Source organism: Staurois parvus, unplaced genomic scaffold (genome assembly GCF_062004578.1).
Source record: "Staurois parvus isolate SC_StPar_1 unplaced genomic scaffold, SC_StPar_1.0 ptg000035l, whole genome shotgun sequence".
NCBI classification, from domain to species: Eukaryota; Metazoa; Chordata; class Amphibia; order Anura; family Ranidae; genus Staurois; species Staurois parvus.
The window spans coordinates 35,441-107,529 of NW_028317831.1; the positions used below are offsets into that span (position 1 = coordinate 35,441).

The 72,089-nt window shown below is 48.5% G+C and overlaps 1 protein-coding gene across 2 annotated transcripts; it reads right to left on the reverse strand.

Annotated features, from left to right (window-relative positions):
- Positions 1-26,765: 26,765 nt before the first annotated feature.
- On the reverse strand, positions 26,766-39,735 carry LOC149470599 (uncharacterized). 2 transcript variants are annotated; one of them, XM_089661881.1, is made up of 2 exons: positions 39,612-39,735; positions 26,766-27,982 (listed from the first exon to the last, which is right to left on the reverse strand). In XM_089661881.1, the coding sequence occupies exon 2, from the start codon at positions 27,674-27,676 to the stop codon at positions 27,122-27,124; it is 555 nt and encodes a 184-aa protein (XP_089518007.1). In that variant the 5' UTR covers positions 27,677-27,982; positions 39,612-39,735; the 3' UTR covers positions 26,766-27,121. The 2 variants fall into 2 exon arrangements, 1 of the variants encoding a protein (XP_089518007.1); XR_016308325.1 differs by lacking the exon at positions 26,766-27,982 and adding an exon at positions 31,849-32,022 and having other exon boundaries at positions 39,612-39,681.
- Positions 39,736-72,089: the final 32,354 nt, after the last annotated feature.

A 72,089-nucleotide genomic window follows, 5' to 3' on the forward strand; every position in this document is an offset into this window, starting at 1 on the left:
GCTTCCCTGAAGAGATGGGTTTTCAGGGTGCGCCTAAAGGTGAGGAGGGTAGGTGACAGTCTGATGGATTGGGGAAGTAAGTTCCAGAGGATGGGGGAAGTCTTGGAGAAGTCCTGCAGTCAGGCGTGGGAGGAGGAGACCAGGGAGCTAAAGAGTAGGAGGTCTTGTGACGAGTGAAGATTACGGGTTGGGTGGTATTTGGGTATCAGGTCGGTGATGTAGTTTGGGGCGGAGTTATGAATGGCATTGTATGTCTGTGTTAGTAGTTTGAATTTAATGCGTTGGGCTATCGGGAGCCAGTGAAGGGAATGACAGAGGGGGGTGGAGCCAGTGAAGGGAATGACAGAGGGGGGTGGAGCCAGTGAAGGGAATGACAGAGGGGGGTGGAGGCCAGTGGAGGGAATGACAGAGGGGGGTAGAGCCAGTGGAGAGAGTGACAGAGGGGGTGGAGCCAGTGGAGGGAATGACAGAGGGGGTGGAGCCAGTGGAGGGAATGACAGAGGGGGGTGGAAGCCAGTGGAGGTATTGGCAGAGGGGAGTGGAGCCAGTGAAGGGAATGACAGAGGGGGGTGGAGGCCAGTAGAGGGAATGACAGAGGGAGGTGGAGCCAATGGAGGGAATGACAGAGGGGGGTGGAGCCAGTGGAAGGAATGACAGAGGGGGGTGGAGGCCAGTGGAGGGAATGACAGAGGGGGGTGGAGGCCAGTGGAGGGAATGACAGAGGGAGTGGAGCCAGTGGAGGGAATGACAGAGGGAGTGGAGGCCAGTAGAGAAAATGACAGAGGGGGGTGGAGTCAGTGGAGGGAATGACAGAGAGGGGTGGAGTCAGTGGAGGAAATGACAGAGGGGGGTGGAAGCCAGTGGAGGGAATGACAGAGGGGGGTGGAGCCAGTGGAGGGAATGACAGAGGGGGGTGGGGCCAGTGGAGGGAATGATAGAGGGGGGTGGAGTCAGTGGAGGGAATGACAGAGGGGGTGGCAGTAGAGGGGTGGTTGGTGAGGTGGATGAGTCTGGCCGCTGAGATTAGTACAGACTGAAGCGGGGATAGTCTGTGATGAGGGAGGCCGGTGAGGAGGGAGTTGCAGTAGTCCAGACGTGAGATAATAAGGGAGCAGCTGTCACGGAACCGGTACGCAATATACCGCAGCTTCCCCTGTCCGAACACCATCCACGGACCACACCCTTGTAATCCCTCAGGAAATAGACAGCACCCAGCTCTTCTTAATACAGGAAGCCAACTCCATTTATTTTAACACAAAACACAGGATATATACAGAGGGCGGGGAAACACAACCAGGAACAGGAAATACATCATCAGCCTGCCCCATCACTGGGAGGATGCAGTAAACACCTCATCACCCCTCTCCATCCAACCAAGACACAGAACAATGGGATGAAGCACATGGCATAGAACAATAGGCAACCACATGGCAAGGACAATACAGGGACACATGCATCCCATAATAGTAGGCAGGACAGGAAAACACAGCACAATGGGGGATAGTCATGGCAAACAGACAATGGACAGCCATGTGGCCGAGAACAAAGGAACACACACTATACACAAGACTCAGACCTTCACATACACACCCTGTACCCCTTAACAGGCACAGGGGGCCTTAGACATAATGGGAATTTGGGAAGATGATACAGAGGTCACCCCACCCCCAAAAGTCACTCCCGTCACAGCAGCTGGAAAGTATAAATGCTGAAAAAAGGAAGGAAAAAAAAATATCTGCAAAAGAAAATGTATTGTGAGCTCAGGCAGCAAGAAATGTACCATGACAAGCAACGTGTGTGACCAGTACATTGCAACTGAAGAAGTGAGACCACAACACATAGCTGGGTGACCATCAGCAAGTTGTGTGTATCCAGAAATGAAATGGAACAATAATCCCTGGGGGGGGGGGATCACCCGTACATGAGGTGTGGATCCAGAAATGAAATGGAACAATGATCCCGGGGGGATCACCCGTATATAAGGTGTGGATCCAGAAATGAAATGGAACAATGATCCCGGGGGGGATCACCCGTACATGAGGTGTGGATCCAGAAATGAAATGGAACAATGATCCCGGGGGGGATCACCCGTACATGAGGTGTGGATCCAGAAATGAAATGGAACAATGTTCCCGGGGGGGGATCACCCGTACATGAGGTGTGGATCCAGAAATGAAATGGAACAATGATCCCGGGGGGGGGATCACCCGTACATGAGGTGTGGATCCAGAAATGAAATGGAACAATGTTCCCGGGGGGGGATCACCCGTACATGAGGTGTGGATCCAGAAATGAAATGGAACAATGATCCCAGGGGGGGATCACCCGTACATGAGGTGTGGATCCAGAAATGAAATGGAACAATGATCCCGGGGGGGGGGATCACCCGTACATGAGGTGTGGATCCAGAAATGAAATGGAACAATGATCCCGGGGGGGGGGGGGGGATCACCCGTACATGAGGTGTGGATCCAGAAGAGGTGATGGTGAAGTAGAAATCTCCTCCTCTATAGGGATCAGGGATGTGATGGATGGCCATGCCATGGAGATCATGGATTGGATGTTGGGCCCCCACACAGTGAGCAGTGACCGGGGGGTCATGATAAGTGATGAGAAGAGCTGCTCTGGGTTCGGTTCGGTACTGCCAGGTTTGGGGAACACCAAAGATGTTTGGATGCCGAACCCGGAACCATTGAAATTACGGTAGGTGATCTGTGTGTGGGGGGAGGTAGGTGATCTGTGTGTGTGGGGGGAGGTAGGTGATCTGTGTGGGGGGAGGTAGGTGATCTGTGTGTGGGGGGAGGTAGGTGATCTGTGTGGGGGGAGGTAGGTGATCTGTGTGGGGAGGTAGGTGATCTGTGTGTGGGGGGGAGGTAGGTGATCTGTGTGGGGGAGGTAGGTGATCTGTGTGTGGGGGAGGTAGGTGATCTGTGTGGGGAGGTAGGTGATCTGTGTGGGGGGAGGTAGGTGATCTGTGTGGGGGGAGGTAGGTGATCCGTGGGGGGAGGTAGGCCCATCAATTCACTGCTGTCTATAACTTCAGTGGTGTGTGTGTGGGGGGAGGTAGGTGATCTGTGTGGTGGAGGTAGGTGATCTGTGTGGGGGGAGGTAGGTGATCTGTGTGGGGGGGGGGGGGTAGGTGATCTGTGTGGGGAGGTAGGTGATCTGTGTGGGGGGAGGTAGGTGATCTGTGTGTGGGGAGGTAGGTGATCTGTGTGGGGGGAGGTAGGTGATCTGTGTGGGGGGGGTAGGTGATCTGTGTGGGGGGGGGTAGGTGATCTGTGTGGGGGGAGGTAGGTGATCTGTGTGTGGGGAGGTAGGTGATCTGTGTGGGGGGAGGTAGGTGATCTGTGTGGGAGGAGGTAGGTGATCTGTGTGGGGGGAGGTAGGTGATCTGTGTGGGGGGAGGTAGGTGATCTGTGTGGGAGGAGGTAGGTGATCTGTGTGGGGGGAGGTAGGTGATCTGTGTGTGGGGAGGTAGGTGATCTGTGTGGGGGGAGGTAGGTGATCTGTGTGGGGGGGGTAGGTGATCTGTGTGGGGGGGGGTAGGTGATCTGTGTGTGGGGAGGTAGGTGATCTGTGTGGGGGGAGGTAGGTGATCTGTGTGAGAGGAGGTAGGTGATCTGTGTGTGGGGAGGTAGGTGATCTGTGTGGGGGGAGGTAGGTGATCTGTGTGGGAGGAGGTAGGTGATCTGTGTGGGGGGGAGGTAGGTGATCTGTGTGGGGGAGGTAGGTGATCTGTGTGGGGGGAGGTAGGCCCATCACTGCTGTCTATAACTTCAGTGGTGTGTGTCTCTTCCTCATATGCGGATGTGTTCTCCACGTTGTGTCATTTGCCTATTGATGGCCGTCGTTTACTTGACAAACAAACGTTAGTAAAATGGTTTGTTCTTCCACAAGACTTCCAAGACTCCCCATAAGCTGGACACGGCTCTTTAATTCTTTCATGCACAGTCCCACAGTATCTGCAAGCTGTAGGGTTGGCAGTATTTGTGCTCATCAGGGGGCGTTGCTGCAGTTTGTTCCTGTTGCCATGCTGCATTGCAATGTTTATGCTGTCGGTCTGCTGTCTGTCCTGTTCCATAACTTTCAGACGTCTGTCAGTGAGCTCTGCTGTACGGCACGTCTCAATGGCTGTGTGTAGAGTGAAGTCATGTTCTCTTAGGAGGCGCCTGCGTGTGCTCTCTCGCTAGCTATACCAACAACAATTGTGTCCCTTATCAATTGGTCTCTGAGTGCCATATTCACAAGTTGCTGCCTTTTCTCTCCAGTGTGTAACAAAGTGATCCAAAGATTGTCCGTCTTCTTGTTTGCAGCATCCAAACACATCCCTTTCATAAATGACATTTGTAGCAGGTATGAGATCATCTTCCAGTACATTTACAATGGCTGTAACATTGTGTTGCTGATCTGCTGTGAGGGTCACATTGTGTTTATACACATGCCTGCATTCACTGCCCATGACTCTTCTCAGAGTTGCTGCCGGCACTCCTGCACATTTCTCATTCCAGCCTGTAGCCAGACAATAATCTTCACATTCAGCTCTGAAAGATTCCCAATTGCTGCTCCAATCCCCACTCATTGTCATCCCCTCTGGGGGAGGTATGCCATTCATGGCAGCCATATTGTCAGGAAGCCTCTGAGCTATCAAATCTCAGACAATCCTCAGTCTCAGGCTGTAGTTCACAAACCTGTGTTTCCCAAAGCTGCTGTATAAATCTGTCCGCAGTCACTTCCTGTCCTGTATCATTTCCTGTCTATCACTTCCTGTCTGGTGTCACTTCCTTTCCCAGGAACACTTTCCTCCTTTCAGCCATTTTAGATCTGCTTCTAGAAGGTCCTGTGATTGTCGGTCTCCATCCTGAACACACGGCCACCATAGGGCCAGCATGGGATCTTCTCCATGTCAGAGCACACGGGTAAGTCAGGTGGATCTCCTATTCCTGGTCCCGGCTCCTGTCCCTGCTATAGACGGACCAATCATCTGTGACCGAACCTTCCTCCTCGTCATCGATGATCTGGGTGTATTATTATTATTTATTCCAGGTACTTATATAGCGCCGTCAGTTTACATCTATATTGTACATTCCCATCAGTCCCCGCCCCCGAGGAGCGTACAATCTAAGGGCCCTAACTCACATTCATACATACTAAGGACAACTTAGACCGGGGCCAATTCACCTTCCAGCATGTCTTTGTAGTGTAGGAGGAAACAACAGTACTTGGAGAAAACCCACGCAGGCACAGGGAGAACATGCAAACTCCAGGCAGGTGGTGCCGTTGTTGGGATTTGAACCAAAAATACGAGTACTGCCAGGAGGAAGTGCTAACCACTCAGCCACTGTGCTGCCCCGTGCTGTATATATCTCAGCATCTACTTCTCAGTGTTGGTTTCCTCCTCATTGCCGGCCATTAAATGGGCCTCAGAATGGCTCCGGTATTCCCTCCTAGGAAGGACATTCAGGCCGATCTCCCACCATGTTCCTCTGATGTGTCCGAGACAGAATAACAGGAGAGACACCAGGAGAACCCGCTGGGACCTGACACTCCGAGAACCAGAGTTATGGTGGAGTATAGACCCTTCCTGAGATACTCCTCCCTGGGAACGGTCATACCTCCGTACTCCTCTCCTGTACATACCCATCACTGTCATACCTCCGTACTCCTCTCCTGTACATACCTATCACTGTCATACCTCCGTACTCCTCTCCTGTACATACCGATCACTGTCATACCTCCACACTCCTCTCCTGTACATACCCATCACTGTCATACCTCCGTACTCCTCTCCTGTACATACCCATCACTGTCATACCTCCGTACTCCTCTCCTGTACATACCCATCACTGTCATACCTCCGTACTCCTCTCCTGTACATACCCATCACTGTCATACCTCCGTACTCCTCTCCTGTACATACCCATCACTGTCATACCTCCCTACTCCTCTCCTGTACATACCCATCACTGTCATACCTCCGTACTCCTCTCCTGTACATACCGATCACTGTCATACCTCCGTACTCCTCTCCTGTACATACCCATCACTGTCATACCTCCGTACTCCTCTCCTGTACATACCCATCACTGTCATACCTCTGTACTCCTCTCCTGTACATAACGATCACTGTCATACCTCCACACTCCTCTCCTGTACATACCCATCACTGTCATACCTCCACACTCCTCTCCTGTACATACCCATCACTGTCATACCTCCACACTCCTCTCCTGTACATACTGATCACTATCATACCTCCGTACTCCTCTCCTGTACATACCCATCACTGTCATACCTCTGTACTCCTCTCCTGTACATAACGATCACTGTCATACCTCCACACTCCTCTCCTGTACATACCCATCACTGTCATACCTCCGTACTCCTCTCCTGTACATACCGATCACTGTCATACCTCCGTACTCCTCTCCTGTACATACCGATCACTGTCATATCCTCCACACTCCTCTCCTGTACATATCCATCACTGTCATACCTCCGTACTCCTCTCCTGTACATACCGATCACTGTCATACCTCCACACTCCTCTCCTGTACATACCCATCACTGTCATACCTCCACACTCCTCTCCTGTACATATCCATCACTGTCATACCTCCACACTCCTCTCCTGTACATACCTATCACTGTCATACCTCCGTACTCCTCTCCTGTACATACCCATCACTGTCATACCTCCGTACTCCTCTCCTGTACATACCCATCACTGTCATACCTCCACACTCCTCCATACCACCACCTGAACAGGAAGGACCTTCTGCCGAATGGACACCTGACACCGTGCATTCCATGTGTAGTAACGGGTCACTAGACAAACTAGAAAAAAGAGTGTTCAAATGAAAACCAGCATGACTTTCCAATGCCCCATACACCCACTCTGCATAAGACATGCAGTGCAGGAAGAGATGTCCAGAGCCCTCCCCACCTCTTTATACACCTCTATGTTGAAGGGACACTGAAGCAAGAAGTGGTCCATAGATTCCACCTCGCCCCCCCACTCCGTCCTCGGACAACCACGGTCATCCAGAGAACGGCACTTCAGGTTTCCCCTCACGTAGAGCTTGCCGTGGAACGCAAGCCAGGACTGGTCCCTAAACTTCAAGGGAATCCTTTCCATATTTAACAAACGTAGCCCCTCCCACAAAATATGGCCTGGGCAATCCTTCAAGGCCAATGGTGCATGAAACGCAGAGGCCACGACCCTTTCCCTCAGAAGTCTCCCCGTGTTCTCTCCTGTACATGCTGGCTGCCCACTGCACATGTGCGAGAAGCGCTGCTCTTTGTGAATTGCCCCGTAGTCTTCCGGGACCTGTCACGTGTCCCACTACTGGGGGGGGGGGAGGACAACCTCTGCTTCCGATCGCCTAGGCAATTACAACGGAAGTGGAAGCTGCTACTTGCCAAACTCGGGCACCCGCTCCACAACCCCCCCCCCCCCACTTCAAAGGTCTGCAGTCTCTGGTCATCTCCTGTACTGTCTGCAGTCTCTGGTCATCTCCTGTATTATGTCCGCAGTCTCTGGTCATCTCCTGTACTGTGTCTGCAGTCTCTGGTCATCCCCTGTACTGTGTCCGCAGTCTCTGGTCATCTCCTGTACTGTGTCCGCAGTCTCTGGTCATCTCCTGTACTGTGTCCGCAGTCTCTGGTCATCTCCTGTACTATGTACGCAGTCTCTGGTCATCTCCTGTACTATGTACGCAGTCTCTGGTCATCTCCTGTACTATGTCCACAGTCTCTGGTCATCTCCTGTACTGTCTGCAGTCTCTGGTCGTCTCCTGTACTGTGTCCGCAGTCTCTGGTCATCTCCTGTACTATGTCTGCAGTCTCTGGTCATCTCCTGTACTATGTCCGCAGTCTCTGGTCATCTCCTGTACTGTGTCTGCAGTCTCTGGTCATCTCCTGTACTGTGTCTGCAGTCTCTGGTCATCTCCTGTACTATGTCCGCAGTCTCTGGTCATCTCCTGTACTATGTCCGCAGTCTCTGGTCATCTCCTGTACTGTGTCCGCAGTCTCTGGTCATCTCCTGTACTGTGTCCGCAGTCTCTGGTCATCTCCTGTACTATGTCCGCAGTCTCTGGTCATCTCCTGTACTGTGTCCGCAGTCTCTGGTCATCTCCTGTACTATGTCCGCAGTCTCTGGTCATCTCCTGTACTATGTCCGCAGTCTCTGGTCATCTCCTGTACTGTGTCCGCAGTCTCTGGTCATCCCCTGTACTGTGTCTGCAGTCTCTGGTCATCTCCTTTACTGTCTGCAGTCTCTGGTCACCTCCTGTACTGTGTCCGCAGTCTCCAGTCGTCTCCTGCACCATGTCCGCAGTCTCTGGTCATCTCCTGTACTGTGTCCGCAGTCTCTGGTCATCTCCTGTACTGTGTCCGCAGTCTCTGGTCATCTCCTGTACTGTGTCCGCAGTCTCTGGTCATCTCCTGTACTGTGTCCGCAGTCTCTGGTCATCTCCTGTACTGTATCCGCAGTCTCTGGTCATCTCCTGTACTGTGTCCGCAGTCTCAGGTCATCTCCTGTACTGTGTCCGCAGTCTCTGGTCATCTCCTGTACTGTGTCCGCAGTCTCTGGTCATCTCCTGTACTGTGTCCGCAGTCTCTGGTCATCTCCTGTACTGTGTCTGCAGTCTCTGGTCATCTCCTTTACTGTCTGCAGTCTCTGGTCATCTCCTGTACTGTGTCCGCAGTCTCTGGTCATCCCCTGTACTGTGTCTGCAGTCTCTGGTCATCTCCTTTACTGTCTGCAGTCTCTGGTCACCTCCTGTACTGTGTCCGCAGTCTCCAGTCATCTCCTGTACTATGTCTGCAGTCTCTGGTCACCTCCTGTACTATGTCTGCAGTCTCTGACCATCTCTTGTACTGTGTCTGCAGTCTCTGGTCATTTCCTGTACTATGTCTGCAGTCTCTGGTCATCTCCTGTACTGTCTGCAGTCTCTGGTCATCTCCTGTACTGTCTGCAGTCTCTGGTCACCTCCTGTACTGTGTTCGCAGTCTCTGGTCATCTCCTGTACTGTGTTCGCAGTCTCAGGTCATCTCCTGTACTGTGTCCGCAGTCTCTGGTCATCTCCTGTACTGTGTCCGCAGTCTGTGGTCATCTCCTATACTGTGTCCGCAGTCTCTGGTCATCTCCTGTACTGTGTCCGCAGTCTCTGGTCATCTCCTGTACTATGTCCGCAGTCTCTGGTCATCTCCTGTACTATGTCTGCAGTCTCTGGTCATCTCCTGTACTGTGTCTGCAGTCTCTGGTCATCTCCTGTACTGTGTCCGCAGTCTCTGGTCATCTCCTGTACTGTGTCTGCAGTCTCTGGTCATCTCCTGTACTGTGTCTGCAGTCTCTGGTCATCTCCTGTACTGTGTCTGCAGTCTCCGGTCATCTCCTGTACTGTGTCTGCAGTCTCTGGTCATCTCCTGTACTGTGTCCGCAGTCTCTGGTCATCCCTTGTACTGTCTGCAGTCTCTGGTCATCTCCTTTACTGTCTGCAGTCTCTGGTCACCTCCTGTACTGTGTCCGCAGTCTCCAGTCATCTCCTGTACTATGTCTGCAGTCTCTGGTCATCTCCTGTACTGTGTCTGCAGTCTCTGGTCATCTCCTGTACCGTGTCCGCAGTCTCTGGTCATCTCCTGTACTGTGTCTGCAGTCTCTGGTCATCTCCTGTACTGTGTCCGCAGTCTCTGGTCACCTCCTGTACTGTGTCCGCAGTCTCCTGTCGTCTCCTGCACCATGTCCGCAGTCTCTGGTCATCAGTCGGGGCAAACAGTATCTCTAGGCTGGGTCTCTCTCCACCAGGCAAAGGCCCCAGAAATGATGTGGAATTACTCATTTCAGCGCTGTTGCACTTTGGATGACAATGACTCCGTCACGGAACACTGCACCCCTTTGACATTTGTATCATTTGTTTCACACAGATGGAGCTTTCCTTTGGTGGTATTTAATCACCTCTGAGGGGTTTATTGTTTGTTAAATAAATGAAAGAAATCTGAAAATGTTGGGAAAAAAGGTTTTCTTAGTTTGTGTCATGAAATGTTGCAAATAGGTCATTTCTCGGTGTCACTGATGAGCATTGATGAGGTGTCACTGATAGGCAGCTGTGCCAGCACAGAAGGAAAGGAATGTCAATAACCGGCAAGTGATGAGCTGTGATTGGCTTTTCCCCACAATCTGTGATCAGCTGTGTCAGAAGGACCCCAGGGGGCCATGTGGGGGGCGTTGTTCTGGGGGGACGTCCACGGATATCCTCCCAGAATGAGAGAGCCACACTGCAGCCATCTTTCATTTAGAGCGCGGTCAGGAAGTGGTTAATAAACATCATCTTCCAAGTAAAGTCATATTTTACAGCCCCTCCCCTGGATAAACTCCTCCCCTGGATAAACTCCTCCCCCTCTATCTGACCAGTCTATTAAAGAAAACAATACCCCTCTAATGTAAAAGTCCTTTTATACTTTCCTGTATCTGTGATCACATGACTACCCCAAGTCTGCTTTGGGTCCTTCATTGGGTGACCACATTGGTGCCTGCCTGACACGGACACTCCCTATTGGATGGGCTCCAGTGGGGTCCTCTCAGAATAGAGAAGAGGATGATGTCATCACGGGGGGATGGCAGAGGAGAGATGATCTCAGGGGGTGAATCGCAGAGCTGGATCAGCAGTTCCCCCACCAGGACCCAGAGGTGAGGGACCTGTATGGGGGACTTGGGTGAGTATATCTGGTGTCACAAGGTGGGGGGGGTAAATGTTTATTAGTATTGGTTGGGGGAGGAGGGCTATCAAATAATGTTTTTGGGGCTCCAATAACTTTTAAAAAAACAACTGACACAACTTGCCGTTTAAAATGACTGTGTACCTGGCTCCACCCACATACCCAGGGGTGGACTGACCATTTGGAAACTAAGGCACTGCCCGAGGGCCCGGGGTCAGTAGGGGGCCACATGAGATGCCCCTCGTACCTTTTTCATAGGCTTTTTTGAGTTTGGTCAAGGACACAGAGGCCCCATGATCCCCTATTGCCCGGGGGCCCCTTGAGTTGTCAGTCCACCCCTGCACATACCGCTCAACTACTATTGGCCATGCGCCTAGCGCCACCCACATACCGCTCAACTACCAATGACCGTATACCTGGCTCCACCCACATACCGCCTTATTATCAATGACTGCACCTGGCTCCACTCACATACCGCTTTATCATCAATGACTGTGCACCTGGCCCCACCCATATACCAACTTATTAATGACTGTGCACCTGGCCCCACCCATATACCAACTTATTAATGACTGTGCACCTGGCTCCACCCACATACCACTTTAATATTAATGACTGTGCACCTGGCTCCACCCAGATATTACTCAATTACCAATGACTGCGCACCTGGCTCCATGCCCAGCATAAGGCAGCTCAGGAAACCATCCTAGGGTGTCAGGATGGGGGGCGGTTAAATTTGAATCTCCAGTCACTTGCTGGAGATTTGGATTGTTAAAAATGCTGCAGACGTGTTATTTCCCCACAGTGCCCACCGCTATACAGCCGGGAGTGTGTGGACTTTAGTAAATCCGAATGTCGGCTGTCATGTGGAAGTGATACAATTGGCTGTGAAGCCGCCTATCATTCCCATCACTGAGATGTGCCCCTCCCCCTGACACCATGTGGGACAGCAGAGCCCTGTGCTGTCATGGTGGGTGTCACTGGGAAGGGCGGCGGGAGCTCAGTGGACCTCCTATACACAGACCAGGATCAGTGCCGGGGGAAGTAGCTGATGGAAGGCGGTCTGTGTTCCATCATCTGCAGTGGAGCAGACAGGAGACATCCAGAGTCTAATAGACCCCGGGGGTCTCCATAAAGAGAGCCTGTCACCTATATGCCATCATATAGGAGGCAATTGGTCCCCTACATGATAGCAATACACATTACAGTGCCTTGAAATGCCCCCCCATGTTGTCATGTTACAATGTATTTATTGGGATTGGATGTGATAGACCGACACAAAGTGGCACATAATTGTGAAGTGGAAGGAAAATGAGAAATGGTTTCCAACATTTGTGACCAATAAACCTGTGAAAAGTGTGGCAGCATTTGTATTTGGCCCCCCCGGAGTCAGTACTTTGTAGGACCCCCTTTGGCTGCAATTCCAGCTGCAAGTCTTTTTGGGGATGTCATGGAAACGACCCCAGACTGCGCTTAACTACTTCCGTTAGAATACCGCTTCCCCATCCGAACACTGACCACAGACACCACAAACACCACAGCCGCCCATACAAGACCAGACACCAGTCCTGAAGTAAACCAGGAGGTAGACTACATTATTTGAACACAGATACAAGATATATACACTCAGGGGACAGTCCCCCCTCCCTGTATTACATCACAGGGCGGGGCAGTCTACATTTAGTAACAAGAGACACACAGGTAATCAAACTTCACACCAGCAGACAGTCCCATCAGGGGGGAGGGATTCTAGAGACACCCCCTCCCCACTAAGCTAATACACAAACACATACATCCCATAATAGTTTGCTCCCAAGCCAGACAGACAATAGAACAATGGGATGCAACCACATGGCATTCAATAACAACCCCCCACACAATATTAGGACAGATCCCCCTGTACCCCTAACAGGCACAGGGTGACTTACACATAAGAGGGATATGGGGAACGGAGACAGGGGTATCCCCACCTCTAGAGAGTGAGCTGGGTTCCATGGACCCTCCACCCAAAGTGACCACCCCTCACAGACCCCCCTCACGTGTAGAAAGAGGATGTGTATGGGGGAGGGGTGAGAAGCTGTGAGGGGATATGTATGGGGAAGGGGTGAGAAGCTGTGAGGGGATATGTATGGGGAAAGGGTGAGAAGCTGTGAGGGGATATGTATGGGGAAGGGGTGAGAAGCTGGGAGGGGATATGTATGGGGGAGGGGTGAGAAGCTGGGAGGGATGTGTATGGGGGAGGGGGGAGAAGCTGAGAGGGCTGTGTATGGGGGAGAGGTGAGAAGCTGGGAGGGGATATGTATGGGGGAGGGGTGAGAAGCTGGGAGGGAGGGGTGAGAAGATGGGGATTGATGTGTATGGGGGAGGGGTGAGAAGATGGGGATTGATGTGTATGGGGGAGGGGTGAGAAGCTTAGTAGGGGTGAGAAGTTGGGGGGGGGGAATGTGTATGGGGGATGGGTGAGAAGCTGAGATAGATGTGTATGGGGCAGGGGTGAAAAGCTGGGGAGGGGGGAGAAGCTAGGAGGGGATATGTATGGGGGAGGGGTGAGAAGCTGGGAGGCATGTGTATGGGGAAGGGGTGAGAAGTTGGGGAGGGATGTGAATGGTGGAGGGGTGAGAAGTTGGGGGAAAAATATGTATGGGGGAGGAGTGAGAAGCTGGGAGGGATGTGTATGGGGGAGGGGTGAGATGTTGGGGAGGGCTTTTGTGACGGGAGTCACTTTGGGTGCTGGGTCCATGGAACACAGCCCCTTTTGGAAGGGTGGGGAGACCCCTGTCTCAGCTCCCCATATCCCTCTTATGTGTAAGTCACCCTGTGCCTGTTAGGGGTACAGGGTGAGATGTCCTGATATTGTGTAGACATGTATAGGTGGGGTAGGGGGGTTGTTCATTGTTTAATGCCATGTGGTTGCATCCTATTATTCTATTGTTTGTCTGGCTTGGGAGCAAACTATTATGGGATGTATGTGTTTGTGTTTATTGGTTGGTGGGGGGGTGTCTCCAGCGGCCCTCCCTCCTGATGGGACTGTCTGCTGGTGTGAAGTTTGAATACCTTTGTGTCTCTTGTTACTAAATGTAGATTGCCCCGCCCTGTGTCATTATGCAGGGAGGGGGGATTGTCCCCTGAGTGTATATATCTTGTATCTGTGTTCAAATAATGTAGTCTACCTCCTGGTTTACTTCAGGACTGGTGTCTAGTCTTGTATGGTCGGCTGTGGTGTCTGTGGTCGGTGTTCGGAGGGGGAAGTGGTATTCTAATGGAAGTACTCAAGCGCAGTCTGGGGTCAGTTCCGTTACAGTTGTGTATGGGAGAGGGGCGAGAAGCTAAAGAAGATATGTATGGGGGATGGGTGAGAAACTGGGGAGGGGTGAGAAGTTAGGGAGGGATGTGTATGGGGGAGGGGTGAGAAGCTGGGAGGGATGTGTATGGGGGAGGGGTGAGAAGCTGGGGAGGGATGTGTATGGGGGAGGGGTGAGAAGCTGGGGAGGGATGTGTATGGGGGAGGGGTGAGAAGCTGGGGAGGGATGTGTATGGGGGAGGGGTGAGAAGCTGAGGAGGGATGTGTATGGGGGAGGGGTGAGAAGCTGGGGAGGGATGTGTATAGGGGAGGGGTGAGAAGCTGGGAGGGATGTGTATGGGGGAGGGGTGAGAAGCTGGGAGGGATGTGTATGGGGGAGGGGTGAGAAGCTGGGAGGGATGTGTATGGGGGAGGGGTGAGAAGCTGGGGAGGAATGTGTATGGGGGAGGGGTGAGAAGCTGAGGAGGGATGTGTATGGGGGAGGGGTGAGAAGCTGGGGAGGGATGTGTATGGGGGAGGGGTGAGAAGCTGGGAGGGATGTGTATAGGGGAGGGGTGAGAAGCTGGGGAGGAATGTGTATGGGGGAGGGGTGAGAAGCTGAGGAGGGATGTGTATGGGGGAGGGGTGAGAAGCTGGGAGGGATGTGTATGGGGGAGGGGTGAGAAGCTGGGAGGGATGTGTATAGGGGAGGGGTGAGTAGCTGAGGAGGGATGTGTATGGGGGAGGGGTGAGAAGCTGGGGAGGAATGTGTATGGGGGAGGGGTGAGAAGCTGAGGAGGGATGTGTATGGGGGAGGGGTGAGAAGCTGAGGAGGGATGTGTATGGGGGAGGGGTGAAAAGCTGGGGAGGAATGTGTATGGGGGAGGGGTGAGAAGCTGAGGAGGGATGTGTATGGGGGAGGGGTGAGAAGCTGGGGAGGGATGTGTATAGGGGAGGGGTGAGAAGCTGGGAGGGATGTGTATGGGGGAGGGGTGAGAAGCTGGGAGGGATGTGTATGGGGGAGGGGTGAGAAGCTGGGGAGGGATGTGTATGGGGGAGGGGTGAGAAGCTGGGGAGGGATGTGTATAGGGGAGGGGTGAGAAGCTGGGAGGGATGTGTATAGGGGAGGGGTGAGAAGCTGGGGAGACCTTGTAACATAAACAAGTCACATGACACTGGGGAGGGAAAATGGCTAATTTGGACCTTGTCACTTAGGGGGGGGACTCACTTTTGTTGCCTTCGGTTTAGACATTAATGGCGGTGTGTTGAGTTATTTTGAGGGGACAGGAAATTTCCATGTTATACAAGCTGTACACTGACTACGTCACATTGTAACAAAGTGTCATTTCTTCAGTGTTGTCACATGAAAAGAGAATCAAATATTTACAAAAATGTGAGGGGGGGGGGGGGCTCATTTCTGTGAGATACTGTATGTCTCTCTGGCAGAACTGGCTGGATATTCTGGGTGTTTCTCCCCTCCAGGTACGTCTTCAGACACTTTACAGGTTTAACTTTTTTAGCCACAAAAAAAGGACCGAGCCAGTTCCATCCTACTAAATGGTAACTACTTTACAGACCAATACTTGGGGTAGACACGGGCCTCATTGATCGGTGTCAGCTATCTATGTATGTACTGGGGGGAGTTACTTGCCGTGTACAGCTGAATTGTTCTAGGCTGTTTCTTCTTTTCTCTGTTCATTTGTTTATAAAAGGTAAAAGTGACACCATAGACAAAGCAAGTTATTGTTCTGTATGATCTGTAACAGTGCCACAACTGCCTATACGTGAGAATGTATGACTCCATTGTCTGGGCTGAATGTTGGGAATACTGTGCGCACTTAGAAACTTTATTAATAAAATCTATTTGATTAAACATTTCTATATTGCTGTACATATTCTTTCTATGTATCAGATACATTTTAATAATTAACAGAACCTTTATTTAGTCCTTTATATAGAATTCTGATATTTATATTTTATGCAGGTGGATGGGTGAACCAAGTTTTCGGTCATGTTGGTCTTCCTAAATACAACTAAGTCACATGGAAACAAGACATATGGTTGTCCTAATTGACTGAAAGTCTTTATTGCAGCTCACTGGAGGATTCACACGGGACACAAATCATATCCACGGTCTAAAAGTCATAAAAGTTGTGGATCCTCTTCAACATTGATCCAGCCTCAGAGGACAAGAGAGAAGTCATTTCAGTGTTCTGGATGTGACAATGGAGGCAAAACATATCACTGGAGAGAAGCCATATCAGTGTTCTAATTGTGGCAAAGCTTTTACATCGAAGTCAAACCTTATCAGACACCAGAGGAATCACACTGGAAAGAAGCCATATCAGTGTTCTGAATATCAATGTTCTGAATGTGATAAAGCTTTTGCAAAGAAGTCACATCTTATCACACACCAGATTGTTCACACTGGAGAGAAGCCATATCAGTGTTCTGAATGTGGCAAAGCTTTTACAGAGAAGTCACCTCCAACACTGGACATTTATTTCCTTTCAGTGACACCAACAACACAGGACATTTCTTTCCTTCCAGTGACACAACCAACACAGGACATTTCTTTCCTTCCAGTGACACCACCAACACAGGACATTTCTTTCTGCTGATTGTCTCTTTGTGGAAACCAATCATTCCCATCCAGGACTCTCAGGGTTTTCTCTATGGAAGAAACAAATACAGAGGGAGGTGGGCTGAGAGAGAACTCCGCTTCTTTCAGTGTTTAGTCCCCGGTCACATGGGGTGTCACTCGGCATGCCATTTCCATGCTATGCTTCTTGCAGATCACAAGTCGCCCCCTACTGCCCACAATGACGGGTCATATCGGTGGGTGTGACTTGGTGGGAGTCGCAGCGATTTCTAAAGTCGTCCCTGCACTACTATTGGTGGGATTGGCATAGACATCGGTGTCTCTCCTGAAATTGGCATTTCCCCCGACTTGGAAATCGTACGACTTCACTGTAAGCTGGATGTGACCGGGGGGGTTAGAGGACAAAACCGGGAACTCCGCAAATGAGGCGTCCCACGATGATTAGTGACACCATCTTTCCTTCTTTCTCTTTCCCTCTCAATTCAATGAGCTTTATTGGCAGGAACAAAGGACATTGTAGCATTGCCAAAGCAGTTTGTATGGTAAGAGGGGAAATATAAAGGCGGAGGGGTCCATGGGAAGGATTATGAAGTCCTCAGTGTTTCAATGCGGCCCATTCACAAAGTGCAGTGCGATTGGCCCATGAGCAGGAGGAAACTGACTGTGGGGAGTCATGAGAAACATACAATTCCTGGTGTGACCGGAGCCTGACCAGGAGAGTGATGGGAGATATGATCAAATACAATCTCATTACCTCCTCTGCTCACACTTCCAGCAACGTCTCCTCTATAATTCCTCCCACATGGAGCTTCCTGTCTGTGATATCTTCTACTTTGTTATAAAACATATCCCATAAAATCAGGTTTCTTCATACATGTAGTACAACGTGTATTCTGCTCCGTGTCTTTGGTAGAAGCATAGCTGAATCCGTGGATATTGATTGGTCTGTGTGAAGTTATGGCGTCTACAAACTATGGGATATAGAATGGAATTTATGCAGCTTTTACGTCGCTGTTACTTTCTGACTGCCGATCACATTTCTTGAGGCAGTAAAATGCCCGGACCTTACAAACATCCCCAAATGTCCCCTTTATGGGAAGGATACATCCCAAGGTATGTGCTGAGAGGCATGTTGTGTCCATGGAACATTTACAGTTTTTGCCATAAGTTATTGGAAAATGAAAAACAAAATCTATTTACACCAAGTTGTCATTTAATGAGCTATTTCTGGCACACGCCATGGGGAGATGTGGAATTACACCCCAAAACACATTCTGCTACTTCTCCCCAGTATGAGGACACCACAAGTGACAGACTTTCTGGCAGCCTTGCCACATACAGGTCCCAAAATCCAATGACCACCTTAAGGAGGCTTAGGCAACCATCTTAGGGTGCCAGGATAGGGGGGGGGGTAAAATATGAACCTGCAGCCACTTGCTGGGGATTTGGATATTTAACAATGCTGCAGACATGTTTTTTTACAACACTCCCCACCGCTATACAGCTGGGAGTGTGTGGACTTTAGTAAATCCAAATGTTGGCTGTCATGTGGAAGTGATACAAGTGGCTGTGAAGCCGCCTATCATTCCCACACCCACCACTGAGATGTGCCCCTCCCCCTGACACCATGTGGGACAGCAGAGCCCGGTGCTGTCATGGTGGGTGTCACTGGGAAGGACAGAGGGAGCTCAGCGGACCTCCTATACACAGACCAGGATGTGACATGTACATTGGGGCGCCTACATAGGAACACAGTGATCCCCACACGTTACATATCAGCGCACACGCCGGAGGGAGAGCAATGATTGGAGCACCAGTGCTCCTGTGTAACTCTATACTGATGACCTGGAGGGGCTATTAAAGCGTTCCAAGTGCACACAGTGTTACGGCTTGACATGTTGGGAATCCCATTTCCTCGGCACAACCTCATCTTTTATATTTCACCAGAAAATAGGTCATGAATTGCATTTATGTGCTCAGAAATAAACGTTACTATATTGTTCCTGAAATGTTGCCTTTCATAAACTGTTGTGCTAATATCATGTAACATAGAAAATGACAACTCCCAACATTGTATTATATAGGGTGTCTGCTATCAAAGAATATATCAGATTTGGGGTTTAGTGATCTTCAGGAATAAAATGATTTTTAAAAGTTGTGAACAAGAAATAAAAAAATGTCCCCAGGACTCCATGGACCCCTTCATTCCACGCCATCTCCAGGAACCGGGAAACCACTGAGAAGCCAAGTGTACCCCGACTTCCTGTCAGGAATGGACTTGCCAGTGGTGGTGGGACTCACCTGCCTTGTAGGCTGCAGTACCAGGGCTGGCCAGCGGGTGCTCTCAGCAACCACTCCTGCAATGAGCCATTACCTGAGGCTGATTACAGCAGGTGTATTTAAGGAATGGCCAGGCCTGTGATCAGGGCCTTGGTGTATGTTTCCCATGGGCCCCTGTACCTGCATCCTGTCTACTTTCTGCCTGATCCAGATTCTGCTTCGATCCCTGATTCTGAATGAACTCCGCCTGTCCTGACTTTGGCTATACCTAACTACTCTTCCGCCTGCTCCTTGTGCCCTGCCTGCCCGTTTGCTACCAACCCGGCCCGCACATCTACGCTTAGTATTGTTTCTATTGTTATTTGTTGGAGGTTTGGGTTGGTTTTGTTTGCACTATGTCAGGGGAGTATTGGGAGAAATTGAGGCTTTCCCTTACAGATATGGGGGAGGGGCAACATCACCTAAAGTACAGCTATGGGTGGAATTGAAGGGAAGCCATTTTAGGGTGCTCCTTACACACAAGAAGCAATGTATCTGGAAGGACTAGGAATCCATTGGACCAATGGGGATGAAATGTTACTGGCCTGTGATTGGCTCTCCTATTGTTAATGAAGTGAGACTCCCCTTATTGGTGTCATTAATGAAAGAAACCATGTGAAATGTTTCCTCCAAATCCAAAAAGTTGACCCCCTTGGGTAGGTACCCATCCTAATATTCCTGATAGGAGTTTGTAGTCCCTGCTACTACAGGAAACATGCGGGCGATCATTTACACCTTTTACAGCAGGACAGTAAATATCATCCACATTAGACTCACTTGCTCCTCTAACAACATGAAGCATCAGGCCCTGACCTCTACAACCTTGGCAGACTGACCAGACCCGGAATCTCAAATGACACAGTCGTGCGCTGGAGTGAATATGGCGTAAAACCAAATCCCACCAAGCGTTCACCTGTTATAAATCTGCCTTCCTAACATACACTTCTTCCTTTTATGCTGCCAAACAAGCCTACTTTGACACTCCCATCAATACCTTCTCTTCAAGTCCTCACCGGCTCTTCTCTACCTTTAACTCCCTATTTTCTCCACCCCCACCTAGTGCCTCACTCACTGCCCACGAGATTGCAAACCACTTCCAAAACAAGATTGACACAATTCTTAGGGACATCGCCACTACACAGACACCCACCCCACTTAGCATTCCTCATACCATACCTCCCTCAACACTCTTCTCCTTTGACCTCGCTACCACTGAAGAGGTCTTCAAGGTCTTCTCAGAAGCCTGTTTCACTACCTGCCCCCTGGATCCTGTCCCCTCAAAACTACTACTACTACTCATTGTAATGCACCATTTTCCCTGGTATCTCCTTTCCATCTCTTTAATGTCTTGGTGGACTCGTTCACCTTGTTCCTCACTCACAGCTCCCAAATTTTCAGGAAAGTAGTCAAGGTGGGACTGGAGGAAATGCACTTTCAAACTCATCAAGCAACCTAAAGCTTGAAATGCTTTCAGCATTTGTCTGACAATCTTTTTGTAGTGAGGATCTTTGGTATTGCCTAAAAATTTCTGTACGACTTCTTTAAATGCAATCCACCCTTCTTTGTGAGGATCCGTCATGGTATTGACAAACTCTTGATCAACTCTAAGCCTTCTAATGTCTGGTCCGACGAACACACCTTCCTTCAATTTTACCCGACAGGCCTGGAAAGTTGGTGACCATTTGAATTTGAAGCATTCTCCGTCTCTTGGAAGTGATTTTACAAATTGCTTCATCAAACCCAATTTTATGTGGAGAGGTGGTAGAAGAACTTTATGGGAAGGTACCAAAGTTACCCTCGGCTGTCACCTCTTCTTGGTCCAGTGATTTTGTCTGTCTCGACTGTCCCATGGACACAGAAAACAAGGGTATTTGGTATCCCACCCACTGGATTCTTCAGGAAAGATTGACCCCTTCTACCATTAGAAGCACAGACTCAGGGCTGAGGCTTACCCTCAGTAGTCAGACATGTCACTCAGAGCAGCACATGTATTCACCCCCTTTGCAGGGAGGGAGGGGCAGAGATTGTTTACCTGCAAATAACAACAAAGGGCCAGAAGAGAACTAGGGAAATGAGGAAATAGAATTTGTTTCCCTAAAACTTGCTTAGCTTATGTATATATTGCTGACCATCAGATTTACAGTGCTATATTTTTTTTTACGTAATTCGGACAATCCCTTTAATGTTTTTTTGGCATTTTATACCTTAAATGCACTTATGTGAATTAATTAATAGTAATTTGGACTTTAAATATGGTTAAAAACCCATAATATAAAAAAAAAAAAAACAATTTTTTTTTTTTATAAATTTGAAGACAATTTTGCATTTTGTGGCAAATCATGACGTCTAGGAGTTTTTTCAATATTTTATTTGTTTTCAGCACACCAAAATACATGGAAATTAGCTGAAAATAATCAAACAGCTTTTTAGTCGCAGACCTGAGTTATAAGTAAGACACACAACAAGTAAAGCCCAACTTCAGCTAACGCTTCTACAGCAGTTACAGCAACAGGTTCTCTATAAGGTCCAACCCCCATATGAATGACAACTGACAGTTGTGAGCACCCCCAGCAGTGTTATAGGATTTGCCCCAACCCCTCCAACTGCCATTTTTCCCAAAAGACTTGGATTTTCTACAGGAAGTAGACAAAAAATATCTACTGGGAGGGACAACAAAAAATAAAACAATAGGAGACTCGGAAAAACAAAGCCTGCTCTGCTAATGACAGATTTCATTATTAATGTCATTAGTGATTTTGCCCATAGTTACACTTTGGTGCCAACGTTGTAATATTTCCAGGGAGAAGAAGTTTTCTTTACAAACTTTCCACCAAAAAGAGATGTGTGCACTCAGAGTGATTATTGTGAACCCCAATCAGAGGAATGTCAGTCCCCCGGAAGAAGTGGTAGGAATATGACCGCACACTCAGCACTTTGTAAGTTCAGATCTCTGGCAGTTGTATTGTGTGATTAGTCTATGGAGAGGAGTAATAGCTGGAAAGAGAAAACATGTAACAAGGATTTCTGATCTTCACCTGATGGAATCCCATTTGGCAGAACCACATGGAACACAAGTGGCCAGCTGGGCTTACGTTTTACTGCTGAATACATCCCCTAAATCAGCAGTAACTCAGTATTGGAAGGCCTGCATCAGCTTGGGATGTTGTTTTCTCACTGAACAGAGACTTCTTTCTAGCTGGTGTCACAGCCGCAGACCTGCCTGAAAGGTTGTCACCCATGAGATGATATCCTACAACCTCACAAACACCCCCTTTCCTCTCTATGATCACAATCTCATCACCTTCACACTTCACTTTCATCCACACTAGACTCATTTGTTCCTCTAACATGAAGCATCAGGTCCCGACCATTACAACCTTGGCAGACTGACAACACCAGAGATCTTAAACGACATAGTCGTGTGCTGGAGCGAATGTGGCGTAAAACCAAATCTCACCAAGCATTCACCCGATATAAATCTGCTTTCTTAACATACAATTCCTCCCTCCATGCTACCAGACAAGCCTACTTTGTCACTCTCATCAATACCTTGTCATCCAGTCCTCGTCGTCTCTTCTCTACTTCTAACTCTCAACTTTCTCCACCTCCACCCAGTACCTCACTCACTGCTCACGAGATTGCAAATCACTTCAAAAACAAGATTCATGTAATTCGTAGGGGCATCTCCACTGCACAGACATCCATCCCACTTAGCATACCTTATACTAAACCTCCCTCAACACTTTCCTCTTTTGACCTTGCTACTACCAAAGAGGTCAACTAAGGTTTCTCAGAAGCCCGTCTCACTACCTGCCCCCTGGATCCTGTCCCCTCACAACTACTACAGTCACCTTCTTCTTCCATCCTATGCTCCCTCACTCACATCTTCAATCTTTCCCTCTCTACTGGTGCCTTCCCCTCCCCTCTAAAGCATGCGCACATCACTCCCATACTTAAAAAGCCCTCCCTGGACCCCACCAACCTGAACAACTTAAGACCCATCTCCCTGCTGCCATTTACCTCTAAACTATTAGAACTCTTAGTCTACAATCGCCTGAGCTCCCATCTCACTGACAACAACCTTCTCGACCCTTTACAGTCTGGCATTCCCTCACTACACTCCACTGAAACTACCCTACTAAACCTCACTAATGATCTACTAACTGCTAAAACCAATGGCCACTACTCCATACTCATCCCAACCAATGGCCACTACTCCATACTCATCCCAACCAATGGCCACTACTCCATACTCATCCCAGCCAATGGCCACTACTCCATACTCATCCCAACCAATGGCCACTACTCCGTACTCATCCCAACCAATGGCCACTACTCCGTACTCGTCCCAACCAATGGCCACTACTCCATACTCATCCCAACCAATGGCCACTACTGCATACTCATCCAAAACAATGGCCACTACTCCGTACTCATCCCAACCAATGGCCACTACTCCGTACTCATCCCAACCAACTGCAGAAACCTTCACAACTTGAACCCTTCTCCTTTCCACTCTGCAACTGACCAACTCTATGACAGAATCTCTCCCCTGTCCTGCCCTGACCTGGCCACTGCTGTCTACAACAGTTCACTTTCATCCACATTAGACTCACTTGCTCCTCTAACACGAAGCATCCGGCCCCGACCATTACAACCTTGGCAGACTGACAACACCAGAGATCTTAAACGACATAGTCGTGCGCTGGAGCGAATGTGGTGTAAAACCAAATCTCACCAAGCATTCACCCGATATAAATCTGCTTTCTTAACATACAATTCCTCCCTCCATGCTGCCAGACAAGCCTACTTTGTCGCTCTCATCAATAGCTTGTCATCCAGTCCTCGTCGTCTCTTCTCTACTTCTAACTCTCAACTTTCTCCACCTCCACCCAGTACCTCACTCACTGCTCACGAGATTAAAAAATCATTTAAAAAACAAGATTGATGCAATTCGTAGGGGCATTGCCACTGCACAGACATCCATACTGTGTTGCCTTCACAGGCTAATTGAATTAAAGTTACTTATATGGGACATGTAGTGTACCACGGCCATCTAGTGGCAAACATGTATGGCAGTTCTCCTCTGGATATGTAAGCTCTCAGACAGGAAGTGACTCTTGGTTTATGAAGTTCGTCAGCCATTTTAGACTTCTATTAACTGTGGATGCAGTGTGCTTGCTTCTCTCCCAAGGGGCTTGAGACATCATCACCTGTAAGTGCCTTTCTGCTGTGTCATCTGTCATTTATGTTACACTAGTTATTCTATGTATACTGATATGCTGTCATTGTATTGTGTTTCAGTTTCACCTATAAAATAAAGTTGGATTCTTTGGTAGACAACACAAGCAGTGGGCTTCTGTTTGCTGGAGATTCTGACAAGGGTTTAGCTGTCCATTTAGAGCCACACATTGTCAGTGTTTTGAGAACGGAACACATACCACTTAGCATAACTTATACTAAACCTCCCTCCACACTTTCCTCTTCTGACCTTCCTACTACCGAAGAGGTCACTAAGGTTTCTCAGAAGCCTGTCTCACTACCTGCCCCCTGGATCCTGTCCCCTCACAACTACTACGGTCACCCTCTTCTTCCATTCTATGCTCCCTCACTCACATCTTCAATCTCTCCCTCTCTACTGGGCCCTTCCCCTCCCCTCTAAAGCATGCGCACATCACTCCCATACTTAAAAAGCTCTCGCTGGACACCACCAACCTGAACAACTTAAGACCCATCTCCCTGCTCTTGTTTACTTTTAAACTCTTAGAACGCTTAGTCTACAATCACCTGAGCTCCTAACTCACCAACAAAAACCTTCTTGACCCTTTACAGTCTGGCTTTTGCTCACTACACTCCACTGAAACTGCCCTACTAAAACCCACTAATAATATAACTGCTAAAACCAATGGCCACTACTCTGTACTCATTCCAACCAATGGCCGCTACTCCATACTAATCCCAACCAATGGCCACTACTCCGTACTAATCCCAACCAATGGCCACTACTCCGTACTAATCCCAACCAATGGCCACTACTCCGTACTAATCCCAACCAATGGCCACTACTCCATACTCATCCCAACCAATGGCCACTACTCCATACTCATCCCAACCAATGGCCACTACTCCATACTCTTACTACTTGACCTCTCTGCAGCTTTTGATATGGTTGACCAACCCCTCCTCCTCAAAAAACTCCACTCAGTTGGCCTCCAAGACTCTGCTCTCTCCTGGTTCTCCTACCTATTGCAGAGCTTGTTCATCGTTAACTATAACTCTGCCTCCTCCTCTCCACTCCCTTTTTCCATAGGGGTACCTCAAGGTTTCGTCCTTGGACCCCTACTCTTCTACATCTACACCTCCTCTCCCTTCTGCCATGGTTTTAAGTACCATCTCTATGCTGATGACACACACATCTATCTTTCTACTCCTCACCTCTTCAGTCTCCTCTCGCATTACTAACTTACTAAGCGACATATCGGAATGGATGTCCCTCCACTTCCTCAAACTCAATCTTTCCAAAACTGAGCTCTTAGTATTCCCCCCAGCCTGTGCCCCCTCCCCGACTTCTCCATCAAGATCAATAACACAATCATCAGTCCCTCCCCTCATGCCAGGGTACTAGGTGTAATCCTAGACTCCCATCTGTCCTTTCAGTCCCAAATCCAATCACTGTCCAAATCTTGTAGACTTCACCTCCACAATATCTCCAAGATACGTCCGTTCTTAACCTCGGAAACCACTAAGGAACTTATTTACTCCCTTGTTATATCCCTTCTTGACTATTGTAACTCCCTCCTCATTGGCCGACCTCATCGCAGGCTATCCCCGCTCCAGTCTATCATGAACGCTGCTGCCAGACTCATCCACCTTACTAACTATTCTGTATCAGCCACCCCTCTCTGCCAATCCCTCCACTCAGTGTCCTCCACCCCTCTCTGCCAATCCCTCCACTGGCCTCCACTCAGTGTCCTCCACCCCTCTCTGCCAATCCCTCCACTGCCTTCCCATTGCCCAACGGATAAAATTCAAAAACATTAACAATAACATATAAAGCCATTTATAACTCTGCCCCAAATTACATCACCGATCTTGTCTCCAAATATCACCCAAAACGTACTCTCCGCTCCTCTCACAACCTATTGCTCTCTAGCTCCCTTGTCTCCTCTCATGCTTGTCTCCAGAGCTTCCCCCATCCTCTGGAACTCTCTACCCAAATTTATCAGACTATTGCCTACTCTGCTCACTTTTAGGCGATCTGTGAAAACCTCTCTCTTCAGGGAAGCCTATCCTGCCCTCAGCTAATAATGGAATCTTCTACTCTTCCTACCAGTCCATCCCCCACAGTTACTACCTTTTGTACCACTAGCCCCTCCCTCCTAGAATGTAAGCTCCAAAGAGCAGGGCCCTCCTATCCCTCTTGTATTGTTGCTGTATTGTCTCCCGTTATATTGTAAACCGCTGAGCAAACTGTTGGCGCCATAAATCCTGTATAATAATATTAATGAGAGATGAAATGTGGAAAGGAGGCATTGATAATGGGAGAGGAGATGGAACATGTAATGGGAGGAGTGGACAAGGTGGGCTTAGCTGGAGACCTCAAGCCTGGCTGATGATGTATTACTAGTCGGAAGAACCTATAATGGGCTCTCCCAATGAGGCTTCAGAGACTTGGTAAGATGACAATAGACCCCATCCTAGTCTCTGGTACTGAGGCAGTGTTGGTCATGTATTACCTCAGGATCCAGAAATGAAGAAAATGCTTGGAAACACAACTCAGTTGGTGAATCATGAAAATGCATTACATGTTCAGTCAAAGCTCCATAAAAAAGATAAAGATGAGAATCATGAGGGAAGCTGTTTAGTTATTGATGCTTATCTTAAAAACAATTGTCAAAAGGTAAAATATTCAAATCCCTTCTAGTTGTGTATTGATGGACATAAACACTAAACTCAGTTCATCCAATCATTACATTCCAGTTTGTTTTAGTTTGTTTCTTTAAAAGTAACATTTTATCTTTTCCCTTCTTCTCTAGCTTGTGGGATGACATTGGGGATGTGAAACAAACTTGTGACACCTGAAACTTCTTTAATATCTCTTTTCTTCCAGAATTTAATCTATGCAGAAATGTATGAATCCTCCGGTGATCGATTAGACCGACATTAACTGTAAAAGTTTTGTCACATTGAGAGCATTAAAATTACTTCTCTCCAGTGTGAATCATCTGGTGTGTGATAAGATGTGACTTCACTGTAAAAGTTTTATCACATTCAGAACACTGATATGGCTTCTCTCCAGTGTGAATCCTCTGGTGTTTGATAAGATATGACTTATGTATAAAAGCTTTGCCACATTCAGAACACTGATGTGGCTTCTCTCCAGTGTGAATCCTCTGGTGTGGGATAAGATTTGACTTCTGAGTAAAAGCTTTATCACATTCAGAACACTGATATGGCTTCTCTCCAGTGTGACTTCTCTGGTGTGTGATAAGATTTGTCTTCACAGTAAAAGCTTTGTCACATTCAGAACACTGATATGACTTCTCTCCAGTGTGAATCCTCTGGTGTGTGATAAGACATGACTTCTGTGTAAAAGCTTTATCACATTCAGAACACTGATATGACTTCTCTCCAGTGTGAATCCTCTGGTGTCTGAAAAAATTTGACTTCTTTATAAAAGCTTTATCACATTCAGAACACTGATATGACTTCTCTCCCTTGTGAACCTTCTGGTGTCTGATATATTTTCTCTCCATTGTAAAATCTCCAAATAAGAAGTAGTTTGAAATGACTCCTCATATGTATACTTGGGTTGGACTTTATTGTAAAGCCATTGTCACTTCCAGAACATTGAAATTACTTTTCTCCTGCTGGATCAATGTGGAAGAGGATCCAAACCATGACTTTTAGAACACAGATATGACTTGTATCCCGTGTGAATCCTCCAGTGAGCTGCAATAAAGACTTTCAGTCAATTAAGACAACCATATGTCTTGTTTTCCATGTGACTCAGCCATATTTATGAAGACCAACATGACCCAAAACTTGGTTCATCAATCTACCTGTACAAAAAAAAAAGAAAAAATAATTCTATATAAAGGGCTACATAAAGTTGCTTTCTATTTTTAATGCTCATTACTAAATATATCTTATGAATAGAAAGAATATGTACAGCATTATCTACAGTATTTTTTTAATCAAATAGATTTTATTAAGAAAGTTTCTAAGTGCGCACAGTATTCCTAACATTCAGCCCAGACAATGGAGTCATACATTCTCACGTATAGGCAGTTGTGGCACTGTTACAGATCATACAGAACAATAACTTGCTTTGTCTATGGTGTCACTTTTACCTTTTATAAACAAATGAACAGAGAAAAGAAGAAACAGCCTAGAACAATTCAGCTGTACACGGCAAGTAACTCCCCCCAGTACATACAGTTGTGTTCAAAATAATAGCAGTGTGTTGAAAAAAGTGACTAAAGCTGAAAATCCTTCTAATCCTTTTATTTCCATCCACACAAATGCATTGGGAACACGACACATTCTATTGCAAATCACAACATGAAGAAAATACATCAAATTTGTGTTGTTCCTCTAAAAAAAATGGAAGAAAAGTGAATATTAGACGGTTCAAAAAAATTGCAGTGTTTGTATTCTTCTTTACAAACTCAAACATTCACTATATAAACTGAGAAATGTTTGAAGATTTTGCTTTCCTTTGAATGACTTCATGAATATTTGGTTGTAGTCGCACTGTTTCTGAGAACTGCTGTACATCTGTGTTGCATGGAGTCCCCCAACTTCTGGCCCCTGTGATCAGGTATTCCAGCCCAGGATGATTGGACCACATTCCACAGTTCTTCTCTATTTCTTGGTTTTGCCTCAGAAACGGCATTTTTTATGTCACCCCACAAGTTTTCTATTGAATGAAGATCCGGGGATTGGGCTGGCCACTCCATAACGTCCATCTTGTTGGTCTGGAACCAAGATATTGCACGTTTACTGGTGTGTTTGGGGTCGTTGTCTTGTTGAAACACCCATTTCAAAGGCATTTCCTCTTCAGCATAAGGCAGCATGACCTCTTCAAGTATTCTGATGGATTCAAACTGATCCATGATCCCTGGTATGCGATAAATGGGCCCAACACCGTAGTATGAGAAACATCCCCATATCATGATGCTTGCACCACCATGACCACCACCTTCACGGTCTTCACAGTGTACTGTGGCTTGAATTCAGTGTTTGGGGGTCGCCTGACAAACTGTCTCCGCCCACTAGACCCAAAAAGAACAATCTTACTGTCATCAGTCCACAAAATGTTGCGCCATTTCTCTTTAGGCCAGTCAATGTGCTCTTTGGCAGATTGTAACCTCTTCAGCGCGTCTTTTTTCCAACAGTGGGACTTTGCGGGGGCTTCTTGCAGATAGCTTGGCTTCACATCAGCGTCTTCTAATTGTAACATTCCTCACAGGGAACGTCACACCTTCTTTCATCTTCCTGGAGCTGATTGTTGGCTGAGTCCGCCCCATTTTGGCTATTCTTCTATCCATTCCAATGGTAGTTTTTTGCTTTCTTCCTCGTCTTTCAGGTTTTGGTTGCCATTTTAAAGCATTTGCAATAATTTTAGCTGAGCAGCCGATCATTTTCTGCACTTCTTTATATGTTTTCCCTTCTCCAATCAACTTTTTAATTAAGGTACGCCGTTCTTCTGAACAATGTCTGGAACAACCCATTTTCCTCAGAATTTCAGAGAGAAATGCACTGTAACCAGCATGTCCAACATTTGCTGCCTTCCTTCCTTAAATAAGGGCAATAATTGCCACCTGTTTCTCAAAGAATGAATGACCTCACTAATAGAACTCCACACTGCTATTATTTTGAACACGCCCCTTTCAATGAGTGATTCAATGACACAGAATCAGCAGCATGCATGTCATGACTGTTGGGTCTGTTGGATTTCTATTACTCTACTACACCTGCTAGTAAATTATTTGCCATGTAGAAATATCATTTCTACCAAAAACAGTGATTGATCCGGTTAGTGATGTCTGACTGCTATTATTTTGAACACAACTGTACATAGATAGCGGACACCATTCAATGAGGCCTGTGTCTACAGGATCATTCTCCAAGTATCAGTCTCCAATGTAGTCACCATTCAGTAGGATACAACTAGCCGTTCTCCTTCTATGGAGCTAAAAGAGCTAAGATTTTAAAAGCCTATGAAGAACTAACTAAGAGAGAGCAAGGAGTATCCAGCCAGTTCTGCTAGAGAGACATACATTTCTTGGGGGAATAACAATGTTGATACGTTCGTTTTTTCACATGTTGATGTGGAGATCACCTGCTCAATTCACTGGTGTCTGCTGGGAGTTTGAGATGATAGCCAAGATCGGGATATTTTTTATGGTCAAGCAGCCTCACTATTGCTATATGACTTGTAATAGGAGGAGGTGTAAATAATTCCTCCTCTATTGAGACCAAGAGGCACACCCGAGGAATATTGAACACCAACATTACAATACTGGTCATATTGTTCCACTTTTTGAATAATTTTGGACATCTCCAAAACGTGTATCAAATCCTCGACATCACCGCTACAATTGGGGTCATAAGGGGAAATCCCTCCTGTCCTAACTGAACAATTGAGCTGGAGTCCTGAAAGCTCTATGCAAAAGAAATGACTGAGTTTCTGTGAAGAGGACAGAGAGGTGAGAGGTATGGAGGTCACAATCACCTCCCACCACTCTCTATTATTTTCTCTGTTTCCCATTTCTTTCTATAAGTCTTCGGCAAGAGTCAAAAGACTGGAATAAATATATGAGAGATCATGCCTTTCCCACTGGTGCCATCTGAAGCCCATTAACAAGTGTGAGAGTGATGTGAAATCTGTATCTGATGGAAGTAACAATCAATGGATGGGATCTAATGTGTCTACTAAGTCCCACCTGGTAAGATGTTGAAGTTGGGCAGCTATAATATAAAGTCTAACATTTGGTATTGCTAGGCCTCCTTGGTCTTCACCATACTGTAGAGTAGTGAGCTTGATTCTAGCTGATGGCTTCTTCTAAATGAGCTCCCCAAACTGGAAGCCACTTACAGAAGTGGGAGCGGGTACCTGTCAATTTTGGTTACCCCCCCAAAAAGGTGCCAGTTGGGTCCTTAACCACTTGCCGACCAGGCACTTATACCCCCTTCCTTACCAGGCCAATTTTCAGCTTTCAGCGTTGCCACACTAAATGACAATTGCGCGGTCATGCAACATTGTACTCGTGTGAAATTTTTATCATTTTTGTCACACAAATAGAGCTTTCTTTTGTTGGTATTTACTCCCCATTGGCTGTTTTATTTTTAGCGCTATAAACAATAAAATAGCAAAACATTTGAAAAAAAAAGTTCTTTGTTTCTATTATAAAATATTGCAAATTGAAGGTAATTTTTCTCCTTCACTGATGTGCGTTGATGAGGCGGCACTGATGGGCACTGATAGGCAGCACTGATGGGCACTGATAGGCAGCACTGATTACACGGATTAGAGACTAACCGTTTTTATATTTCATGTATGCACTTTGAAACGCCAACTTGGGACGTTTATCACATCTATACTCCACCATACGCCTCAGTGCGTGTATTTATTTATGTCACTATAATTGATATGGAGATCATAGTTGGTCACTTTTATATTATCCATTGTATCTACATACATTTCATTCATGATATTTAGGATTTTACATTTTTTTCACACCTTTAGCGCTGCATGTGTTTTATTTATTATTGATTAGAGGGTTTTGAGGTTCTTACCTTTCATGCCAGCTGCTCCATTTCTATGTTTATCCAGCGCTCATTTTATCTTGTTGGATGAGGCAGCACTGATGAGCTGGCACTGTTAGGCGGCACTGATAATGGGTACTGATGATGGGTACTGATAGTCACTGATAGGCAGCACTGCTGGGCACTGACTGGTGACACTGCTGGGCAAAGGTGGGTGGCACTGATGGGCACTTGTGGGTGGAACTGGTGGGTGGCGCTGATGGGCACCGATCCTCAGGGCACTGATGATCCCTCCTCTGACAACTGCCGGCAGTACGTTCCTCATGCTCTGACAGGGTGAGGAAAGTGCAGTCTAGAACCGGCAATTGCATTTCTCGATGACCAGCGTGTCATAGAACACAACAATCACGGAGATCGCCAGGTGTGCGCCCCCAGGGGCATGCAGGAGAGCGCATTCTGGGAGGACGTCATATGACAGCCTCCCAGAACTGGCCTGCCGCAGTGCAGTCGTCATTTGGCTACCTGCGGTCGGCAACTAGTTGAAGCAGGACTTCCCCTTTTGGGTGGAGCTCTGCTTTAACATCAGCAAGAGATAACAGTGCTATAGTATCAAGGGGGGAGTGAATGTAGAGACTGGCACATGTTATATACTCTATAATATCATTTCTGGTACTCTCACAGTGGGAGTATAGATTTAGTACTTCAACCTGTATGCAGATACCAGTGGCAGACGAGTGGGTGACCTGTCCGCCTCACTGAAAATTCAAACTGATAGTGTAGGTTCCCCAATTGGGAAAACCCCCATAAGGGATAAAGAGCTAATGAGAGGAAAGGTGAAAAGGAAGAGAGCAATGGAGAGATAAGAGCAAGAGTAGTGAAGAAAGGGGTACAGATAAGGGGGGAGGAGAGGAGGTCCCCAGGGGGGAGGGTGTGTGCCTGTATAGAGCAGCAACTGAGTAGTGGGTTACCTAATGGACTCAGGACTACAAAGAGAGTAAGGTTTCATCAGAGTTTGAGGGTAGGAAATGTTCAACCCATGGTTGCCATAGTTGTTCATTTTTATGCACGCTGTCTAATAGGACGGCTTCTACTTTGACATGTATCGTGGCTCGAGTGACACTATTCTTAGTTTCAGTGGTATTGAGGTGGGGGGATTTCCAGGCCTTCGCTATGGTTTGCTAAGCCGTGGTGGTGACCTACAGGAGTAGTTTGAATTGCCAGTGTGTCACTTCTTGGGCCTTATGCAAGTAAAGGAATGGACGCTGGTCAACCGACCAAGTCCAGTGTTGAGGAATGGCCTCAGCTGCCATTCTAGCCATGCCCTCTGATGCATTTCACCCCACCCACTGGGACTTGGTCACACTGCATCCATCCCCTTACTTGTATTGGCTGACACTGGAATCGCTCTGACTCATGCTCCCTTCTTCTCACTTGCCGGTGGGGTGATCCCTTTCCTTCCATCCATAGCTTGGAGACACGCCATAAGGTATACTTCTTGGGGCTTGTTATTAAATGAGGCAGTGGCCGGATGGATATATATACTGTAACTTCTTCATAAAGAACTGTAGGCATATGGAATATTTTGCACCAATACGTTTGAACAACCGGGCAGGTCCACCACATGTGGATACCTGCTTCAGAGCAGCCACATAAACAAGTCAGGGATTAGGGATGGATTTAGTGATCCGGGAAGGGACCAGGTACCAGTGCATGAGAGTGCTGTGGTTAGTCTCCATAGCAACTATATTTTGGGAGGAGTATTTTGCAGCAGACCATATGTCTGCCCAATCGCTTTCAAATGAAGATTTAAATCCCATTACCACTTGGATGTATATGGTATGGAAGTGTAAGGTGGTGGAGCTGGTAACTGTGCATATAAGGTGGAAATCAAAAGTCTGGCATGGGGGTCACATTTACATATGTGTCCAAACCTAGTCATGTCTAGGACAGAGGTGTTCATGTGTAACTGGGAGCAATACAAGTGTTTGATCTGAAGATATCTAAAAATTTCAGAGGTAGAGATTTTGTTGGAGTCACATAGGGTTTGGAAGGGTATAAAGGAGTCTGGTGTTGAACTAGACTAGCTCTAGGACAAGCATGAAAAGAAGATGGAGGCATCCATGCCGGATAAAAGCCTGGATGGAGGAGGTATGCCATGAGTGGGTTATGGGGTGACTGTAAGGTGTATCAGAACTTTAGACTGCCCCAGATAGATGGGTAGTGTTGAGTAATTGGGTGTTGGAGTGAGCGACGATCTCTTGGGTGTAGCCATAGTAAATTTGCAACTGATGAGGGGATACAATCTACTGATTCTATAGTGACCCATAGGAGGGGGTCACTTTTACTGCATGATATTTAGGGAGTTGAGCAAGATGTGCAGCTTGGAAATATTTAGCAAAGTTAGGAAGCCCCAGACCACTCTAAGTTTCGGTAAGATACGGATGGACTGGGGTAGATGCAGTTTAACAGTGCCCCATACATAAGTGGTGGCATGACACTGTAATATGCAGAGGAAACAGGAAGGTATATTGTGACGCAGGGTAGGCAGGACAGAACACGCAAGGCAGATGGCAAACACACAAAGCTTTATTATTACAAATGGCAGTCACTCAATGGGGGATTGCAAGGGGGTGGCAGTGCCAAGTATGGGAAATAGCAAGAAGAGGACCAAAAATAATTGTAGTCCAGCCACAGGGGCAAAGTTAAAATCTCTACAGCAGTTTGTAATCCAAACAGGGAGGTGGAGAGGGAGTACAAGAACAGTTCAGGGAAAACAGGGGGGCATTCACTCACAGATCAGACAGGGGTGCCCGGGTCCACAAGGGAGCAAGGCAGTATGACATCAAGTACTTGCCCTGAAACCGGAGTATGCGTGGCATAGTCCATGGTAATAATCCCCCCGAGTCCTAGATGCCTGCAGAAGGCAGCTGGTGTAGTTCTCCCCCTATCCTTGGGGCTTGCAGAGTGGCAGCTTGTGGAGGTCTCCACCTTCTCTGGGGCTTGCGGTGGGCAGCTGGCATGATTCTCCCCCTTAGCTTTGGGGTGTGCAGTGCGGCAGCTCCCCTTATCCGTTGGGGGGGTGTATGCAGAGTGGCCACAAGAGTCCCGTCTCATCTGGGATCCCTCGGTGGCTTGGCAGTGAAATGGATGACCGGGAAGAGCCTGTCATCGGTCTCTTAAACCGATGCAGGACGCTTCTTGGTCGTCCTGGCAATGGCGGGCGGGCCGTGGGCAGTGAGCCTCGTTGCTCGGCAAAGAGGCACGCCCCCCTGGACACGGAGCGCAGCCTTTGTCCGGTGGCATCCGCAAGAGCGGGAACTCCCTGTGCATGCAGTGCAGATGTCGGGACCGTGCGGCGTCATTCTGACACCGCGGTCCAGAACCTCTCCGCAGGAGGTTCGTACCTCTCCGCAGACAGGTGTGAACCTCACTATCTTTTCCCCTAATGCCTCGCAGGATGGGGAGAAGATAGTGGCGGAGGTGAGAGGAGCCACACCTCTTGTCCTGCGTGGTTCGGCTTCAAAAAGCCGCGGCAGGACGAGAGGCAGCAGGGGGGAAGGTCATCCTGACAGGGGAAACAACTACTGAAATGGGAGCTGAGCTTTATTAATTAAATTACAATGTGCTAAGGGAATTGGGGGAAACTGGCTAATGAAATTGGGACTGGAATGCACTTTATTTGAGGGGCTGAAATGTACTATATTTGGGAGGGAGATATAACAGATTTGGGCACCCTGGCAGCACCTATATTGTGACATTATACAGTTGCAAGAAAAAGTATGTGAACCCCTTGGGAATACGTGGAGTTTTGCATGAATTGGGCATAAAATGTGCTCTGAACGTCATCTAAATCACAACAATAGAAGAACACAGTCTGCTGAACATAATACTGCACAAACATTAGATGTTGCCATGGTTTGATTGCACATAACATGTAAACATTCTCAGTGCAGGGAGGAAAAAGTATGTGTACCTTTGGACTTAATAATTGGTTGACCCTCCTTTGGCAGCAATACCCTCAACCAAACGTTTCCTGTAGTTGCAGATCAGACCTGCACAACGATCTGGAGTCATTTTGGACCTTTTCCTACTCTCTGGGAATGTCCTCTTGTTATGGGCTGTACATTCCAGAACCTCCTCGAGACCTGGACCAAAAAGATTATCGCCAATAAAGGGTAAGGCACAAAGGTGCAGTTTGAATGCTGAGTTCCCTGCCCAGGTTTTTAACCAAAATGCCCTTTTAGCTGAATTCACTAGGGCAGAGGTTCAAGCCGCTAGCTTAACTGACTTGGCCGAGGCATCCACAAGGAAACCAACTGCTTTAAACAGCAAAGGAAATTATTTCAGGATTTGCTGCCTGGAGGTCCCTGCCGAGAGAAGTGACTGTGTAAGCCAGCATTCCAGATATCTGGTGACACAGGTAGCCGAGAAAGCTGGCCTAAAGCTGATGGAAGTGGAATTCCAGGCCCTGTGGAGTAAGACTTCATCCCTCTTATCCATAGGGTCTTTCAGAGCCCCCATATCTTCAAATGTTAAGTCTGTCCTTTTAGAGACTTTAGATAAGGGGGTGTCTAATTTCTGAACCTTGTCCCATTGCTGGGACCAGTTATCCTCAAATGGAAACCTCCTATTAAGATTACTTGAGAAAAAGGGTTTCCTCTCAGGGCTTTCCCATTCATGCTTAATGGTATCAACCAGGGAACTATGGACTGGAAAGACATTAGTCTTTCTAGCATACAAACCTTGATACATGAGGTCATGCTTAGATAGGCAAACGTCCTCCTCCTTGATCTCTAAGGTTTCGTAGATAGCTTTAAGGGGGTTGTCCACATCTTCCAGGGGCAATTTGTTCCTGGAACCTCTGGAGGAGCAAACATCACCGTCCTCCTCTTATGAGCCTGAATCTACCCAGGACCTAGGATCCTCCTCCGGGTCCTCCTCCCCTTTTAATGCATCTGCTACCTCCAAACCCACCGATTGGGTCCAAGGATCCAGTGGTGGCTGCATTTTTCCAATAGGGATCTAAAGGATTGAAATGTAGACAACATGTCATCCTTAATGGAGGTGAGCACTTTATGGCAGGCTGTAAATGACTTATCCTTAATTAGGCTAGCCACACAATTGCAGCATAAGGGTTTTTCCCAAGCTGAACCCAATTTAGCTGCACAAACTGCACACTTCTTCTTGGGGGTCTGACTCTGCACCTTGTCCTGGACTTTAACCTACAATAAGCAAGAAAAAAAACAGTACAGAAAATAATCAGCCCAGGGCCCCTCATACAAAACCACTGTGCTGGGGGAGCAAGAAAAGGAAGTGTGCCCACCAGGGTCAGCAAGAGGGATCAGAGTCCCCAAGCTTACCTTAGAGGAGCCAGTGCCTGAATGACCAGGATATGCCTGAGTACTGTCAGTGCCTTCCATCCATCCCTCTTGTGGTGGCGCCACAGGCTCTGCTGGGTCTGTACACCAGACTGGCTGCCTAACCAGATGCTAGTGCTGCTATGGAGACTGGAACCACGAGTCTCAGGCGCCCGTTGACGACATCACCGCAGCAGGAACTTCTGGTACCTGGACAGCACCCAGAAGTTGCAGCTACTCGCACGCCAGATTGGCAGTCACTCTGCCCCACTGTGCATCAGATGCTGGAGCCCCCCCCGGAAGGAGAATGACAGGCATCAAATGTCCTGGATCCCCCAGGACACACCCGATGGTCATCATCCACTGAGGCATGGAAAAATATCAGGAGCGCAGCCCCACTTCCCCTGAAAGGATCACATCGGGCAGGAGGAAGTAAGACAGACCAGGAGCCACCAGCAAGCTCTAGGGCCCAGGGCTTCGACAATCAGTTCCTTGATGACTGCACCCATCCTTGCAGAGGAAACACTAAAAACTCAGGAGGGAGGCCTAGTGGTCCGCCATTTATAGTACTGTGCTTACGTGTTTCCTGTCCCAGAGGGAGGAGCTCTGTCTCAGGAAGGATGTCCTGGAGGACGTTTGGAGAAATGAACATTAGAATGTCTGAGAGACAAAAGCCAGAAATAGATCAGTGGCTGCATGCACACCTCATTGTTAGGCTGCAGGTAGAGAGGCAGAGATGAGGCAGGATTTATCATGAAATACAAATTAAAGTGTATTATTTTCAAAACAGCCAAGAATATTTCACAAGGTCTGAAAAGTATGTAAGTCATCGAGTTATTCCCCAATTTAAGAAGAAGAGCATAACTGCAGGTAGTAAATGTAAGAGAGGAGTTGCAGATGATACGATGGTGGGTAGTATGTACAGGAGAGGAGTGCGGGGGGTATGACAGTGATCGGTATGTACAGGAGAGGAGTGTGGAGGTATGACAGTGATAGGTATGTACAGGAGAGGAGTACGGAGGTATGACAGTGATCGGTATGTACAGGAGAGGAGTACGGAGGTATGACAGTGATCGGTATGTACAGGAGAGGAGTACGGAGGTATGACAGTGATCGGTATGTACAGGAGAGGAGTGTGGAGGTAAGACAGTGATGGGTATGTACAGGAGAGGAGTGTGGGGGGTATGACAGTGATCGGTATGTACAGGAGAGGAGTGTGGAGGTATGACAGTGATGGGTATGTACAGGAGAGGAGTACGGAGGTATGACAGTGATCGGTATGTACAGGAGAGGAGTACGGAGGTATGACAGTGATGGGTATGTACAGGAGAGGAGTACGGAGGTATGACAGTGATCGGTATGTACAGGAGAGGAGTACAGAGGTATGACAGTGATGGGTATGTACAAGAGAGGAGTACGGAGGTATGACAGTGATGGGTATGTACAGGAGAGGAGTACGGAGGTATGACAGTGATGGGTATGTACAAGAGAGGAGTACGGAGGTATGACAGTGATGGGTATGTACAGGAGAGGAGTACAGAGGTATGACAGTGATGGGTACGTACAGGAGAGGAGTACGGAGATGTGACAGTGATGGGTATGTACAGGAGAGGAGTACGGAGGTATGACAGTGATGGGTATGTACAGGAGAGGAGTACGGAGGTATGACAGTGATGGGTACGTACAGGAGAGGAGTACGGAGGTATGACAGTGATGGGTATGTACAGGAGAGGAGTACGGAGGTATGACATTGATGGGTATGTACAGGAGAGGAGTATGGAGGTGTGACAGTGATAGGTATGTACAGGAGAGGAGTACGGAGGTATGACAGTGATGGGTATGTACAGGAGAGGAGTACGGAGGTATGACCGTTCCCAGGGAGGAGTATCTCAGGAAGGGTCTATGCTCCACCATAACTCTGGTTCTCGGAGTGTCAGGTCCCAGCGGGTTCTCCTGGTGTCTCTCCTGTTATTCTGTCTCGGACACATCAGAGGAACATGGTGGGAGATCGGCCTGAATGTCCTTCCTAGGAGGGAATACCGGAGCCATTCTGAGGCCCATTTAATGGCCGGCAATGAGGAGGAAACCAACACTGAGAAGTACATGCTGAGATATATACAGCACGGGGCAGCACAGTGGCTGAGTGGTTAGCACTTCCTCCTGGCAGTACTCGGGTTGTTGGTTCAAATCCCAACCATGGCACCACCTGCCTGGAGTTTGCATGTTCTCCCTGTGCCTTTGTGGGTTTTCTCCAAGTACTATAGTTTCCTCCCACACTACAAAGACATGCTGGGAGGTGAATTGTCTCCTATGTTGTCCCTAGTATGTGTATGTATGAATGTGAGTTAGGGCCCCTAGATTGTACGCTCCTCGGGGGCGGGGACTGATGGGAATGTACAATATAGATGTAAACTGACGGCGCTATATAAGTACCTGGAATAAATAATAATAATACACCCAGATCATCGATGACGAGGAGGAAGGTTCAGTCACAGATGATTGGTCCGTCTATAGCAGGGACAGGAGCCGGGACCAGGAATAGGAGATCCACCTGACTTACCCGTGTGCTCTGACATGGAGAAGATCCCATGCTGGCCCTATGGTGGCCGTGTGTTCAGGATGGAGACCGATTCTGTTGGACCTTCTCGAAGCAGATCTAAAATGGCTGAGAGGAAGAAAGTGTTCTCAGGACAGGAAGTGACACAGACAGGAAGTGACACCAGACAGGAAGTGACTGCAGACAGATTTATACAGAGGGTGCAGTATGGAGAGCAGACACTAGATGGTGCTGGTACAAAAAAAGCTGAATAGAATAAAACAACAGGGAAAAAACCTGAAAAGCAAAAGATGATGGCGGCTCGTAATCTTCTCATTTAACAGCTTGACGTCATTGTCCCACTCTACATGTTACATCACATCACGTGACTTCCTCAGGAGTTGGCCATCGGACGTACAGCTGCCTATATATACCATTATAATCCTTAATAGACTAATCGGGCGCCATTATGTTGTAGCTTGTCTGTCCTTTATTTGGTGGCCATTTTCCCTTGGTCTAATTTCATTTATATCTCATTTATCACATTACAGTGCAGTGGATTAGATCTCCCTCCTACATTTTCTTGTAGACCACCTGTACCTCCTTTGGTGGCAATTTTTTCCTGGTCTATTATCAATGAAACACAGTTATCACATTACAGTGCAGTGGGTTAGATCTCCCTCCTCCATTTTTTTGTAGCCCGCCTGTCCCTCCTCCAGCGGCCATTTTCCCTTAGTCTGATATGGAAGCTGAGGATCTGCCCCCCTTGATGTATCTGCGCATGTGCCAGTTTCAGGCATAAGCAGACGATCAGCGATCTCGCTCTGAGAAAGTGTTAACTCCTTTCATGCTGGATTGCAATTACAGGAGTCACATCCCTCGGATCACTGCTGCTGACTATCCCGATGTTACAGGAGTCACATCCCTCGGATCACTGCTGCTGACTATCCCGATGTTACAGGAGTCACATCCCTCGGATCACTGCTGCTGGCGATCCCGATATTACAGGAGTCACGTCCCTCGGATCACTGCTGCTGACGATCCCGATATTACAGGAGTCACATCCCTCGGATCACTGCTGCTGACGATCCCGATATTACAGGAGTCACATCCCTCGGATCACTGCTGCTGACTATCCCGATGTTACAGGAGTCACATCCCTCGGATCACTGCTGCTGGCGATCCCGATATTACAGGAGTCACGTCCCTCGGATCACTGCTGCTGACGATCCCGATATTACAGGAGTCACATCCCTCGGATCACTGCTGCTGACGATCCCGATATTACAGGAGTCACATCCCTCGGATCACTGCTGCTGACTATCCCGATGTTACAGGAGTCACATCCCTCGGATCACTGCTGCTGACGATCCCGATATTACAGGAGTCACATCCCTCGGATCACTGCTGCTGATGATCCTGATATTACAGGAGTCACATCCCTCGGATCACTGCTGCTGACAATCCTGATATTACAGGAGTCACATCCCTCGGATCACTGCTGCTGACGATCCTGATATTACAGGAGTCACATCCCTCGGATCACTGCTGCTGACAATCCCGATATTACAGGAGTCACATCCCTCGGATCACTGCTGCTGACGATCCCGATATTACAGGAGTCGCATCCCTCGGATCACTGCTGCTGACGATCCTGATGTTACAGGAGTCACATCCCTCGGATCACTGCTGCTGACTATCCCGATGTTACAGGAGTCACATCCCTCGGATCACTGCTGCTGGCGATCCCGATATTACAGGAGTCACGTCCCTCGGATCACTGCTGCTGACGATCCCGATATTACAGGAGTCACATCCCTCGGATCACTGCTGCTGACGATCCCGATATTACAGGAGTCACATCCCTCGGATCACTGCTGCTGACTATCCCGATGTTACAGGAGTCACATCCCTCGGATCACTGCTGCTGGCGATCCCGATATTACAGGAGTCACGTCCCTCGGATCACTGCTGCTGACGATCCCGATATTACAGGAGTCACATCCCTCGGATCACTGCTGCTGACGATCCCGATATTACAGGAGTCACATCCCTCGGATCACTGCTGCTGACTATCCCGATGTTACAGGAGTCACATCCCTCGGATCACTGCTGCTGACGATCCCGATATTACAGGAGTCACATCCCTCGGATCACTGCTGCTGATGATCCTGATATTACAGGAGTCACATCCCTCGGATCACTGCTGCTGACAATCCTGATATTACAGGAGTCACATCCCTCGGATCACTGCTGCTGACGATCCTGATATTACAGGAGTCACATCCCTCGGATCACTGCTGCTGACAATCCCGATATTACAGGAGTCACATCCCTCGGATCACTGCTGCTGACGATCCCGATATTACAGGAATCACATCCCTCGGATCACTGCTGCTGACGATCCTGATATTACAGGAGTCACATCCCTCGGATCACTGCTGCTGACGATCCTGATATTACAGGAGTCACATCCCTCGGATCACTGCTGCTGACGATCCCGATATTACAGGAGTCACATCCCTCGGATCACTGCTGCTGACGATCCCGATATTACAGGAGTCACATCCCTCGGATCACTGCTGCTGACGATCCTGATGTCGCCAAGCTGCTTGGGGGGTGACATGGCAAGTACAGTCACATGTGGGGGGATCAGTGATATTGGGGGGCCATAACATGTTTTGGTGGTGCAGTTACACGTGGGTGCCAGTCACATGAGGGTGGGGATTTGCAGCAAGGGAGACTGAGCTTATTGCTAGGGGGGATGTTTGCGTCAATGGGGGGCAGATCTTCACGGGGTACTGATCCTTGGGTGAGGGGGGGGTAATGACAAGGGGTGCAGATCTTCATGGGGGACTGATCTTGCTGGGGGGGAATGACAAGGGGGGCAGATCTTCACGGGGGACTGATCTTGCTGGAGGGAGTGACAAGGGGGGCACATCTTCACGGGGGACTGATCTTGCTGGGGGGAAATGACAAGGGGGGCACATCTACATGGGGGACTGATCTTTCTGGGGGGGAATGACAAGGGGGGCACATGTACACAATATATAACATTTGCACGCTACGCCATTTATATGGGTACACGGATGTCAGTGCAGTTGCAGTTCTGTCACTTGATGGTGTTACTTTGGTAGGGGTGCTGTTTATGGCAGAAGGGGCGGAAGTCTGTCAATAATTGTTTGTGGTAGTTTTGTTGTGGATGTCTGTGGTTGGTAGGTCGTGTTACAGCAATTTAGGGGTCACAATTGGCACCCCGATATTTCAGTGGCTACAATTTCACATTCTGCAGTATCATGAATTAAAGTGATACATTATTTCATGGCCTCTATGATTATCAGAGGATACCGGGCACTTCTACCCCCTTCCTGCCTACCGGGCACTTCTACCCCCTTCCTGCCTACCGGGCACTTCTACCCCCTTCCTGCCTACAGGGCGCTTCTACCCCCTTCCTAACTACCGGGCACTTCTACCCCCTTCCTAACTACCGGGCACTTCTACCCCTTCCTGCCTACAGGGCACTTCTACCCCCTTCCTGCCTACAGGGCACTTCTACCCCCTTCCTGCCCACCGGGCACTTCTACCCCCTTCCTGCCCGCAGGGCACTTCTACCCCCTTCCCGCCTACAGGGCACTTCTACCCCCTTCCCGCCTACAGGGCACTTCTACCCCCTTCCCGCCTACAGGGCACTTCTACCCCCTTCCCGCCTACTGGGCACTTCTACCCCCTTCCCGCCTACCGGGCGCTTCTACCCCCTTCCTGCCTACAGGGCACTTCTACCCCCTTCCTGCCTACAGGGCACTTCTACCCCCTTCCTGCCTACAGGACACTTCTACCCCCTTCCTGCCTACAGGACACTTCTACCCCCTTCCTGCCTACAGGGCACTTCTACCCCCTTCCTGCCTACAGGACACTTCTACCCCCTTCCTGCCTACAGGACACTTCTACCCCCTTCCTGCCTACAGGGCACTTCTACTCCCTTCCTGCCTTCAGGGCACTTCTACCCCTTCCTGCCCACAGGACACTTCTACCCCCTTCCTTCCTACAGGACACTTCTACCCCCTTCCTTTCCACCGGGCACTTCTACTCCCTTCCTGCCTACAGGACACTTCTATCCCTTTCCTGCCCACCGGACACTTCTACCCCCCTCCTGCCCCCGACAATTTTCAGCTTCTACCCCCTTCCTGCCTACCGGGCACTTCTACCCCCTTCCTGCCTACAAGGCACTTCTACCCCCTTCCTGTCTACCAGACACTTCTACCCCCTCCCTGCCTACAGGACACTTCTACCCCCTTCCTGCCTACCGGGCACTTCTACCCCCTCCGTGCCTACAGGACACTTCTACCCCCTCCCTGCCCACTGGGCACTTCTACCCCCTCCCTGCCTACAGGACACTTCTACCCCCTTCCTGCCTACCGGGCACTTCTACCCCCTCCGTGCCTACAGGACACTTCTACCCCCTCCCTGCCCACCGGGCACTTCTACCCCCTTCCTGCCTACAGGTCACTTCTACCCCCTCCCTGCCTACAGGGCACTTCTACCCCCTTCCTGCCTATAGGGCACTTCTACCCCCTTCCTGCCTACCGGGCACTTCTACCCCCTCCGTGCCTACAGGACACTTCTACCCCCTCCCTGCCCACCGGGCACTTCTACCCCCTTCCTGCCTACAGGTCACTTCTACCCCCTCCCTGCCTACAGGGCACTTCTACCCCCTTCCTGCCTACAGGACACTTCTACCCCCTTCCTGCCTACAGGACACTTCTACCCCCTTCCTGCCTACAGGACACTTCTACCCCCTTCCTGCCTACAGGGCACTTCTACCCCTTCCTGCCTACAGGACACTTCTACCCCCTTCCTGCCTACAGGACACTTCTACCCCCTTCCTGCCTACAGGGCACTTCTACCCCTTCCTGCCTACAGGACACTTCTACCCCCTTCCTGCCTACAGGACACTTCTACCCCCTTCCTGCCTACAGGGCACTTCTACCCCCTTCCTGCCTACAGGGCACTTCTACCCCCTTCCTGCCTACAGGACACTTCTACCCCCTTCCTGCCTACAAGGCACTTCTACTCCCTTCCTGCCTTCAGGGCACTTCTACCCCTTCCTGCCTACAGGACACTTCTACCCCCTTCCTGCCCCCGACAATTTTCAGCTTTATGCGCTGTCACACTTTCAATTACAATTGGTTGTTCATGCAGAACTGTACCCATCTGAAGTTTTATCATTTTTTGTCCCAAATACAACCTTCTTTTCGTGGTATGTACTCCCCACTGTGTGTTTAACTTTTTGCTCTATAATCAATAATAGTGCCCCCGAAACATTTCTATGTTTCTATTAAAACATTGTGAAAACTGGTAATTTTTCTCCTTCACTTGATGATGATGATGCGGCACTGATAGGCATCACTTATGGGCAATGATAGGCGGCACTGATAGTCAGCACTGAAGGGCACTCATAGACAGCACTAATGAGATGGCGCGGATAGGCGGCACTGCTAGGCGGCATTGACTGGTGTCACTGACTGGGGCTACTGCTGGGCAAGGAGTGGCAGAACTACTGGGCTGCACTGATGAGCATTGGTGGGTGGCACTGATGGGCACAGGTTGGTGACAAAGGTGGGTGGCATTGTCTCATCAATGTTCATTCATATAGTACTATGTTACCAGGGGCAAACTGACAACTCATGGGGCCCCTGGGCAATAGGGGACCATGGGGCCATTGTGTCCTTGGCCAAACTCCAAAATAGACTATGAAAAAGGTACCAGGGGCATCTCATGGGACCCCATACTGACCCCGGGCCCTCGGGCACTGGCCGAGTTTCCAAATGGTGATTTGGCCCCTGCATGTGACATTAATGTAGTTTATAAATGACACAATGTAAAGAGAAATGTTTACTTGGGATTGCAATGAGAAGTATTCTGATAGAAAAACATTTTGTCTTTTTTTTGAAGAGGTGAAATTAGCAGATGGCAGCTGTTGATCTTATGACAAGGTGTTGCTTTCTGCAGACATATGTATGATGATGACCTCATCAGCAGCCTTTCCCCTAGTGTTACCTCATCTTCATGACATCATCTCTGTAAACAAACATGTCGTTATTGGACCTGAATTGGCTGTTAATGCGGTGGGATGTGTTTTATGAACCTGATGTAGAAATGTGACCATATGGGATACAATGCTATGTAATACGGAACACATATTATTAGGGAATACAGAAGCAAACCTTGTCATTGGCATACAATCTGTAAGATGGTTGCACCACATACTGGAGGGGATGATAAAAACATTGGAAGACAAATGTCCAATCTAGGGCCGTCTATACGGAAAAAGAGGCGACATACTGTAATTGTGTCATGTATGGCCATCCGAACTTAGCACAAATACAACACAAAGAAGAAACATTTGTAAAAGCCTTTTTTTTGGTTGATGGGGATATTTGATGACATGACCCGTGTGCTGGCTGTGTTTACACACATGATGATGAAGAATTGCGTGTTCCATCCCAATGAGGAAATCCTATAAAAGACAAGTGTGACGCGGTGGCTGCACAGACAAAGCTGCAGATTCCAATGTGACATCCATACAAGTGCACAGCTTGACATGCATAGAAGGTTAGACGGTGGCCATGATTTCACTACAACACAAATATGTCAGCTTGCCCCGTGTCAATGACAACATGTCATATTAGCATTACCACCCAAAAGAAGGGGCACACACAGCATGGGGACCAGGTGGGAGATGCTTGATGGGGTATGCAGAACATGACTCTTGTTCCCAGTGGTGTCCAGAGTCGTGAAGGTGAGTGTCTTCTCTGTTCCCAGTGTATGGGGAGTGGTGGTAGTGGAGGGCTCTCTCGGGTAGGGGTGGGGTCTTGTTGTTCAATGTCAGGCTCTCTTTGTGGTTGGGGGGGGGGTCAGTGTCTCTCTGGTTGTGGGGGGAGGGGTGTTGCCAGTGTATGGGGAGTGGTGGTAGTGGAGTGCTCTCTCGGGTAGGGGTGGGGTCTTGTTGTTCAATGTCAGGCTCTCTTTGTGGTTGAAGGGGGGGGGGTCAGTGTCTCCCTGGTTGTGGGGGGAGGGGTGTTCCCAGTGTATGGGGAGTGGTGGTAGTGGAGGGCTCTCTCGGGTAGGGGTGGGGTCTTGTTGTTCAATGTCAGGCTCTCTTTGTGGTTGAAGGGGGGGGGGGTCAGTGTCTCTCTGGTTGTGGGGGGAGGGGTGTTAGTGTATGGGGAGTGGTGGTAGTGGAGGGCTCTCTCGGGTAGGGGTGGGGTCTTGTTGTTCAATGTCAGGCTCTCTTTGTGGTTGAAGGGGGGGGGGTCAGTGTCTCTCTGGTTGTGGGGGGAGGGGTGTTAGTGTATGGGGAGTGGTGGTAGTGGAGGGCTCTCTCGGGTAGGGGTGGGGTCTTGTTGTTCAATGTCAGGCTCTCTTTGTGGTTGAAGGGGGGGGGGTCAGTGTCTCCCTGGTTGTGGGGGGAGGGGTGTTGCCAGTGTATGGGGAGTGGTGGTAGTGGAGGGCTCTCTCGGGTAGGGGTGGGGTCTTGTTGTTCAATGTCAGGCTCTCTTTGTGGTTGAAGGGGGGGGGGGTCAGTGTCTCTCTGGTTGTGGGGGGAGGGGTGTTGCCAGTGTATGGGGAGTGGTGGTAGTGGAGGGCTCTCTCGGGTAGGGGTGGGGTCTTGTTGTTCATTGTCAGGCTCTCTTTGTGGTTGAAGGGGGGGGGTCAGTGTCTCCCTGGTTGTGGGGGGAGGGGTGTTGCCAGTGTATGGGGAGTGGTGGTAGTGGAGGGCTCTCTCGGGTAGGGGTGGGGTCTTGTTGTTCAATGTCAGGCTCTCTTTGTGGTTGAAGGGGGGGGTCAGTGTCTCTCTGGCTGTGGGGGGAGGGGTGTTGCCAGTGTATGGGGAGTGGTGGTAGTGGAGGGCTCTCTCGGGTAGGGGTGGGGTCTTGTTGTTCAATGTCAGGCTCTCTTTGTGGTTGAAGGGGGGGGTCAGTGTCTCTCTGGTTGTGGGGGGAGGGATGTTCCCAGTGTATGGGGAGTGGTGGTAGTGGAGGGCTCTCTCGGGTAGGGGTGGGGTCTTGTTGTTCAATGTCAGGCTCTCTTTGTGGTTGAAGGGGGGGGTCAGTGTCTCTCTGGTTGTGGGGGGAGGGGTGTTTGAGCCAATGTTTGGTTGCCACGGCAGCCTGCACCCTAAATGCATGACATAAAACAGGACATGTCAGTGAGGGGATAAAGAATTACACAGGATAACAGATAGCAGATGGAATTGATGATCTTGTAGGACAACATTGAAGGGTGAGCACAACGTTCCTAACATGTTACATGTTTAAATGTTGCAAAAAAATGAGTTCAATTTAAATGAAAAGATAATGACAAGAGTCAGCACACAAGATCAGACTCCACCAGTCAGAGGATGACCCTGTACTACACGGGGGACATTTATTAATAATAATAATAATAATAATAATATGTTTCTTCCACATTCACTTGTACCTCCTTCCCTACCGGCACTTGTACCTCCTTCCCTACCGGCACTTATACCTCCTTCCCTACCGGCACTTATACCTCCTTCCCTACCGGGCACTTGTACCTCCTTCCCTACCGGCACTTATACCTCCTTCCCTACCGGCACTTATACCTCCTTCCCTACCGGCACTTGTACCTCCTTCCCTACCGGCACTTATACCTCCTTCCCTACCGGCACTTGTACCTCCTTCCCTACCGGCACTTATACCTCTTTCCCTACCGGCACTTGTACCTCCTTCCCTACCGGCACTTATACCTCCTTCCCTACCGGGCACTTATACCTCCTTCCCTACCGGCACTTGTACCTCCTTCCCTACCGGCACTTATACCTCCTTCCCTACCGGCACTTGTACCTCCTTCCCTACCGGCACTTATACCTCCTTCCCTACCGGGCACTTATACCTCCTTCCCTACCGGCACTTGTACCTCCTTCCCTACCGGCACTTGTAACCCCTTCCCTACCGGCACTTGTACCTCCTTCCCTACCGGCACTTGTACCTCCTTCCCTACCGGCACTTATACCTCCTTCCCTACCGGCACTTGTACCTCCTTCCCTACCGGCACTTGTACCTCCTTCTTTACCGGCCAATTTTCAGCTTTCAGCGCTGTTGCACTTTGAATGACAATTGCGCGGTCATGCAACATTGTACCCATATGAAATGGTTATCTTTTTCTCACAAATAGAGCTTTCTTTTGGTGGTATTTAAGCACTGCTGGGCACTTTACTTTTTGCAATATAAAAAAAGAAAGTGCAAACAATAAAAAAAAAAATTGCTTTGTTTCTATTATACAATTTTTTATAAAAGGTAAATTTTCTCCTTCAATGATGTACGTTGATGAGGCAGCACTGATCAGCGGCACTGATAGACAGCACTGATAGGCAGCACTGCTGGGCACTGATAGACAGCACTGATAGGCAGCACTGCTGGGCACTGATAGACAGCACTGATGGGCACTGATAGGCAGCAGTGATGGGCACTGATAGACAGCACTGATGGGCACTGATAGACAGCACTGATGGGCACTGATAGGCAGCAGTGATGGGCACTGATAAGCAGCACTCAATGGCACTGATAGGCAGCACTAATGAGGTAGCACAGATAGGCAGCACTGATAATGGGTACTGATAGACAGCACTGATAGGTGGCACTGACTGGCATCACTGCTGGGCGCTGACTGACGCAACTGCTGGGCTGCACTGATGGGCACAGGTGGGTGGCACTGGTGGGCACAGGTGGGTGGCACAGGTGGGTACACTGCTGGGCACAGGTGGCTGACACAGGTGGGTGTACAGATTGGTGCAGTGCTAGGCACAGGTGGGCGTAACTGGTGGGTGGCACTGCTGGGCACCGATCATCAAGGCACTGATCATCACTGGCCTAATGATCGGTGCCGATCCCCGCTCTGACAACTGCCGGTTCTCGTCAGTACTTTCCTGGTGCTCTGACAGCGTGAGGAAAGAGAACCTGCAATGGCATTTCCCGGTGATCAGTGTGTCATTGGACACGGCTGATCAGGTGCTGAAATCCAGGCATAATTGGCCTTTTAACACATTACGTGATCAGCCGTGTACGTAGAACACAGCGATCACGGAGATCGCCGGGTGTGCGGACCAGGGGGCGCCCAGGAGAGCGCGTTCTGGGAGGACGTCATATGATGTCCACCCAGAACTGGCCGGACGCAGTGTAGCCGTCATTCGGATATCTGCTGTTGGCAATTAGTTAATCAAAACATTTTCACAACAAAAAAAAAAGAATCTAATTTCCATACAGATATCATTTGGGCATTTTAGAGCCCCGAGAAAAAGAAGACGAGAGTTCATCATGACTGAAGAATGATCAGATATATTGTATAGAACATAGTTTATAGACTGTATTGTTCCCCCCAACCAATTAATAACACATAGAAAAGACATGTCGGATGATCCATTATTGCCTACATTCATCTAAAGAAATAGGATTTTATTGGAGTAGAAAGTATTTTTTAATTTTACATATTTCCAGTCTTTTCAAAAGCTATATGAAAGTTTAATTTTCTTTTGAAACTAAGAAAAAAAATGATAGTTAACTTCCTATGGAGACACCCAAGCAGGTGCCTTGGCAAGATGATGGTCCATGTGTCCATTCACACACAGGCCACGGCTTGGCCACGCCTCCTCTTACTTCATTACATGACTGCCTGTGATTTACAGCAGTGGGAGCCAATGACAAGGCAGAGAAAAGGGACAGCCAAGGCTGTTGTGGCCATTCATTGATATCAATGGGGATCAAGTAAATATTGTGGGGGGGTTGGCGGGGATGGGTGTACTGCAGCATACATGTTTTTGTAATGCATGCATACAATGCATGAAGCTGAAAGAACTTAAGCCTCTAAAATCAATTTATCATGGAAAATAAACAGTGGTGATGCAAAATAATACAAAGTAAATAAATAATAAAAATAATATTTATATATATATTGGTAATCAAATTCAATGTTATTACAACATTACATGACTCTGCAACGGCCAGTTAAAGTAGCACAGTAATGAATAGCTAGAAAGGCTGTCGTCATGGAGGTAAAACCTTGCAGACAACAAGTGGATAAGCACAACATAAATCTAAATATCAGCCATAACAATGTTGATACATACAAAACATGACTAGATAGTAGGATACAATAGGCCATGGCCCTTTTATTGGTGAAACAAAAAACATTTGATTTCAAAAAATGTTAGAAAATATATTTTAAATCATATAAAAGATAAAAAAAAAACACATTAAACAATAAATGAATGCTTGAATACTGCTATAACAACAATAGTCCATTCATTTATTTCTTCTCACTGTTGACCAGGGGTGGACTAACCACTCATGGGGCCCCTGTGTCCTTGCCCAAACAAAAAAGCCTATGGAAAAGGTACCAGGGGCATCTCATGGGGCCCCCTACTGTCCCCTGGCCCTGGGGCAGTGCCCGAGTTTAAAAATGGTCAGTCTATTCCTGCTATTGACCAGAGGAAGTAGGCTACACTATTGAAGGTGAGACATTGATGCCTGAAAACAGATGAAGGAGATGAATTATCCAGAAGTGACAGGAGCAGAATTCTGGAAAGGTGATCTGGATACACCATTATCAGCCAAGTTCTCTATCCACACGGATAAGTACACGTCCCGTCACAGGTTGATGTGACCATTGAAGATCTGCAAGGGCTCACCCAATAGCAACAACAATGCCGTATACAGCGAACAAAGCCTGGACCTAAAACAGAAAACAAAGAGAAGAGTTAGAAACCAATAAATAGAACAATGATATTTCACAGGATAACAGACATACATGAACAATGTAACATACAACAGCATGAAGACTAAACACACCGGCCATGACACCCAAGAATTACAGAGCAACACCGCAAGCAGCCTGACACCCCCCATATCTACCTACAGAAGTCCAAGGATGATCCCAATCCAACAGAACAGAAACAACAGACTGACAACCTGACACACGTCACCTCAACCTGATTACAGGACAAAATGAAACATTTCCTGCACCCCAAACAAAAACACAGACTCCTAGCAAACACGAGCAACACTCCACAACTGATCATAAAACATGGGCACAAGCAACTGACAACACAGACTGACCGACATCCAGACTACAACTCAACCACACTGTCCTCCCCATGTCATTGTAATTGTCCCCCTCATGTCACTGACCCCCCAATGTCACTGTCCTCCCCATGTCATTGTAATTGTCCTCCCCATGTCACTGACCCCCCCAATGTCACTGTCCTCCCCATGTCATTGTAATTGTCCTCCCCATGTCACTGACCCCCCAATGTCACTGTCCTCCCCATGTCATTGTAATTGTCCTCCCCATGTCACTGACCCCCCAATGTCACTGTCCTCCCCATGTCATTGTAATTGTCCTCCCCATGTCACTGACGCCCCAATGTCACTGTCCTCCCCATGTCATTGTAATTGTCCTCCCCATGTCACTGACCCCCCAATGTCACTGTCCTCCCCATGTCATTGTAATTGTCCTCCCCATGTCACTGACCCCCCAATGTCACTGTCCTCCCCATGTCATTGTAATTGTCCTCCCCATGTCACTGACCCCCCAATGTCACTGTCCTCCCCATGTCACTGTAATTGTCCTCCCCATGTCACTGACCCCCCAATGTCACTGTCCTCCCCATGTCATTGTAATTGTCCTCCCCATGTCACTGACCCCCCAATGTCACTGTCCTCCCCATGTCATTGTAATTGTCCTCCCCATGTCACTGACCCCCCAATGTCACTGTCCTCCCCATGTCACTGTAATTGTCCTCCCCATGTCACTGACCCCCCAATGTCACTGTCCTCCCCATGTCATTGTAATTGTCCTCCCCATGTCACTGACCCCCCAATGTCACTGTCCTCCCCATGTCATTGTAATTGTCCTCCCCATGTCACTGACCCCCCAATGTCACTGTCCTCCCCATGTCACTGACCCCCCAATGTCACTGTCCTCCCCATGTCATTGTAATTGTCCTCCCCATGTCACTGACCCCCCAATGTCACTGTCCTCCCCATGTCATTGTAATTGTCCTCCCCATGTCACTGACCCCCCAATGTCACTGACCCCCCATGTCATTGTAATTGTCCTCCCCATGTCACTGACCCCCCAATGTCACTGTCCTCCCCATGTCATTGTAATTGTCCTCCCCATGTCACTGACCCCCCAATGTCACTGTCCTCCCCATGTCATTGTAATTGTCCTCCCCATGTCACTGACCCCCCAATGTCACTGTCCTCCCCATGTCATTGTAATTGTCCTCCCCATGTCACTGACCCCCCAATGTCACTGTCCTCCCCATGTCACTGACCCCCCAATGTCACTGTCCTCCCCATGTCATTGTAATTGTCCTCCCCATGTCACTGTCCTCCCCATGTCACTGACCCCCCAATGTCACTGTCCTCCCCATGTCATTGTAATTGTCCTCCCCATGTCACTGACCCCCCAATGTCACTGTCCTCCCCATGTCACTGACCCCCCAATGTCACTGTCCTCCCCATGTCATTGTAATTGTCCTCCCCATGTCACTGACCCCCCAATGTCACTGTCCTCCCCATGTCATTGTAATTGTCCTCCCCATGTCACTGACCCCCCAATGTCACTGACCCCCCATGTCATTGTAATTGTCCTCCCCATGTCACTGACCCCCCAATGTCACTGTCCTCCCCATGTCATTGTAATTGTCCTCCCCATGTCACTGACCCCCCAATGTCACTGTCCTCCCCATGTCATTGTAATTGTCCTCCCCATGTCACTGACCCCCCAATGTCACTGTCCTCCCCATGTCATTGTAATTGTCCTCCCCATGTCACTGACCCCCCAATGTCACTGTCCTCCCCATGTCATTGTAATTGTCCTCCCCATGTCACTGACCCCCCAATGTCACTGTCCTCCCCATGTCACTGACCCCCCAATGTCACTGTCCTCCCCATGTCATTGTAATTGTCCTCCCCATGTCACTGTCCTCCCCATGTCACTGACCCCCCAATGTCACTGTCCTCCCCATGTCAGGACCCACCATGTCACTGTCCGCCCATATGTCACTTTCCTCACCATATCAGGACCTACCATGTCACTGCCCCCTCACATGTCACTGTCCTCCCCATGTCACTGCCCCCTCACATGTCACTGTCCTCCCCATGTCACTGCCCCCTCACATGTCACTGTCCTCCCCATGTCAGGCAACACCATATGTCACTGTCCTCCCCATGTCAGGCAACACCATATGTCACTGTCCTCCCCATGTCAAGCCCCACCATGTCACTGCCCCCACATGTCAATGTGCCTCATATGTAATGCCCCCCCATATCACTGCCAATCCCCATATCATTGCCCCACTCAAATTTGAACTCTCCCCCTACCATGTCACTGTACCCAGGGGCAAATTTGTTGCGAGGCAAACAAGGCGTTTACCTAGGGTGGAACTTTTTAGGGGGTTGGCGCGGTGCTGCCGCCACCCCATCCAATGGAAAGGACACTGTGTACCGGAGCGGGAAGGGATCTGCTGTGTCTTACCTGGTTCCGTGTCCCAGTCCCACGATGATGCAGTCCAGGAATCGCTGCTCCTTCATTCACTCCGCCCGCTCCCTCACTCCATGTTTGCGCTGCTGCTCGCCTCCGCCTCCTCACCGGTGATTGGGCAACAGAACTGTAGCTCAGGAAAGGCACACAGGCGGCCAATCACATGCAAGGAGCCAGAGCCGAACGGACCCACAACATCGAGTGAGGGAGCAGCCAGAGTGAATGAAAGAGGACAGCTGACCGCCCGGTAAGTGTGCCGTGCAGATGGTGCTGCTGCAACCAGGTATGCTGCCTCCAGCAGCACCTACCCTGGCGCAGGGGTCAGCATGTTAAGTGTCTTTGGTGTAAGTGGGAGGAAGAGTGCCCCATCATTGGTGTCACTGATACTAATGATGGGGCACTATTCATCCCACTAACACCAATGATGGGGCACTATTCCTCCCCCAACTGATACCAATAATGTGGCACGTGAAGATCTGCCCCCCTTGTCCATAACCACAGCTAGATCAGTCCCCCATGAAGATCTGCCCCCCTTGTCATTCCCCCCAGCAAAATCAGTCCACCGTGAATATCTGTCCCCCTTTGTCATTCCCCCCCAAGATCAGTACCCCGTGAAGATCTGCCCCCCTTGTCATTTCCCCCCCAAGATCTGTCCCCTGTGAAGATGTGCCCCCCTTGTCATTCCCCCTCAGCAAGATCAGTCCCCCGTGAAGATCTGCCCCCCTTGTCATTCCCCCCCTGCAAGATCAATCCGCCGTGAAGATCTGCCCCCTTGTCATTATTCCCCAGCAAAATCAGCCCCCCGTGAAGATCTGCCCCCCTTGTCATTATTCCCCAGCAAAATCAGTCCCCCGTGAAGATCTGCCCCCCTTGTCATACCCCCCCAGCAAGATCAGTCCGCCGTGAAGATGTGCCCCCCTTGTCATTACCCCCCAGCAAAATCAGTCCCCCGTGAAGATGTGCCCCCCTTGTCATTCCCCCCCAGCAAGATCAATTCGCCGTTAAGATGTGCCCCCCTTGTCATTCCCCAGCAAGATCAGTCCCCCATGAAGATCTTCCCCCCTTGTCATTCCCCCCAGCAAGATCAGTCCCCTGTGAAGATGTGCCCCCCCTTGTCATTCCCCCCCAGAAAGATCAGTCCCCCCGTGAAGATCTGCCCCCCTTGTCATTATTCCACAGCTAGATCAGTCCCCCATGAAGATCTGCACCCCTTGTCATTACCCCCCCTCACCCCAGGATCAGTACCCCGTGAAGATCTGCCCCCCATTGAGGCAAACATTCCCCCCTAGCAATAAGCTCAGTCTCCCTTGCTGCAAATCCCCACCCCCATGTGACTGGCACCCACGTGTAACTGCACCACCAAAACATGTTATGGCCCCCCAATATCACTGATCCCCCCACATGTGACTGTACTTGCCATGTCAACCCCCAAGCAGCTTGGCGACATCAGGATCATCAGCAGCAGTGATCCGAGGGATGTGACTCCTGTAATATCAGGATCGTCAACAGCAGTGATCCGAGGGATGTGACTCCTGTAATATCGGGATCGTCAGCAGCAGTGATCCGAGGGATGTGATTCCTGTAATATCGGGATCGTCAGCAGCAGTGATCCGAGGGATGCGACTCCTGTAATATCGGGATCCTCAGCAGCAGTGATCCGAGGGATGTGACTCCTGTAATATCAGGATCGTCAGCAGCAGTGATCCGAGGGATGTGTCTCCTGTAATATCGGGATCGTCAGCAGCAGTGATCCGAGGGATGCGACTCCTGTAACATCGGGATCGTCAGCAGCAGTGATCCGAGGGATGCGACTCCTGTAATATCGGAATCGTCAGCAGCAGTGATCCGAGGGATGTGACTCCTGTAATATCGGGATCGTCAGCAGCAGTGATCCGAGGGATGCGACTCCTGTAATATCGGGATCGTCAGCAGCAGTGATCCGAGGGATACGACTCCTGTAATATCGGGATCGTCAGCAGCAGTGATCCGAGGGATGCGACTCCTGTAATATCGGGATCGTCAGCAGCAGTGATCCGAGGGATACGACTCCTGTAATATCGGGATCGTCAGCAGCAGTGATCCGAGGGATGCGACTCCTGTAACATCGGGATCGTCAGCAGCAGTGATCCGAGGGATGCGACTCCTGTAATATCGGAATCGTCAGCAGCAGTGATCCGAGGGATGTGACTCCTGTAATATCGGGATCGTCAGCAGCAGTGATCCGAGGGATGCGACTCCTGTAATATCGGGATCGTCAGCAGCAGTGATCCGAGGGATACGACTCCTGTAATATCGGGATCGTCAGCAGCAGTGATCCGAGGGATGCGACTCCTGTAATATCGGGATCGTCAGCAGCAGTGATCCGAGGGATACGACTCCTGTAATATCGGGATCGTCAGCAGCAGTGATCCGAGGGATGTGACTCCTGTAATATCGGGATCGTCAGCAGCAGTGATCCGAGGGATACGACTCCTGTAATATCGGGATCGTCAGCAGCAGTGATCCGAGGGATGCGACTCCTGTAATATCGGGATCGTCAGCAGCAGTGATCCGAGGGATACGACTCCTGTAATATCGGGATCGTCAGCAGCAGCGATCCGAGGGATGTGACTCCTGTAATATCGGGATCGTCAGCAGCAGTGATCCGAGGGATGTGACTCCTGTAATATCGGGATCGTCAGCAGCAGTGATCCGAGGGATGCGACTCCTGTAATATCGGGATCGTCAGCAGCAGTGATCCGAGGGATGTGACTCCTGTAATATCGGAATCGTCAGCAGCAGTGATCCGAGGGATGTGACTCCTGTAATATCGGGATCGTCAGCAGCAGTGATCCGAGGGATGTGACTCCTGTAATATCGGGATCGTCAGCAGCAGTGATCCGAGGGATGTGACTCCTGTAATATCGGGATCGTCAGCAGCAGTGATCCGAGGGATGTGACTCCTGTAACATCGGGATCGTCAGCAGCAGTGATCCGAGGGATGTGACTCCTGTAATTGCAATCCAGCATGAAAGGAGTTAACACTTTCTCAGAGCGAGATCGCTGATCGTCTGCTTATGCCTGAAAGTGGCACATGCGCAGATACATCAAGGGGGGAAGATCCTCACGGGAGACACATTTTCATGCAACCGGCACATTTTGTCCCCTGATATTAGACATTAGCCGGGTGATTGTATACACACAGCGGGCAGATCTCAATCAATGTCACCCACTAGTCTATACTGTCACGGGGTTGGCCAGCCAATCATGTGGCTCCTATTCTGTCCTTCCAATGACCATTCCTAGTACATAGGACTCATCTTCCATACTACATTCATGATACAACAAGATGGAAACTGTTATAGAGTCATTGTACAAATACTGTGACCCGACTTGTATCCGGGAATATTGCATGGCCTTCTACTTCCTGCTTCCTGTTCTATGCTGACCTGGATGCAGTTCTGTTGTACAACATGATTCCTCACACCAGCAGCTTGTGTTGTCTTCATTCCTGTACATGAAACATGGTGTCAGAAGTGACTGGAATCAGGACTGAGCCTCTTGTTTGGAGCGCAGCAGCTTTGGGAAACACAGGTTTGTGAACTACAGCCTGAGACTGAGGATTGTCTGAGATTTGATAGCTCAGAGGCTTCCTGACAATATGGCTGCCATGAATGGCATACCTCCCCCAGAGGGGATGACAATGAGTGGGGATTGGAGCAGCAATTGGGAATCTTTCAGAGCTGAATGTGAAGATTATTGTCTGGCTACAGGCTGGAATGAGAAATGTGCAGGAGTGCCGGCAGCAACTCTGAGAAGAGTCATGGGCAGTGAATGCAGGCATGTGTATAAACACCATGTGACCCTCACAGCAGATCAGCAACACAATGTTACAGCCATTGTAAATGTACTGGAAGATGATCTCATACCTGCTACAAATGTCATTTATGAAAGGGATGTGTTTGGATGCTGCAAACAAGAAGAGGGACAATCTTTGGATCACTTTGTTACACACTGGAGAGAAAAGGCAGCAACTTGTGAATATGGCACTCAGAGACCAATTGATAAGGGACACAATTGTTGTTGGTATAGCTAGCGAGAGAGCACACGCAGGCGCCTCCTAAGAGAACATGACTTCACTCTACACACAGCCATTGAGACGTGCCGTACAGCAGAGCTCACTGACAGACGTCTGAAAGTTATGGAACAGGACAGACAGCAGACCGACAGCATAAACATTGCAATGCAGCATGGCAACAGGAACAAACTGCAGCAACGCCCCCTGATGAGCACAAATACTGCCAACCCTACAGCCTGCAAATACTGTGGGACTGTGCATGAAAGAATTAAAGAGCCGTGTCCAGCTTATGGGGAGTCTTGGAAGTCTTGTGGAAGAACAAACCATTTTACTAACGTTTGTTTGTCAAGTAAACGACGGCCATCAATAGGCAAATGACACAACGTGGAGAACACATCCGCATATGAGGAAGAGACACACCACTGAAGTTATAGACAGCAGTGATGGGCCTACCTCCCCCCACACAGATCACCTACCTCCCCCCACACAGATCACCTACCTCCCCACACAGATCACCTACCTCCCCCACACAGATCGCCTACCTCCCCACACCGATCACCTACCTCCCCCACACCGATCACCTACCTCCCCACACCGATCACCTACCTCCCCCCACACAGATCACCTACCTCCCCCCACACACACACCACTGAAGTTATATACAGCAGTGAATTGATGGGCGCTGTGCAATCCAGAGGAAAGAAATGGTTTGTCACTTTACATGTCAATAATAAGCCCCAATCCTGTCTCCTCCATTCAGGAACAACGTGGGATGTAATGTGCTTCAGAGACAAAATGGTGTCAGCACCAGAAGCACGTCTACTGCCAAGTGACACCAGATTAAAGTTACACTCCGGTGCGATGATGAAATCTCTGGGGCTCTTCAAGACAGAATGTGCCATACGTGGACTAACACACAGGCTGGAGTGTGAAATTGTGGAAGCAGCCAAAAGCCACTGTTGTCTGGCTCAACCTGTGAGCGTCTAGGGCTGAGACGTTTCTCCGTCCCTGCAGAGCTTAATGTGATGGACAATCTATCCAAGGGGCCCTTGACAAAACAACTGCTGATAAAGGAATTTAGTGATGTGTTTACTGGGCCAGTAGAATCTGTACCAGGGGAAGTTCATTTCCACCTTGATGTGAGTGTCCCTCCAGTCCAATGTGCACCACGCAATGTGCCGGTGACATTAAAACAGGCAGTTAAGGCACAGCTTGACCAGTATGAGGCCAATGGACACTTGGCACCAGTGACTGACCCAACTGACTGGATAAGTAACATGGTGATTGCAAGGAAGCCAAATAAGCTACGAATATGCATGGATCCCAAATTCTTAAATATGGCACTGAGACGATCTCACTACATCATGCCAACTCTCGAGGATGTTTTGTACAAGCTGCCTAAGGCACGTCTGTTCACACTTGTTGATGCCCGGGATGCATTTTTACAGTGTAAGTTGGATGATGCAAGTAGTTACATGACAACCTTCTGGACTCCGTGGGGCAGGAAAAGATGGCGCAAACTGCCTTTTGGAGTATCAGTTGCACCAGAGGTGTATCAACGTAAACAACATGAACTATTGGCTGGACTCGGTGGAATTGAACCAATAGCTGATGACATCCTTCTGGTTGGCTCTGGGGACACAGATGAGGAAGCAGAGCAAGATCATGATGGCAAACTTCTGGAACTGATGAATCGTTGTAGGCAGGTAAAATTGAGACTTGGCATGAAAAAGCTGCAATTCAAGGTCAAAGAAGTCCGCTTTCATGGACACATTCTAACCTGGGAGGGTTTGAAGGCTGACCCAGAAAAAATCAGAGCCATACTGGATATGCAGCAGCCAGCAAATGTGAAATCCCTGCAGCGCTTCATTGGATTTGTTACCTACCTAGCAAAATTCCTACCACACCTCTCAGAGGTCTGTGAGCCATTGAGAAGGCTTCTGGAAAAGGACGCTGTTTGGCATTGGCTTCCTAAGCATGATAATGCAGTACAGGACATCAAACGCTTGGTCACAGACACACCTATCCTGAAGTACTATGACGTTACAAAACCTGTAACTATTCAAAGTGATGCAAGCAAAACTGGACTTGGGTGTTGTCTATTGCAAGCTGGCCAGCCTATCGCTTTTGCTTCAAGGGCACTGACTCTACCGAACAAAACTACGCACAAATAGAAGAGGAATGTCTGAGTATAGTATTTGCCTGCCAGCGCTTTCACCACTACCTCTATGGGCGCGACGAGATCACGGCAGAAACTGACCATAAACCTCTGATTTCTATTTTCAAGAAACCACTTTTGTGTGCACCCAAACGTCTACAGAGCATGTTGTCACGTTACAAAACTATTGCCTAAATGTTGTCTATAAACCTGGTCCTGAAATGTACATTAGTGACACTCTTAGCAGAGCTACAGCAGCAGGTGGTACACCTGAGTATGCACAACACACAGTTTGTAATGTTCAGCGGGACCTGGAGGTCCTGTCACAGATTAATCATTCAGACTATTTATACGTCACGGACCAACGATTGCTTCAGATAAAACAGCACACTGAAACCGATGAGAGTTTGCAGGCTCTTAAATATGTTGTTCTGAACGGTTGGCCTGATTCCAAGTTGGAAGCCCCATTACTTGTGAGAGAATATTGGACTTTCAGAGATGAAATCGCCATCCAAGATGGTATACTGTACAAGGGGCCAAGGGTCATCATTCCTAAATCTTTAAGATGGGAGATGCTGACTCATATTCATGCCAGTCACATTGGTGGAGAAACATGCTATAGGCAATCACCTGATACCCTATACTGGCCCAACATGCAGAAGGAGATTAGAGACTTTGTTAGCTGTTGCTCGGCATGCAATGAATAAGCGCAGGCACAACAGAAAGGACCTATGATGTCGCATGTGCTGCCCACCCGGCCTTGGCAAATTGTAAGCATGGACTTACTGAATTATGCTGGGCAGGACTTTCTACTAATTGTTGATCACTATTCTGACTTTTGGGAGATTGAGCTACTTCCTGACCTGTCTGCTGATACTACCATCAAGCGTTGTAAAGCACAGTTTGCACGTTATGGCCAGCCGGATAGAGTCATCTCGGATAATGGACCTCAATTTGCATGCGAGCAATTCAGACGGTTCTCTGCAGATTGGGGATTTGATCATGTTACCTCATCCCCGAGGCACCCGCAAGCCAAAGGCAAAGCAGAATCGGCTGTCAAGATAGTGAAGAATCTTTGTAAGAAGGCCAAGTTTGATGGTACTGATCCGTGGAAGGCCATTCTACATTGGAGGAACACCCCATCTGAAGGCATGGACAGCAGACCTGCACAGCGCTTGATGTCTAGGAGACTGAAGACTTCCTTGCCTGTGGCCAACAAATTACTTGATCCTTGTGTGGTTACAGGTGTCCCAGTAAAACTGCAGAGGAGGAAACAGATTGCCAAACTGTCATACGATGTGTCTGCTAAAGACTTACCTGAACTAAGCATTGGAGAGCCAATCCGTATGAAGCCGCTTCCAGGTGACAGGACCGGTCGCTGGAGACTGGGTTCCTGTGTTCAGAGGGTTGCTCCTCGATCATATCTTGTGGATGTAGAAGGCAGTCTTTACCACCGCAATCGAGTGGACCTGCGAAGGGCAGAACGATTCCCTGCACAAGCCTATGAGCATCCTGCACGTGATCCTCCTGAGGTGCTCAATGCCCCGAGTCCTACTGGACCATATACTCAAAGCAGAGAGAACTCCGCTGTCATATCGGGATACAATGAGGATGACATAATGCAGCCACATATCCCGACAAGTTCTTCTCTGCCAAACACACCAGCCAGGAAAGAGGGTCGCTCCTTATCAACACCTTCTGGAGCTGAACGGATTTCCCCAGGAAAATCCCTGTGGCCTTGCGTAGTGGTCGAGTTTCCAGACCACCAGATAGACTCAATCTGTAGTGTATCTACCAGTCACACAGCATGCCATGTTCAAGACTGTTCAGGATCTGTTTTAGTTTCATTGTTTACAAGGTTTGAATGGAATGTAAAAAAGGGAGACGTTATAGAGTCATTGTACAAATCCTGTGACCCGACTTGTATCCGGGAATATTGCATGGCCTTATACTTCCTGCTTCCTGTTCTATGCTGACCCGGATGCAGTTCTGTTGTACAACATGATTCCTCACACCAGCAGCTTGTGTTGTCTTCATTCCTGTACATGAAACAGGTACTGTCCGTGTATTAGGGGGACCAATGACACCTTGGCTAGTATTGTAGATGAATCTGGGGGCGTCGGGGGCAATCTTCTTATGTTTATGGCCCTTTAGGGCAGATGTGATTTCTATGTATTTTATGGGAGATTTTCTCTGTATATTGGGAGTTTCCATCTTGTTGTATCATGAATGTAGTATGGAAGATGAGTCCTATGTACTAGGAATGGTCATTGGAAGGACAGAATAGGAGCCACATGATTGGCTGGCCAACCCCGTGACAGTATAGACTAGTGGGTGACATTGATTGAGATCTGCCCGCTGTGTGTATACAATCACCCGGCTAATGTCTAATATCAGGGGACAAAATGTGCAGGCATTCATATCTGACTAAGGGAAAATGGCCGCCGGAGGAGGGACAGGCGGGCTACAACAAAATGGAGGATGAAGATCTAATCCACTGCAATGTGATGTGTATAATTGCGAGATCATTGATTTCAGACTAAGGGAAAATGGCCGCCGGAGGAGGGACAGGCGGGCTACAACAAAATGAAGGGAGATCTAATCCACTGCAATGTAATGGGATAAATGTAAATTGTTACTAGACCAAGGGAAAATGGCCGCCGGAGGAGGGACGTGCGGGCTACAACAAAATGGAGGACGATGATCTTAACCTCTGCACTGTAATGTGATGACATTAAATTAGACCAAGGGAAAATGGCCGCCGAATAAGGGACAGAAAGGCTACAAAATAATGGCGCCCGATTAGTCTATTAAGGATTATATTGGTATATATAGGCAGCTGTACGTCCGATGGCCAACTCCTGATGAAGTCACGTGATGTGATGTAACCTGTAGAGTGGGACAATGAATTCAAGCTGCTAAATAGGAAGTTTACGAGCCGCCATCCTCTTCTGCTTTTCAGGTTTTTTTCTGTTTTATACTATTCAGCTTTTGTTGGACCAGCACCATCTAGTGTCTGCTCTCCATACTGCACCCTCTGTATAAATCTGTCTGCAGTCACTTCCTGTCCTGGGAACACTTTCCTCCTCTCAGCCATTTTAGATCGGCTTTTAGAAGGTCCTGTGATTGTCGGTCTCCATCCTGAACACACGGCCACCATAGGGCCAGCATGGGATCTTCTCCATGTCAGAGCACACGGGTAAGTCAGGTGGATCTCCTATTCCTGGTCCCGGCTCCTGTCCCTGCTATAGACGGACCAATCATCTGTGACCGAACCTTCCTCCTCGTCATCGATGATCTGGGTGTATTATTATTATTTATTCCAGGTACTTATATAGCGCCGTCAGTTTACATCTATATTGTACATTCCCATCAGTCCCCGCCCCCGAGGAGCGTACAATCTAAGGGCCCTAACTCACATTCATACATACACATACTAGGGACAACTTAGGAGACAATTTACCTCCCAGCATGTCTTTGTAGTGTGGGAGGAAACCGGTGTACCCAGAGGAAACCCACCCAGGCACAGGGAGAACATGCACACCCCAGGCAGGTGGTGCCATGGTTGGGATTTGAACCAACAACCCGTGTACTGCCAGGAGGAAGTGCTAACCACTCAGCCTCTGTGTTGCCCCGTGCTGTATATATCTCAGCATCTACTTCTCAGTGTTGGTTTCCTCCTCATTGCCGGCCATTAAATGGGCCTCAGAATGGCTCCGGTATTCCCTCCTAGGAAGGACATTCAGGCCGATCTCCCACCATGTTCCTCTGATGTGTCCGAGACAGAATAACAGGAGAGACACCAGGAGAACCCGCTGGGACCTGACACTCCGAGAACCAGAGTTATGGTGGAGTATAGACCCTTCCTGAGATACTCCTCCCTGGGAACGTCATACCTCCGTACTCCTCTCCTGTACATACCCATCACTGTCATACCTCCGTACTCCTCTCCTGTACATACCCATCACTGTCATACCTCCACACTCCTCTCCTGTACGTACCCATCACTGTCATACCTCCACACTCCTCTCCTGTACATACCCATCACTGTCATACCTCCGTACTCCTCTCCTGTACATACCCATCACTGTCATACCTCCGTACTCCTCTCCTGTACATACCGATCACTGTCATACCTCCGTACTCCTCTCCTGTACATACCCATCACTGTCATACCTCCGTACTCCTCTCCTGTACCTACCCATCACTGTCATACCTCCGTACTCCTCTCCTGTACATACCCATCACTGTCATACCTCCGTACTCCTCTCCTGTACGTACCCATCACTGTCATACCTCCGTACTCCTCTCCTGTACATACCCATCACTGTCATACCTCCGTACTCCTCTCCTGTACATACCCATCACTGTCATACCTCCGTACTCCTCTCCTGTACATACCCATCACTGTCATACCTCCGTACTCCTCTCCTGTACGTACCCATCACTGTCATACCTCCGTACTCATCTCCTGTACGTACCCATCACTGTCATACCTCCGTACTCCTCTCCTGTACGTACCCATCACTGTCATACCTCCGTACTCATCTCCTGTACATACCGATCACTGTCATACCTCCGTACTCCTCTCCTCTACATACCCATCACTGTCATACCTCCGTACTCCTCTCCTGTACATACTACCCACCGTCATACCCCCCACACTCCTCTCCTGTACATATTACCCACCATCGTATCATCTGCAACTCCTCTCTTACATTTACTACCTGCAGTTATGCTCTTCTTCTTAAATTGGGGAATAACTCGATGACTTACATACTTTTCAGACCTTGTGAAATATTCTTGGCTGTTTTGATAATAATACACTTTAATTTGTATTTCATGATAAATCCTGCCTCATCTCTGCCTCTCTACCTGCAGCCTAACAATGAGGTGTGCATGCAGCCACTGATCTATTTCTGGCTTTTGTCTCTCAGACATTCTAATGTTCATTTCTCCAAACGTCCTCCAGGACAGCCTTCCTGAGACAGAGCTCCTCCCTCTGGGACAGGAAACACGTATGCACAGTACTATAAAAGGCGGACCACCAGGCCTCCCTCCTGAGTTTTTAGTGTTTCCTCTGCAAGGATGGGTGCAGTCATCAAGGAACTGATTGTTTGGAAGTCCTGGGCCCTAGAGTTTGCTGGTGGATCCTGGTCTGGATTACTTCCTCCTGCCTGACGTGATCCCTTCAGGAGGAGTGGGGCTGCGCTCCTGATGTCCTTCCATGCCTCAGTGGATGAAAACCATCATCGGGGGTGTCCTGAGGGGTCCAGGACCTTTGATTCCTGTCGTTCTCCTTCCCGTGCGGGGGGGGGCTCAAGCATCTGATACACAATGTGGCAGAGTGACTGCCAAGCAGGCGTGCAAGTAGCCCCAACTTCTGGGTGCTGTCCAGGATCCGGAAGTTCCGGCCGTGGTGACATCGGCAACGGGCGCCGGAGACTCGTGATTCCAGTCTCCATATTAGCACAGGCAGCCAGTCTGGTGTACAGACCCAGCAGAGCCTGTGGCTCTACACCAAGAGGGATGGATGGAAGGCGCTGGCACTTCTCAGGCATACCCTGGTCCTTCAGGCACTGGCTCCTCTAAGGTAAGCTTGGGGACTCTGATCCCTCTTGCTGACCCTGGTGGGCACACTTCCTTTTCTTGCTCCCCCAGCACAGTGGTTTTGTATGAGGGGCCCTGGGCTGATTATTTTCTGTATTATGTTTTTTCTTGCTTATTGTATGTTAAAGTCCAGGACAAGGTGCAGAGTCAGACCCCAAGAAGAAGTGTGCAGTTTGTGCAGCTAAATTGGGTTCAGCTTGGGAAAAACCCTTATGCTGCAATTGTGTGGCTAGCCTAATTAAGGATAAGTCATTTACAGCCTGCCATAAAGTGCTCACCTCCATTAAGGATGACATGTCTACATTTCAATCCTTTTATTAATATTGTTATTATTATTATTATTATTATACAGTATTTATAAAGCACCAATAGTTCGCTCAGTGCTGTACATTACAATGGAAGACAATACATGAGACAGTACAATAACAATACAATGTGATACACGAGGGGTTCGAGGGCCCTGCTCCTTGGAGCTTTCAATCTAGGAGGGAGGGGATAGTGGTATGGGAGGAAAAGCTGTGGGTTGGAGTGGTAGGAGGAGTGGAGGAGATCGGCAGTTAGGTGAGGGTGGGGTATGCTTCCCTGAAGAGGTGGGTTTTTAGGGTGCGCCTAAAGGAGAGGAGAGGAGAGTGGGTGATATTCTGATGGGTTGGGGCAGGGAGTTCCAGAGGATGGGTGATGCCCTGGAGAAGTCCTGGAGGCGAGCATAGGAGGAGGAGATCAGGGAACTAGAGAGAAGAAGGTCTTGTGAGGAGCAAAACATATGTTTTGGGTGGTAGATGGATATCAGGTCGGTGATGTAGTTTGGGGCAGAACAATTGACAGCTTTGTATGTCAGTGTTAGCATTCTGAATTTGATCCGTTGGGCAATCGGAAGCCAATGGAGGGATTGGCAGAGGGGGGTGGCAGAAGCGGAGCGGTTGGTGAGGTGGATGAGTTTGGCAGCCGTATTCAGGATGGACTGAAGCGGGGATAGCCAGCGGCGAGGCAGGCCAGTGAGGAGGGAGTTGCAGTAGTCGAGTCGTGATATGATGAGGGAGTGGATGAGCTGTTTAGTGGTTTCTGGGGTTAGGAACGAGCGGATTTTGGCGATGTTGCGGCGGTGGAGTCTGCATGAGTTTGTTAGCGATTGGACTTGGGGCTGGAAGGATAGATTGGAGTCTAGTATGACACCAAGTACTCTGGCTTGCGGGGTGGGCTTGATGGTGGCATGGTTGGACGTGATGGAGAAGTCAGTGGGGGGGGGGGGGGTGCGGGCAGGGGGGAAGACTAGGAGCTCGGTTTTAGAGAGGTTCAGTTTAAGGAAGTGGAGTGACATCCAATCCGATATGTCTTTCAGTAGGCTGGTGATTCGGGCGGACACTGAAGGGGTGAGGCGAGGGGTCGAGAGATAGATTTGCGTATCGTCAGCATAGAGGTGGTAGTTGAAGCCGTGAGAGTGTTGGCCAAGGGAGGCCAAGGGAGGAGGTGTAGATGGAGAAGAGAAGGGGCCCAAGGACAGAGCCTTGAGGGACCCCAACAGAGAGGGGGAGTGGGGGGGAGGTGGTAGTGTATCCTTTAGATCCCTATTGGAAAAATGCAGTCGCCACTGGATCCTTGGACCCAATCGGTGGGTTTGTAGGTAGCAGATGCATTAAGAGGGGAGGAGGACCCGGAGGAGGATCCTAGGTCTCTTGCTTCCTCAAAGGTAGATTCAGGCTCATAAGAGGAGGACGGTGAAGTTTGCTCCTCCAGAGGTTCCAGGAACAAATTGCCCCTGGAAGATGTGGACGACCTCCTTAAAGTTATCTACAAAACCTTAGAGATCGAGGAGGAGGATGTTTGCCTATCTAAGCATGACCTCATGCATCAAGGTTTGCATGCTAGAAAGACTAGGGTCTTTCCAGTCCATAGTTCCCTGGTTGATACCATTAGGCAGGAATGGGAAAGCCCTGAGAGGAAACCCTTTTTCTAAAGTAATCTTGAAAGGAGGTTTCCTTTTTAGGATAACAGGTCCCAGCAATGGAACAAGGTTCAGAAATTAGACACCCCCTTATCTAAAGTCTCTAAAAGGACGGACTTAACATTGAAGATATGGGGGCCATGAAGGACCCTATGTATAAGAGGGGTGAAGTCTTACTCCGCAGGGCCTGGGATTCCACTTCCATCAGCTTTAGGCCAGCTTTATCATCTACCTGTGTCGCCAGAAATCTGGAATGCTGGCTTACCCAGTTAGTCGCATCTTTTGGCAGGAACCTTCAGGCAGCAAATCCTGAAATATAGGGCAGCACAGTGGCTAAATGGTTAGCACTTCCACCTGACAGTACTCGGGTAGTTGGTTCGAATCCCAGCCACGGCACCACCTGCTTGGAGTTTGCATGTTCTCCCTGTGCCTGCATGGGTTTCCTCTGGGTACTCCGGTTTCCTCCCACACTCCAATGACATGCTGGTAGGTTAATTGGCTGATGTCAAAATTGTCCCTAGTATGTGTATGTATGAATGTGAGTTAGGGACCTTAGATTGTACGCCCCTTGAGGGTTAGGGACTGATGTGAATGTACAATATATATGTAAAGCGCGGCGTAAACTGACAGCACTATATAAGTACCTGAAATAAATAATTTCCTTTGCTGTTTAAAGCAGTTGGTTTCCTTGTGGATGCCTCGGCCAAATCCGTTAAGCTAGCGGCTCGAAACTCTGCCTTAGTGAATTCAGCTAAAAGGGCATTTTGGTTAAAAACCTGGGCAGAGAACTCAGCATTCAAACTGCACCTTTGTGCCTTACCCTTTATTGGCGATAATCTTTTTGGTCCAGGTCTCGAGGAGGCTCTGGAATGTACGGCCCATAACAAGAGGACATTCCCAGAGAGTAAGAAAAGGTTTTACTCTAGTAGGGTTTTTATTCCCACCTTATTTCTATGGCTTCTTCTAGAAATAGAGAGCGGTGGAAACAAATTCAGAAACTTACCCGAGAATTAGAATCACATTATAGGGCTCATGATGGCAATCCATCTCTCCTTAACAAACCATGATATCGCAAAAGCGTCTAGAACTGAATACTTTACTATCCCAGAAAACTGAAAAAGCTCTACGCTGGTCGAAGGCCTCCTTTTTATTACATAGTAATTCAGCGTCTACTATGTTGGCACAGAAAATAAACCTCTCAATACGACCCCCACATATCTACAAGTTACGTACTAAATCCGGCAGTATCTCCTCTCTTCCTCGTGAAGTCCTGGGTATTTTTGAAATATTTTATTCCACCCTATTAGCTCCCCCGCAATCAACTTCTGCTTCCTCAAATGGCTCATGGCTTGATTCTATACCCCTCCCTGTTCTCTCACCCTCTCAGATATCCTCCCTCAATGCCCCATGCACTTTGAAGGAAATATCCTGTGCGATTAGCGCACTCAGAACTTCCACAGCACCGGCCCTGATGGGTTCACGGCCAGTTATTATAAACATTTTGGTCCTACATTGGCTCCCTCTTTGATGTCATTATTCAATGATGTTTTGCAGGGCGGTAGGTTTCCTGAGGAGATACTCTTGGCTAACCTGTCTCTATTACCTAAACCCCTGAAAGACCATCATTTACCTCAAAACTATAGACCAATCTCAGTGATGAACAATGATCTGAAAATATTTAGCCGCATTCTGGCAGATCGGTTGGCCCTATTATCTCCTCTTTGGTCTCACCGGACCAATTGGGATTTATCCCAGGCAGACTTATCACGGACAATATTCCTCTCACATTAAATGTTATTCAGGACACCAATTTGCATTCTAAAGAAGTTTTGTTGCTGAGCCGGGACATTAACAAGGCCTTTGATGGTGTCCTCTGGCCATACTTGTTTTCATTACTGCAGAAGATGGGCTTTAGTGATGAATTTCTGTCTGGTGTACATGCTTTGTATGACTCCCCCCAAAACAAGAATAAGACTTCCAGGCTGCAATTCTGTATTTTGTACACTAGGCGGAGGTACCCGTCAGGGTTGTCCTCTTTCACCATTATTATTGGCGCTTGTTTTGGAACCCTTGGCAATTGCAATAATCACACTCAGACATTTCTGGTTCCCCATTATTGGTTCACATTTCACAATTTGTATGTATGCAGATGATGTTATGCTTTTCCTTACTAAACTGTTGGTGTCATTGCCTGACTTCTGCTCATTATTGAATGACTTTGTAACAGTATCAGGTCTTACTGTAAATTTGACTAAATCAGTAGTTCTGCCTATTAATGTTCCTGATTCCCTGGGTGCATCTCTCCGCAATTCTTTTCCATTTCGTTGGGCCACAGATCAGATTTCATACCTAGGTATAAACCTCACCCCCAGATACTCAAAATTATTTGCTGCTAATTGGCCACCATGTGTGTCACGCCTCTCACCTCTATTGAAGATCTGGCATGGATCCCTTATCTCATTCTTGGCAGAGTCACGGCAGTAACAATGAATGTCTTGCCTAGATTACTTTATTTAGATCACTCCCAATCTCTGTCTCAAAAACGTTCTTAGATCGCTTTCAACGTATTATTAATCATTTTATTTGGTGTAACAAACGCCCTCGTTTTACTTCATTGGTCCTCTACCGGTCACAATGGGCGGGAGGCCTAGGTCTCCCCAATTTCTGGCTTTACTACCTGTCAGCCCGTTTCGCACAGCTATCACAATGGGCGACTATTACTTCCCAGGTCCCATGGATCAGATTTGAATCTCAGTCTATTCATCCATTCTATTTACCAGGTGTATTATGGTCCAAAATTTCCCCCCCGCTCGTTATTGCTCTATAACTCCATTGTTGCCCAATCATTGATGTTTTGGTCCCGTTATAAACTTAAATTGAATCTTGTCTCCTCTGTCTCACCAGGTTCATCATTTTTTGGTGACCCAAATTTTATTACAGCATTCTCATCTTCACAGGTATTCCGTTGGTGGTATGATAGGTCCTTTATTAGGTCATCTGACTTTCAGAGAGGAGGATCTTGTATCACTTCTGAGATGCTACGCATACTTTTTGATATTCCGCTTCGTGTATATGATCATTATCGACAGATTAAATATTTTTTTAATTCACATTTTGGTCTTACACCTTCATCTCCGATTTCATTTTTTGAATGTATTAGCCGTGACTCTCCTAGGGGCAGGGGTCTTATTTAGGATTTGTATCGCCAATTTATGGTTCCTTTCTTTCCCTCACCCCCTCTTTATAGACAGAAATGGGAGGCTGATAATGATGTCACTTTTTCTGATGAGGATTGGGATTCCATGGTGGATAATGTGTGTAAGAGCTCTAGATCTTTCTGTCCGTGAGACGGCCCTCAAAGTAATAACCAGATGGTATCATACCCCATCTAGACTACACGCCATGTATCCAGGGACATTCCACCTTTGTTTCCGGGGCTGTGGCCTTGCTGGTACTCTAGTGCATATATTTTGGGCCTGCCCAAGCCTCTCATTGGTGTGACGCAAAGGTTCTGAAGTTGCCTCTGCAGTGGCAGGTGCTCCGGTGCATCTGTCTATGCAGTCCTGCCTACTGGGAGCCCCTATCTCGGGAGTTCAGACTGAGGTTATGAGGCTAATCCATAGCATTTGTATATCCACCCTATGGGCTATTGCCCTACATTGGAAACCCCTCACAGTACCATTGACCACAGTTCTGCAGAGAGAATTGCTCATGGAGAGAATTCATTATACTCTATTGGATAAGATGCATTTATTTGACAGAAAATGGGAACTTTGGAGAACTCACAGGCATTTACTAGATCAATAAGGACCATTTATGCTTTGATTGAGTTACTTTGTTGGTCGTTTTATAACTCTGCCTCCCTCTCTACCTATATTGCTCATGTACTTAATTGCTTTTCTCTTTTTCCATTTATTCTACATAATTTCACCTTTGAAATGAATACTGCAGTTGTTCCTTGTTTCTCTTGTATATTCTATTTGAAGCTGTAATGCCATTTTGAAGTCTATTTCTTAAAAAATAAAAACGTTTGTAAACAAAAAATATATATTTAGTATAATTCTACAATTTGTGCAACTAACAGCTCAATGCAGTTAGCTAAACCTTCTACCAATAGCTGGACAACAAAATAACAAACGGATCACCCTTTCATCCAGCTGTGGTCTA

Coding starts and splice junctions, on each gene's coding strand:
- LOC149470599 (XM_089661881.1), bottom strand. CDS start 27,676: ATGGAGAGAAAATATATCAGACACCAGAAGGTTCACAAGGGAGAGAAG.